The 51,923-nt window shown below is 16.7% G+C and overlaps 11 protein-coding genes and 1 non-coding gene across 12 annotated transcripts, besides 44 other annotated features; 10 read left to right on the forward strand and 2 right to left on the reverse strand. All coding sequences in view use genetic code 6, as the record gives it.

Moving 5' to 3' along the window:
• The first annotated feature begins 11 nt into the window (after positions 1–11).
• Positions 12–52: a microsatellite.
• A 54-nt stretch (positions 53–106) lies between these two features.
• Positions 107–135: a microsatellite.
• A 936-nt stretch (positions 136–1,071) lies between these two features.
• IMG5_164490 (hypothetical protein) lies at positions 1,072–5,112 on the forward strand (the record flags this gene model as incomplete). Its single annotated transcript, XM_004030225.1, has 10 exons — positions 1,072–1,396; positions 1,455–1,560; positions 2,870–3,039; positions 3,131–3,237; positions 3,295–3,410; positions 3,458–3,486; positions 3,536–3,600; positions 3,667–3,820; positions 3,870–4,475; positions 4,520–5,112. The coding sequence occupies 10 exons, from the start codon at positions 1,072–1,074 to the stop codon at positions 5,110–5,112; spliced, it is 2,271 nt and encodes a 756-aa protein (XP_004030273.1).
• Positions 2,702–2,737: a microsatellite.
• Positions 5,113–5,159: 47 nt separating the features above from the next.
• Positions 5,160–5,250: a microsatellite.
• Positions 5,211–5,272: a microsatellite.
• Positions 5,273–5,307: 35 nt separating this feature from the next.
• Positions 5,308–5,374: a microsatellite.
• Positions 5,325–5,360: a microsatellite.
• A 1,037-nt stretch (positions 5,375–6,411) lies between the features above and the next one.
• Positions 6,412–6,454: a microsatellite.
• Positions 6,412–6,459: a microsatellite.
• Positions 6,460–7,050: 591 nt separating this feature from the next.
• Positions 7,051–7,102: a microsatellite.
• An 8-nt stretch (positions 7,103–7,110) lies between these two features.
• Positions 7,111–7,153: a microsatellite.
• A 218-nt stretch (positions 7,154–7,371) lies between these two features.
• On the forward strand, positions 7,372–7,683 carry IMG5_164500 (hypothetical protein; the record flags this gene model as incomplete). Its single annotated transcript, XM_004030226.1, has 1 exon — positions 7,372–7,683. The coding sequence occupies one exon, from the start codon at positions 7,372–7,374 to the stop codon at positions 7,681–7,683; it is 312 nt and encodes a 103-aa protein (XP_004030274.1).
• A 1,361-nt stretch (positions 7,684–9,044) lies between these two features.
• Positions 9,045–9,084: a microsatellite.
• Positions 9,085–10,014: 930 nt separating this feature from the next.
• Positions 10,015–10,058: a microsatellite.
• Positions 10,017–10,058: a microsatellite.
• Positions 10,024–10,057: a microsatellite.
• Positions 10,055–10,105: a microsatellite.
• Positions 10,061–10,099: a microsatellite.
• Positions 10,065–10,105: a microsatellite.
• A 6,476-nt stretch (positions 10,106–16,581) lies between these two features.
• Positions 16,582–20,322, forward strand: IMG5_164510 (hypothetical protein; the record flags this gene model as incomplete). Its single annotated transcript, XM_004030227.1, has 5 exons — positions 16,582–16,672; positions 17,446–17,517; positions 19,384–19,928; positions 20,089–20,171; positions 20,208–20,322. 5 exons carry the CDS (start codon positions 16,582–16,584, stop codon positions 20,320–20,322), a joined length of 906 nt encoding a protein of 301 aa, XP_004030275.1.
• A 3,006-nt stretch (positions 20,323–23,328) lies between these two features.
• Positions 23,329–23,400: a microsatellite.
• A 4,195-nt stretch (positions 23,401–27,595) lies between these two features.
• Positions 27,596–27,652: a microsatellite.
• A 349-nt stretch (positions 27,653–28,001) lies between these two features.
• IMG5_164520 (RNA binding protein, putative) lies at positions 28,002–29,581 on the forward strand (the record flags this gene model as incomplete). Its single annotated transcript, XM_004030228.1, has 9 exons — positions 28,002–28,055; positions 28,109–28,277; positions 28,340–28,453; positions 28,508–28,729; positions 28,782–28,823; positions 28,891–29,098; positions 29,160–29,318; positions 29,375–29,446; positions 29,502–29,581. The coding sequence occupies exons 2-9, from the start codon at positions 28,224–28,226 to the stop codon at positions 29,579–29,581; spliced, it is 951 nt and encodes a 316-aa protein (XP_004030276.1). The 5' UTR covers positions 28,002–28,055; positions 28,109–28,223.
• A 343-nt stretch (positions 29,582–29,924) lies between these two features.
• Positions 29,925–29,964: a microsatellite.
• A 60-nt stretch (positions 29,965–30,024) lies between these two features.
• Positions 30,025–30,049: a microsatellite.
• Positions 30,050–30,107: 58 nt separating this feature from the next.
• Positions 30,108–30,170: a microsatellite.
• Positions 30,171–30,279: 109 nt separating this feature from the next.
• On the forward strand, positions 30,280–30,353 carry IMG5_164530. The gene has a single exon. It is a non-coding gene; the product is annotated as a tRNA-Ile (tRNA).
• Positions 30,354–30,440: 87 nt separating this feature from the next.
• Positions 30,441–30,486: a microsatellite.
• Positions 30,487–31,354: 868 nt separating this feature from the next.
• Positions 31,355–31,393: a microsatellite.
• Positions 31,394–32,635: 1,242 nt separating this feature from the next.
• Positions 32,636–32,668: a microsatellite.
• A 165-nt stretch (positions 32,669–32,833) lies between these two features.
• Positions 32,834–32,886: a microsatellite.
• A 598-nt stretch (positions 32,887–33,484) lies between these two features.
• Positions 33,485–33,529: a microsatellite.
• Positions 33,530–33,955: 426 nt separating this feature from the next.
• Positions 33,956–33,998: a microsatellite.
• A 302-nt stretch (positions 33,999–34,300) lies between these two features.
• Positions 34,301–34,345: a microsatellite.
• Positions 34,346–34,371: 26 nt separating this feature from the next.
• IMG5_164540 (protein kinase domain protein) lies at positions 34,372–35,755 on the forward strand (the record flags this gene model as incomplete). The annotated part of the gene is made up of 5 exons (XM_004030229.1): positions 34,372–34,436; positions 34,484–34,622; positions 35,363–35,456; positions 35,538–35,608; positions 35,735–35,755. 5 exons carry the CDS (start codon positions 34,372–34,374, stop codon positions 35,753–35,755), a joined length of 390 nt encoding a protein of 129 aa, XP_004030277.1.
• A 105-nt stretch (positions 35,756–35,860) lies between these two features.
• On the reverse strand, positions 35,861–37,663 carry IMG5_164550 (protein kinase domain protein; the record flags this gene model as incomplete). The annotated part of the gene is made up of 5 exons (XM_004030230.1): positions 35,861–35,880; positions 36,471–36,552; positions 36,622–36,762; positions 36,816–37,129; positions 37,594–37,663. The coding sequence occupies 5 exons, from the start codon at positions 37,661–37,663 to the stop codon at positions 35,861–35,863; spliced, it is 627 nt and encodes a 208-aa protein (XP_004030278.1).
• Positions 35,914–35,955: a microsatellite.
• Positions 35,914–35,966: a microsatellite.
• Positions 37,664–37,966: 303 nt separating the features above from the next.
• Positions 37,967–38,042: a microsatellite.
• Positions 38,043–39,884: 1,842 nt separating this feature from the next.
• Positions 39,885–39,964: a microsatellite.
• Positions 39,965–40,609: 645 nt separating this feature from the next.
• Positions 40,610–40,650: a microsatellite.
• Positions 40,651–41,684: 1,034 nt separating this feature from the next.
• Positions 41,685–41,748: a microsatellite.
• Positions 41,749–42,046: 298 nt separating this feature from the next.
• IMG5_164560 (IQ calmodulin-binding motif family protein, putative) lies at positions 42,047–42,932 on the forward strand (the record flags this gene model as incomplete). The annotated part of the gene is made up of 2 exons (XM_004030231.1): positions 42,047–42,760; positions 42,804–42,932. The coding sequence occupies 2 exons, from the start codon at positions 42,047–42,049 to the stop codon at positions 42,930–42,932; spliced, it is 843 nt and encodes a 280-aa protein (XP_004030279.1).
• A 1,336-nt stretch (positions 42,933–44,268) lies between these two features.
• On the forward strand, positions 44,269–45,791 carry IMG5_164570 (hypothetical protein). The gene is made up of 2 exons (XM_004030232.1): positions 44,269–44,982; positions 45,038–45,791. Exons 1-2 carry the CDS (start codon positions 44,282–44,284, stop codon positions 45,654–45,656), a joined length of 1,320 nt encoding a protein of 439 aa, XP_004030280.1. The 5' UTR covers positions 44,269–44,281; the 3' UTR covers positions 45,657–45,791.
• Positions 44,979–45,028: a microsatellite.
• A 1,242-nt stretch (positions 45,792–47,033) lies between the features above and the next one.
• On the forward strand, positions 47,034–48,133 carry IMG5_164580 (mediator of cell motility 1, putative; the record flags this gene model as incomplete). The annotated part of the gene is made up of 6 exons (XM_004030233.1): positions 47,034–47,119; positions 47,187–47,368; positions 47,427–47,544; positions 47,595–47,738; positions 47,942–48,014; positions 48,044–48,133. 6 exons carry the CDS (start codon positions 47,034–47,036, stop codon positions 48,131–48,133), a joined length of 693 nt encoding a protein of 230 aa, XP_004030281.1.
• Positions 48,134–48,453: 320 nt separating this feature from the next.
• IMG5_164590 (platelet-activating factor isoform alpha subunit 45kda, putative) lies at positions 48,454–49,203 on the reverse strand (the record flags this gene model as incomplete). Its single annotated transcript, XM_004030234.1, has 1 exon — positions 48,454–49,203. One exon carries the CDS (start codon positions 49,201–49,203, stop codon positions 48,454–48,456), a length of 750 nt encoding a protein of 249 aa, XP_004030282.1.
• Positions 49,204–49,920: 717 nt separating this feature from the next.
• Positions 49,921–49,971: a microsatellite.
• Positions 49,972–50,054: 83 nt separating this feature from the next.
• Positions 50,055–50,124: a microsatellite.
• A 78-nt stretch (positions 50,125–50,202) lies between these two features.
• Positions 50,203–50,247: a microsatellite.
• Positions 50,248–50,314: 67 nt separating this feature from the next.
• Positions 50,315–50,364: a microsatellite.
• A 231-nt stretch (positions 50,365–50,595) lies between these two features.
• Positions 50,596–50,637: a microsatellite.
• Positions 50,638–51,220: 583 nt separating this feature from the next.
• On the forward strand, positions 51,221–51,568 carry IMG5_164600 (hypothetical protein; the record flags this gene model as incomplete). The annotated part of the gene is made up of 1 exon (XM_004030235.1): positions 51,221–51,568. One exon carries the CDS (start codon positions 51,221–51,223, stop codon positions 51,566–51,568), a length of 348 nt encoding a protein of 115 aa, XP_004030283.1.
• Positions 51,569–51,579: 11 nt separating this feature from the next.
• Positions 51,580–51,620: a microsatellite.
• Positions 51,621–51,868: 248 nt separating this feature from the next.
• Positions 51,869–51,914: a microsatellite.
• Positions 51,915–51,923: the final 9 nt, after the last annotated feature.

Consider the following 51,923-nt stretch of genomic DNA (forward strand, 5'->3'; position numbering starts at 1 on the left):
ATAATATATTTAAATAAAAAAAATTTTAAAAAATAAATAAATATATTTTAAATATATTAATACTATTATTTATAATTTTTATTTTAAAATTATAATTTAATTTATTTATTTATTTTTTTTATATTTTTTTTTTTAATATACTTTTAATATATTAATTTCTTGACTTATTTTATTTTTACATCTATTTTTTTTTATTAATTTCTTAATTATTTTTATTGACATTAACCTTTACTGTCTAAAATACAAAATAGTCTTTTTAATTTGATATATTATATATATTATTTTTAATTTTTTTTTTAGTATTTTTAAATATAAATTATTATTTTAATTAATTTACTTTAAAAGTTATTAAATGAATAAAATATTTATTATTATATAAAAAATCATTATTATTTAATTTGTTTATATTACTTTTATTATTAATATATTAATAATTATTTCAATTGTAATAATCATTTTATTTAATATTTGCTACTATATTAATAAAATTAAATTTTTTATATTATATTTAAACTTTCTTTAAAAATTTTATATTATAATTTTTTCAAAATTTAAAAATATTATTATATATTATATAATAGTAATTTTATAGAATTATTTAATAATATATTTTTAAAAAGAATAAAAATTTAATAAATAAATGTCTTAAGATAAAAATAAATTTTTATCCTAATGTTTTTCTTTTTATATAAAAAGATTAAATAAAATAAATTTTGATTGCTTTTTAAGTAAAGAATGGTACGAATTTAGTGTCTCAGTCCCATTTGCATCTATAAATTTTGTAAAATATTAGTTCTAAAGAGTTCATGAAATAATATTTATTTAATATTTTTATAAATTAACATTAAATAAAAGCAATTTTATTCAATCTAATAAAAGGAGGAGTTTTAGAATCTACATTAGCAGATTTGAAAGATTTTAATAATAATTTAAATTGGTAAATAATAATAAACTAAAAAGCATTAAAATAAAAAAAGGAGAAAAGTTAAATTAGTTATTGATGAATATGAAGCTAGATGCGATAAAACATCTTTTTATGGATTAGATATTATAAGAGATAAATTATCTAGTATGATTAGAAAATGGCAAACATTAATCGAATGCAGAGTTGATTGCAAAACTTTAGACGGATACATTATTAGAGTTTTTAATATTGACTTCACAAAAAAAACTACTAGCTACAATTCGTCATCTTTAACTACTTATTCTAAACTATCTCAAGTAAGAGCTATTAGAAAAAAAATTAATACTTCTATTACTAATGAATTGTAAAAACTAATATTTCTGAATTCTGAATTGACTAAAAAATTAATTTCTGATGATTACTTACATGTTATGGAAAAACAAAATCAAAATTATTTCCACTCTTGGAGATATTACTATTAAAAAAGTCAAAGTACTTAAAAGACCTAGACTTAATAATATATATTAAATTTTTTATTTTTATTTATTAGTTATTTTTAAAAAAGCTGCTTAATTGTATACTCATGATAAAAAAGGAGATAAAGCTACAGAAAGATATGGTACTCCCAAAGATCCTCATGCTAAGAATTTAATAAAGTAATATAATAATGAGATTTCTTTAGTTAATTTTTTTATCTTATTTAAATATTTTTAAAAAAATATAATACGTATTTTATACTTTTTCATGTTTCCATTTTTTTAATTTATTATCATTAATTATAAAAAAAAGTTATTTAGATTTTAATTTTACACAAAAAAAATATATTTTTATTAATATAAAAAACAAGCATAAATAAAATAATTAATAACTGCATTCTTGAACAAAAAAGAAAAAGTGCTAATTCTGCAAATTTTGTAAAGCACAATAATACCTTCGAACATCCTGCCATAAGTTAACAAAAATTTAAAATGGTCCCTACAATTACATGGATTTACCCAAAACGAAATTAAAATAGTACAAAAAATAAAAAAACCTAATATGATTAGATGTTTTATGTATATAAAACAACTTATAGTTAATTTTCGAATATTGTAATTAGTACGCTAGAAGAGCATATAAAAAAGCATAATAATTTAAGTGAAAACGAATATATAAAAAATTTAAATAAATAAGAAAATCTTTCTAATTTCTTTTTAGAGAAGAGCAAATATACTCCATAGATAAATTTTTCGAAAGAATATAAGGATAGAGTATGATGCATTGTATAAACAGGAAAATCTACTTAAGCAATTGCCTTAATAATTAAAGGCATGGGAAATGGATATTAACGTATCTTGATGGAAGAATTTTAATGGATAACTCTAAAAGGGTCGAAAAATGGATATGGGAAAATTATTTATTAAAATCTTAAAATTATGAAGGTTTTTGTGCTAATGATATGTAAAACGGAGAAGGTATTATCAAAAAATAAAATTATGTTAGTTAGATAAAGATAAATTGAAAATGGAAAAATTATTTAATTAACAGTATATATAATTTAATTAATATTTTTATTTTTATATTAATAATATCAAATTTATATAATTGCTTTAAAAAAAAAATATTATAAATAAAGTCTATTTTATTTTTATTCTAATAAAATTAAAGTGCAAATTTTTATTAGTTTATATATTTAAATAACAAAATATAAAAAATATATACATATGAAAATATTATATAAAATTAAATTTCATTAGAATCATTAATTTTTGAATATTTTTATTTATTTCAAATTAATATAAAAATATTATTAAAATGATTTTTTTGTTTTATAATATTTTTTTATTTTTATAAAAATAAAAACAAATAAAACATAATATTTTATAATAAAAATAAGTTATAAATAAATAAATTTTATATAGCAATTTTATTAACATATTTTTATTGTTTTTAAAAAAAATAAATAAAAACTAATTAAAATAATAGAAAATTATAATTAATGTCATAATCATATTTTCCTTGGGAATAAAATAAATAAAATAAACTCTTAAAAAAAAGTGAAGTTGGTAAAGGTAAACAATCAACATATAATTTGCCACCAATTACTCATACTTACGGAAAACCTCCTCGTAGAGATAGTGAAAATGCAAAAGATGGTAAATATAATAAAATAAATAAAATATACGAAAAAATAAAAACTATAAAATCTTATATATAAATAAATCTTAATGTAAATTTAAATATAAGTTACAATGTCCTGGCAATATCATTAATAAACTAAAGATTAAGAACCCCCGAGAGACTTTATAAGGTTAAACAAAAATTGTGTTAAGGAAAGTTTTATTTCTCCTAAAGTAAAAAATAATATTAAAATATAAGATTTTTTATTCATTTTTTTTTTTTTAAAAAAGGATATTAAAGAATATAGATAATAACATTAAGAAATTAAAAAAATTATAAACAAAGGAAAAAAAGGAGTAGAATTGTTTCTACCTTCAGATGATTTTAGATATGGAATAAAAAATAAGTATATATATAAAAAATAATATTTTTTAATAAAATAATAAAATAAAGACCGTCAACACCGATGAATTAAATTATTGGTAAAAATAATAAAAATATATTAAATTTTAATAAAAAAAATAAAAACAGAATTACATTATGCAAGTTAATAAGAATAATAGATTCATGAATTTTATAAAAAATAATATGATGAAGTAATAAAATTTTAATATATAATTTTCCATAACAAAAATATTAAATTATAATTGTATATATTATAGAAAGTTTAAAAAAAAAAAAATCGTAACTATAATTCAAGCTAAATAAGAGGATCTGTAGAACTAAAAGTAAATAAAAATGTAGAAATTAATAATTCTGTAGAGAACTTTAAACTTGAAAGATTCAAAAATATTCAACCTAAAATAAATTCTAGACGTAAAAAAAAAAAACTATATATGAAAATAAAATCATAAAAAAAAATTAGCCGAAAATTTATTATCACATAATAAACATTAAAAAGATAAAAAACCAATAGTAATATTCATATTAGGAGGTCCTGGATGCGGAAAAGGAACATAATGCGAAAAAATAGTTTAAAATTATAATTTTGTGCATTTATCAGCAGGTGATTTGTTAAGAGAAGAAATGGAAACAGGAAGTAAAAATGCAAAACTAATAGATAGCTATATAAAGGAAGGGAAAATAGTTCCAAAAGAAATTATTGTTAATTTAATTAAATAAGCTATGGAAAAACATGGATGGGAAAAAAACAAATATTTAATAGATGGATATCCTAGAAGTTAAGATAATGTTGATGGATGGAATGCTATAATGGGGGATATTGTAGATTTTAAATTTATTCTTTTCTTTGATTGCAGTGAAGAGACTATGGCTAAAAGAGTCATGAAAAGAGCATAAGGTTCAGGAAGAAGTGATGACAATATTGAATCTTTAAAGAAAAGATTTAAAACTTATTAAGAATCAACTAAACCTATCGTTGATATGTATAAAAAATTAAATAAAATTATCATTGCTAACGCAGAAGGAAGTCCTGATTAAGTTTATTCGTAAATAAAACCTGTTTTTGAAAGTAAAATAAATAAAAAAAATAAAAATAAAAATTAATTATAATAGGAGAATTTGGTTCTATAAAAAAACCTTAAATAGTATTTGTTTTAGGAGGTCCTGGATGCGGAAAAGGAACTTAATGCGAAAAAATAGTTTAAAATTATAATTTTGTGCATTTATCAGCAGGCGATTTGTTAAGAGAAGAAATGGAAACAGGAAGTAAAAATGCAAAACTAATAGATAGCTATATAAAGGAAGGGAAAATAGTTCCAAAAGAAATTATTGTTAATTTAATTAAATAAGCTATGGAAAAACATGGATGGGAAAAAAACAAATATTTAATAGATGGATATCCTAGAAGTTAAGATAATGTTGATGGATGGAATGCTATAATGGGGGATATTGTAGATTTTAAATTTATTCTTTTCTTTGATTGCAGTGAAGAGACTATGGCTAAAAGAGTCATGAAAAGAGCATAAGGTTCAGGAAGAAGTGATGACAATATTGAATCTTTAAAGAAAAGATTTAAAACTTATTAAGAATCAACTAAACCTATTATAGAATTTTATAGAAAACAAAATAAAGTTATTATGGTTGATGCTGAATGTCCACCTGATTAAGTTTTTAAATATATTTAACCTATTTTTGAATAAATTTGATTTGATATATATTTTATTGATTAAAAAAATTATTAAACAAGAAAAAATATATTAAAAATTTATCATTTTTATTAAATATTTATTTATTATATTTTAGAATTTATTTATTAAAATTAAATTTTATGTTTATTTATTAAAATGAAATGTTATATTTTTTTATATACATAGTATTAATTTTTAATTAAATATTATTCTATAATTTTAAATAATAAAAATAATTATTATAAATAAATAATTTTATAAATAAAAATACTTTTTAAATGTTTTTAAAAAATTAGTTTATATTATATATTGATAATAAAAATATTTATATGTTTACGATTTGGTAATACAATTTAAATAAATATAAGTTTATAATATAGTCTAATTTGATATTATGAAGAAGAAGACTATTAATAATACTAATACTTAGGTATTAAAAAACTAAAATAAAAATAAAAGATTAATTAAAAATAAATATAAAATTAAAAAAATTTATTTAGAAAAATAATATAAAATAAACAATATTTTGAATAATAATTAATTTATAATATTAAGTGAATACAAAAATAATAGATAAATTCTATTATATTCCCTAAATAATAATTTATTATTGAAATTAAAAAATAAAAATAATATTCCTTAACTATTTATAGGACAATATATAATTTATTTATTGTTCCCTAATTTAAAAATAAATTAAAAGAAAAAATAAAAATATTTATAAATAATTAATATAAAAATTGATTTAAAAAATTTTATAAAATAATTCATATATATTATTCAAACATAAATTTATTTTCATTTCCATTTTCATTTTATTAAATAAAGATTAACAATTATTCCTAAAAAATAAATAAAAATTAATGAATAATAAGCAAGCCAAATTTTATTTATTAAAGAGCTTTTTTGATTATCTTCCCATTATTTTAAAGTTGTGACATGTAAAATAGCAATAACTAAAAAAGTAATCCAAGCTAAAACAGCATGAAAAATATCAGCTTAAATATAATTGATAGAGATTAAGGATGCAACACAAAACAAATACATTCTTTTAGTCAAATTATTAACTATTTACTTTAATACTATTTGCTTATTTTCTAAGATATAAGCCAAAAATAAAAATAAAAAATGGACAGAATAAGCAAATAATATGGCTATACCTATTGCTTGTCTTATCGCAATATAAGATTTGTTTTTGTTCAAATCAAGAAATTGAATTTATACTGCCATTTTATGTTTTGTAATTTATAATAAGCAATTATTTTAGTTTAAAATATTTAATTAATATTATTTATTAAATTATTATAATAAAAAAAGAAATAAATATATAATATTTAAAATAAATTTATATATTTTAAATTAATTATTTAAATTTATAAAAAAATTCAAAATAAAATTTTTGGAATGAAAAAAAATAAATTATAAAATATATTATATAATTATTTAATTAAATTTGAAATATGTTAACTATACATAAAATATGAATAGTTAACAAATTAATTAATTATTATTTATTTTAAATATAATAATCATTTTTTACATCATTTTTTTTATTTCAATTTATAATAATTATTTAGATTTATTACTTTAACAATATTATATAGTTAAAGTGGTATTTATATTTATATCATTTTTTAAGACCTTATCTAATATTTTTTTTTTTTTATTATGTTATTTTCTATTTAATTAATAAAAGATTATAAATGTAAAGTTTCCTTCATTTCCTTTATAACTTTAGTTAGTGTTTATGTATCTTGATTTTTCAAAATAATGTAAAAAATATAGTTAAAATAGTTAAAATTATTTATATTTAATTCATATTTTATGTAAAAAAAAAATTAATTTTAGACATCATAAAATCAAAAATTTTTAAATATAAATTTTGTTATTAATATATTTAATAATAGAAATGAGAAAAGAGAAAAAAAAAAAATTATACCTAATTTTTGCTTAAATATATAAAAAAATATTAATAAACAAATAAAAAATATTAATAACATAAATATAATATATTTAAAGTAAAACAATAAAATAAAAATAAGTAAAAAAAAAAAAAAATGGAATAATAATAATCAAAATCAATCTAAATACTTAAATCATTATAATTAAATTATTTAGATAAAAATGAAGAAGAATGCTATTAATATCATTAAAATACAATAAGGAAAGAATTTAGAAATAAACTAATGTTTTAGATATTAATATATTAACTAAGTTTTCATAGTTTATAATATTTTGTTTATTTAGAATGCATTTTTATGTTAATGATATTAATAAATGCTTTTGTCTTTTCAATATTCTTATTTTTTTGCATAAAAAGATAGATTTAGTATATAAACTATATTTTTCTACAGTTTAATATACTTAACACTTTATTGCTTGTTTTTATCATCACTTACCATATAAATAAATACTTTTGAAAAATAATATGATCATTCATCATATTTATATTTTATGGTTATTATTTTTGTACTTCAGTATATTTATTGGCATTATTACATAGCCAATGGCTAATGCAATCAATAATAATATCATATCCTTAATAATGATAGGAATTAGTGCGACAATATTGAAAGGAAATATCCATGATTTATATTAATTATTGGTTTTGGGCAGTTTAAACATGATAATTTTGCTTATTGTTCAATTTTAAAATAACAAAAACAATCGTTTAAGGTTCCACGAAGAATACATCTAAAAAAAATAGTTAGAAACTTGGAAAAGCATATTTTAGGAATACATACCATTAGAAATATTAATTGTAAAAAAAGAAAGTAAAAAAGAAGGAAATTAGGAGAAAAAAAATGAAGAAAAAAAAAAAGAAGATTAAAACAAAAATAAAAAACTATAAACATTATATAAAATATAATTATAAGAAAAAGAATAAAGAAAGAAAACAATTGATACTCAAATTTAATTTGAAACATAAACAAATAAAAACATATAAAAATAAGATTATCAAAAAAATTTTTCAAACACATTTTCTAATGATGAATTGAAAAGAAAAAATTCAAAAAAAGATTATATTTAAAAATAATATACAGAAATTATTGGCTTAAATTAAGAAAATATAGAAATTCTTTTTTTAAATTAAAAATTTAAAAAATCATTTACATCTGAATTAGAAAATATTAAAATAAACTTGAAAAATATAAAACCTGAAGAAATGTCACCAAGCAATTAACAAAATATATATGATTAAATTTTAGAATATTTAAATAAGAAAAAGAAACCAATAAAAGATTTTTTAAATTGCTTTGATTTATCAAACAAATAATACTATGATATTAAATTTGTTCCTTTACTATGGTAAGGAGAAAATTCATTATTAATATTATTTAATGATACAAGTAATTTGATAAGAAATAAATAATTACTACATCTACAAGTATTAAAAGATAAAATGTTAGCAAATGTAAGCCATGATTTGAGAACTCCTTTAAATTTTATACAGGTAATATCATAAAGTTGTATTAATGAGGAAAATATAGAAATATTTAAAAAGTCTTTATATTTAATAAATTTAAATTGCATGCTTTTAATTTCTCTTGTAAACGATATTTTAGATAATTAATAAATATAATAAGGAAAGTTTAGATTAGTTTTAACTGAATTTTTTATTCAGGATGAACTTTTATAAATTGAATAACTTTTTTAATTTCAATGTGATGAAAAAAACATTTTAATTCAAAAATAAATTGATAATAATTTCCTTTTTTATTCAGACAAAAATAGAATTAAATAAATCCTTATTAATATTTTTTCAAATGCCATTAAATTTACTACTAAAGGATGTCTTAATATTAAAATTAACTCTTTTAAAGAATATCCTAATGTTATTTTTTTCACTATCTCAGACACAGGCATCGGAATTCCTCATGATATTTAATCTTAATTGTTTCAATAATATTCAACTTTTGGTACAAAAGAAATAAATAAACATGGTATTTTTATTTATATATATGAAATTATTATTTATTTAGATTAAATATAATAGGAATAGGTTTAGGATTATCTCTTTGTAACGAATTAATATAATTATTAGGTCCTTTTAAGCAATTAATTTTAAAATCCGAACCTGGAGTCGGTTCATCTTTTAGTTTTTGCATATGGAATAGAATGAGTGAGGATAGCGAAGAATATATAAAGATAAAAAATGATATACTATACTAATAAAAATTAGGATAAATACTAGAACAATAAAGTAAAATATAACAAAAACATTTAGCATTTTGTAAGAAGAAAAAATTTTTAGAAGATGAAGATTTTGAAATCAATTAAGTTAATGAAGATTGCCAAGATATTATTTAAAATATAGAAAACCACACATAAAACTCAAATTTTAAAATTATAGGAGAAAATAATGAATAAAAAATTAATAGTAGTTTTAAAAAAAAATTTGAAAAATTATTAAGTAAATATTAATCAATTCTTTTAGTAGACGATACTATTTTTAATATTATTGCTTTAAAATATTTCTTTAAGGACTTCAAAATTAATATATATATAGCTCAAAATGGACTTGAAGCTTTATAAAAATAAAAACAATTCTAATGTGATATTGTACTATGTGATATTTAAATGCCAATCATGGATGGAATAAATGCCATTAAATTAATAAGAGAGCATGAAGTATAAAATAAACTAAAGAAAAGCATTATAATTATAGTTAGTGCTTATGATAGTAAAGATGATATTTATAATTCTATTAAAGCAGGAGCAAATGAACATATTTGTAAGCCAATAGATTTTTAATTACTATATTTAGCTTTACAAAAGTTAAATTGAAAAAAAAAAATTCAAATTATTTATATATTATAAAAATAAATAAAACATAAATTTGTATTTTATATATTTGTAAAATTTTAATGTATATAAATTTTATTTATATTTAAGTATTAAAGATATATTATTTTAAAAATATATATTTATATATATAAATATATATATAAATATAAATATATTATTTTTATTTTTTTTTAATATTTTTTATTATTTTTTTTTAATATTTATAAATTTATTTAACTTTATATCATAATAATATATTATATAATAAATATAAAAATAATTTATTCTAATTTTATTCTTATATAATTTCTTTTTCTAATAAACATAAATATTATTTTTATATATTACTTTAATTTTTTTTTTTATTTTTAATTTTAAATATTTAAGAATATTAAAAAATTATTATTTATATATCTTTTTTTATTTTAAATATAAATTATATAAAATTTTTTTTAATAAAAAAATGAATTACAATAATTTTAATCGTAAAAAATATTAAAATATTAATATTAATTTCTTTTTTATTTTAAATTTATATATAAATAAAATATAAAAATAGATAAAAACACCACAAAAAGTGTATAATTACGATATGGAGATTTAATATATATTAATTATGAATCATAATAATAAAGAATATATTTTTTAATAGGTAATTGAAATATTAATTTTATTTTACATATTAATTGCAAACCTTAAAAAAAAAATTGAATAAAATATAATTTAATAAAAATTTATTAAAATAAAGGCGATGGATTAAGTTCTAATAATTTAGAATGTATATTATAAACATATTAAGACTAACATTATAAAAATCCTTTACTGAATTTTAAAAAATGTTTATTTAAAATTGCCAATGCAAAGAATTACTTTTATTAAGAATAATATAATAAATAAGTATAAACATAAAACATTAAAATGGTTTAAAAAAGCATTCAAGAAGTTAAAACAAAAGCTGAATAAGAATAACATTAAAATTAATAAGAATATGAATAATAGAAAAAAGGAAGAATTGTTTTATATGGCTAATAGGTATAGTTATAACATGTATATAGTGATTGCTATTTAACTATTGACCCTAGTAAATTGGCATTAGAAAGTTGCTGTAAACAAGTTTTTTTGACAAAAGAAGCAAATAAATGGTCTAATTTTAAAATTACTTCGCTTTAAAAAAAGATTGGAGAAGAAATCTTTAATGAAGATTAAATTACTTTAAGCTTATTCGAAAACGAAAATTAATAAGTTAATGTTTCTGATAATCTAATGATGTATTAGAAGTTAATAGTTCTGAAAAATAAACTATTTTTAAAATTATTCTTTATAAATAGTACAATAATTATTATGAACCTGATTATGTATAAAATAGAGATAAAATATAAATTAAAAATTAGTAATTAGTCTAAAAAAAATATATATTATATATAAATTTAAATTCATTAAACTCCACAAAATAAGTTTTTAATTTATTTTATTTTCTTAAAAAAAGTTAATCTTCTTAATATCTCAGTATTCAACACAAAAATTAAAAGGAAAAATTTTTTCTAAATAATTTACAAAACCGAAATGTATATTATAGTTATGAAGGACTAAAAAAAGAAAGAGTGCCAGTTTTCCAAATTCAGCAAATATTCACTTCCCCAAAAAACATTGATGACTACTATTAATTATGTGGAATTTCTTATAGCGAGAACTACACCTCATATGATGAAGATTATTATAAAAAAATGTCAACAATATGGGAAATACAATCTGAAGATGTTTTCGAATCAATAATATGTGAGTTATCAACTCAAAGTAATTCCCATTTGTTAAAAAACAACATAAAAAGGCACAGATTCAAGCATATATAATCTGGTCTTTATCTAGCCTCTAAAGAAAATATAAACGAGAAGAATATAAAAGCAAAAAATAGGTAATTATATTTAACATATGATGGAAATAATACCGATTGCTTTTTTATAATAAACTAAAAAATAACATTTCTGAATGCCTATAATATGCAGTAGATATAAAAATAGAAGAAGGAAATTCTATATATGCCAATCATGAAGATAGAAAGAAGTATACAAAATGCTTATAGTGTAATTTTTCTCATTAAAATATAGAATCAAATTTAGAAACTTAAGTAATTTCATAATCTAAATTCTCTATAATAGAAAGAAAATCTGTCAGTACATTTTATAGTTAACAAATAAAGTTCAAAATAATTCGAATTCCTGAAGAAGAAAGTAAAATAATGGACTTAGTCTCGAGTAATATTTAGTTTTTAATTTAATTCTATCAATATTTATAAGAATGGGGAATTGAAAAAAAAGAAAATCAACATTATTATACTCATTTAAAAATATCCGAAAACTAAAAATAAATGACTTTGCTTTTTGATTAATTATAAAATTGTCTTAATCATATTGATATTATTTTTAGTTTAAAAAAATCCACTTTCCTTTTGCAGGAAGGAATTCTTGTCATTATTTATTAAGTCATTAAACAAATAGTCTTTAAAATCAAAGGAAATCCAGCATAATCTATTGACTTTTAACTATAAAATGAAGCCGGTTTAATGGTCTAAAAGAAGATCTCATTAAGGCTTAAAAAAATATATTAATATTTAAATAAATATATAGAAAATAATGTAAAATCATGCTTCACTATTCTTTCTTTATAAGAAGATAATTTTCTTATATCATAAGATGATGAAGAAACTATAAATTTGTTAAAAACATGCACTTTTGGTAATGAAGATAAAGAAATGGAAAGTTCAATAGGAAGATTTATTTAATAATTAAAAACAATAGAAGAATCCAATATAAAACAATAATCTTTAATGGTTTTATTATTGAATTAAAGTTTAAAAGATATAAGAACCAAAAAAATGAATGTTGATTATGAAAAATATTGGGAATTCTAAAATTTCTGTAGAAAGAAAATATTTAATTCTGACGAAATTTCCTAAAAAACAAAAAATCTAATAAAAAGCATTCTCATTAGTTTTTAAAAAATTGATGATTAGATTTATGTCATTTTTAATACAGAAAATGTAAACGAATTCGCAAGCAAAAACTCCGGAATTATTTCTTTATATAATTAATAAAAAACAGGAAAAAATTAAACTAAAGAACTCTCGAATTAATTTAATATAAATTTCTTTCAATAAATAATAAATAAAGGACCAAATTCTACTATTTTTACTTAATATTAAAATTATTTATTTTAAGTTTTGAAATTTTACTCAGAATTGGCTTTTAATGGAAATATAAAAACTTAATTAGAATTATAAAATTTAGGTTTAGAAAGAAATATCGTATATACATTACTTTAATAATATAATAATATTAATAAAGAGTTTTAACTTTTATTGCTTGATTTGTACTAAAATATTATTATGTTTGTAATTCCGTTTGAATAAATTCTACAGCATAATAAAAATACATATTTTATCGAAGATTTTGATAGATTTAATCCTTATGAGGATTAAACCTTCAAATTATTTAGTTAAATAAACATCAGTGTTGATGACATAAAAAGAAAACTTCTTAAATTTATTGGATATTAAGACTTTAATGAATTTATAAAATAATATTAATTAACTGATCTTAATAAGTTTAGCCTTACTTAATATATTTGTATGAAATTAATTGAAGAAGATAATAATAATGGATTATCTTTAAATTACTAGTAATTATTTATTAATAAAAAAAAATATAATTAGACGCCTTTTATGAATTAATTGGTTTTGATGATTCAGATATTTAATATATAACTGAGTTTTTTATAACTTTCTTAAGTATTATTAGATAAAGAATGTCTTTAGGATATAATAATAGCAAATAAAATCTCGAAATTTTCAAAACTGTTTTAACAATTTTATTTGCTATAATTAACTTTTATTCTGAAAATCAAATTGTATACCTAAAAAGATATTTTATTAATTTTAATTGGGTCTATAATTTTATTAAATAATATGCAACTAATAAAGAAGAAAAAATCTAGTATATAGAAAATGTAATTAAAAAAATAAAATATAAATTTAATTATTTTTAATAAAGATTTGTATAGAATGTATTAACATAATTAATGTTTTTTTAAATTTGTAAATATAATTATAAACAATTGATATTATAAAAAATAATTGTGAAGATGATAGTTATAATCTTGATATATTTTTAATTTACTGGAAAAGACTACCAATAGAATAAAAAAAGAAAATAAATCAAAACTATCACATAAATATAACTACAATTTTATATCAATTAACTACAATATTTGAATTGAATTCATATACTTAATAATACATATTTAAAACTTTTGTTGACTATATAAATTAATATAGCATATTAGACAGCAAAATATAAACAATATAAATTCTAGAAAATAATACTGAAAAAGACATTTTTTAAAAAATAAATGGTATTGACTAAAGTGATGAAAAAGACGCTTAAATACAAAACAAAGCATAAATAAAAAATATGAGATATCTATATCAAAATTGTGAATAATTTATGAGTTTTCTTTAAGAGTATGACATAAGCTAAAATTCCAATTCATCTTAAAAATATGAATATAAAAAATATGTATTTTATGTTTAATAATTGGAATAATGTTTATAGAAAATAATATTTTTGTATAAAAAATATATATTTAATTAAGCTGTAATCAGTAAAACTATAAGAAACTCATATATAGATGAATATTTATTAAAATTAGTTTATAAAAATTACTAGATTTATAAGCAAGGTTATAAATACGAAAATTAAACAATTTTTATTAGAATTTTCGATGTAATAATAAAAAAATTGTAATTGTATTAAAATAAATAATTATTATTCTATTTTAAAATAAAAAGTATGCCATATAAATTATTAATTTCATTATTAAAGATTTTAAAGATTATGAAAATAATAGTCAGAGCCATTATAGATATAATTATAAATGTTATATACTTTGCTTGAATTAGCTTGATCCTTCAAAGCTTAAACAATTATTATTTTTAGACGATTAATAGATTTCATAATATGAATAAATAAATCTTAAAAAGTATTTGTTAAATATTTTCTAAGATGAGAAATATAGAAACTCAATTAGCTAAGATATAAATAATATATATGAACATATAAATGTATGTAATCCTTTCCTTGAATAATAAGTAACAAGGTCAGCAGATAAATTAGAAAATAAGAAAGTTTATAAATTAGGAATAAATAAAATAAAAGCAAAAGCAATAATTTAATTTTTTAAAGTTTTGAAACAATTAAATATATCATAAAAGTATTATTATATATAAATAAATCAAAAATAAATACTTAACTTGCTTTTGAAAAATAACTTCTTTATAGACATCATAAAACCTATAAATGAAAAATATTTAAGTAATTTTGGAAATTAATATTTTCATAATGAAAAAAATTACATAAAATTAAAACTTCATGTTAAAGGTAAATTAAATAATATCAAAATATTGTTTTCATTTAATATATTTATGCATATTACAGGTTTAACACTTCTTTTATAGTGTAGTAAAAATTATGAGATTTCAATAAAAGAACTAAAAAGATTTTATTTCTAAGAATAATTGCTAAACATATATATAAATAAAGAAACATAATATTTTATTAAAAAACCTTATTTAAGATGCTTATTTGAACTTTATTTAACAAAAGTAATTATTCTAATATATTTTTTTTTTTATAAAAAAAAAAGTAATTTTAAAAAAAAGAAGAAATAAAATATTCTGAAGAATGTATTTTAACTGGAAATATAATTTAGATTTTCAAAGAATAAATAATACCAGTATTTAATATTTATTTCTTTGCAGCAAATTTAGAGTCTTTAGTAAAATGCAAAGATAAATCTATAACAAGTTCTTTGGAAAAATATAATAATAATAAATTTAAATATTTATAAAAATTAGACAAAGAAAAATTAAAATAAGTAAAAAAATTTTTTTTTTAAAAAAAAAAAAATTAAAAAAAGGCAATTGAAATAAATAATTACTTAATAATAAAAAACTCGAATGAATATTGGGAATATATATTCAAAGATAGTCTACTTCATTTTATAACTGATATATACGATGATTATAATTATTTATTTTATAGAGACTTGGAAAAATAGGAATTTATGTTATTAAATAATAATGTAAATGAATTAAGATAATGTTTTTTATAATTAAAAGATCAAATTCAATAAATAATTGAATTGTTTGATATTTTAGAGCCTATTTTTAAAGATTATGAAAACCATATTAAGTTGTTTTAATATAATAAATTTTTAAAATAAGCTTATGATATTCTTCAAAATGCAGAACAATAATTTTATGGGTAAAAGCTAAGTAATAAAGATAAAATATAATAATAACTTAGATTATAATTGTTAAGAAAAAGAATCTAATTAGAAGATTTTATAGAAATAATAAAGTAAAGATGGAACACAAATAGAAAGTAAAAAATGCTTACAAATATTATTAATTATAATAAAATGTATTTAGATTAAAATTAAATAAAAGAAATAATAGAAGATTTAAATGGATAAAATAAAAAATAAATAATCTATACAAATATATAGAACGAATTATAAGTTTATTTTATGAATTTAATAGGCTACAGTTACTTCACGTAAATCAGAAAAAATACAAATTTAATAGTAAATTAGAGAAGATATTAAATGGAGTTAATAAAGTAATAATTCGATGAAAAAACATAAATGCTTCCTTTAGAAAGTATGTAAACTATTGAGGATTTATAAGAATTCGATTTATATAAAGGATATTAATTTGAAGAAAAAGAAAAATAAAGTAAAAAATTTTAAGAATAAACAATTATTGACTATTAAATAAATATGATGATTTAAGATTTTATTCTATAGTTTAAAATTGATAAAATAAATATTTTTGAGAATTTTATTATATAATTATTAAATATTTTCAATATGTATGATGAGAAGTTATATATGATTAAAATTATTAGAATTTTCTTGGAAAAAAAATAAATTAATCCTAAAGAATAAAAAAAATTAATCGCATAAGAATTTGATAATGATGATGAAAAAGATTTATTAAATTAAAAAAGGGAAGCGTTTTAACAATTTTAGGTTTTAGTAACAAAATAGTAAATATTTTTATATTCTTTAGAATTAATTCAAGTTTAAGAAAACTAGAGCTCTTTATAAAAATAAAAAGATAATTTCGAATAATGGAATGAAGCTTTAAAAATCATGATTTTAATATTAGAAGGAGGAAATTAAGATTGTTAAGACCTTATTTAAATATAGTTTATTGATAAAGAAGAATATAAGGAAATATTCACTTCTTTTTTATATTTTTTCTTTTAAAAAGATATTGGTTTTGAACTTGAAAAAATTAATTAATAAAGAAAAAAACTATAAGAACTAGCAAATGAAAAAGTAAAAGTTAAATTAAAAAAAAATAAACAAACAAAATATAAAAGGAAATTATAAGCGATAAATTTAAATAAGAATCATCAGAATTCGAAATATTAACATTTAGAATATTAAAACTTTTATAATCTTTATGCGAAAATGTAAATATATATTTTTAAATATTTTTAGAAAGTTAAGTTGAAAAAGTATCGCGTATTCTAGAAGAATGTTTTAAAATCTAACAATATGAAGGCACTAATTGTAATTTAAAATAATAAAATGACTAATTCGAAAGTAAAATAATAATGTAATGTTTTGAAACAATAAGAGATTTATGTAGTAGCCAAGATTCTTAAAATAATAATAAAAGTGAGATTTGTAGAAATAAAATATTATTCGAATTAATAAATAGGCATATTATATCTAAAGAATATTTTGATAAAACATTTAAGAAATTTAAAAATGATAGATAAAAGATAAAATTACTATAAACAACAATTAAATTTATGATTGATATTTTTGTTGGAAATGTTTAAACAAAAAAAAAAAATGTTATTATTAATATTTTCTAACTTTTTTTATTTGTTGATTTAGTTTTTTTTTTTTTTAAATAACACAAAATATCAAAATAATAATTTGAACAAATAATAGATAAAAGATAAAATTACTATAAACAACAATTAAATTTATGATTGATATTTTTGTTGGAAATGTTTAAGTCAATTTACTTTTACCTATTATTTAAATTCTTAATTTTGATGCACTTATTTAGTTGTCAAAAGATATTTATGAATTTATTATTTCACCAAACTATAATTATGTTTTATTAGATAAATAATGTACACATTAATAAAAATAAAAAAGGATAAATAATAATGATAAACATATTAATAATATATATGGAAGTTTAGTTAAATCATCATTTATTAATAATAATTAAGAAAAATTGGTTAAAAAAGATGAATGTAACTATTATAAATGCAAAAAGGGTTTTATTTCTAATTTTGATAATATCCTTATTGATATTGGGTTCAATATATTTATCCTTATGTAATACCTAAAAGATGTATTCCCTTAAGATAAGGAAAGGTTTGGATTATTTTTTGATGATTATACCGCTAAGTAGAATTAGAAAATTCAAGAAATTAATAAAAATAATTTATTAATAAATGAATATTAAGAAAATGTAAAAAATCAATCAAATACTGAAATTCTTAAATCCTTTTAAATTTCAAAAGAAAAAATATAAAGCCTATTGGAAAACTAAGATATAATTAATTAAGATCAAAACTTTATAACCGATATAGATTGGAGTAATACCGAATAAAAATAAAAATCTCCTTTAAAATTAAAAAATATGAAAAAAAGTTTTTGGGAAGGAAACAATATATTTACTGATTTTATTAAATAAAGTAAATAAAATTTATTTATTATCATTTTTATTTTTATCAAGGATAACATGTCAAATTTTCATAATAAAATGATTTCTTTAAATTCTACAGAAAGTTTGTTGGTAATGTTGAACTCTTGACTTAAATTAGTAATGAATAAGAATTAGCAAAAATTGTAAAAGTGTATTTCAGAAAACCATTTTTCTGTAAATACTTAACTTAGGAAATTTAAGATCATTTAGTAAAAAATAAATATTTTTAACCAATTTTAATTTCATTAAAAAAATAGATTTATAAAGCAGATAGAGATAACGATTAAGACAGAGTTCGTTTTTTATTGTATAATTATTAATTTTATTACATTTAAATTAAAAGAAAGCAAGATATAACGAAAAGATATGTATATAAAATAAAATTCTATATTATATTTATTTAAATATAAAAAAGCCACTAATAAGTATCTTTGCTAATAACTGGAGATTTTTAAAAGATATTTCATATATACTAGTTATAGCGATTAGTATATTAATAGCAATTCAATAAGAAGAAGATGCGCGTGTTTCCTAAGGAGAAAATAAATAATAATGGGATAATTAAATATTATATCCAACAGCAATTATATAGTTAATAATAAGCTTCAATGTACTATTATTCTGTGCAATAGAAAGATATCCAATATCAATTCATTTATTTTCTAACGATTAAAATTTCAATTAAATATTAAAAATAAAATAAGTTTCTGAAGGAAAATTAGTAAATAACTTCTCCTATTATTTAGAAAAAATTTAAATACTTTTTAAAGAAACTTTGTCTCCAGAAGGTGCTAAGGAAAGCTATATTAAAAGCTTTATTCTAATATCCCTTGATATTGATAATATATATAACGCAGTTTATTTTATAATTACAATTTTGGCTGTAAATAAGTCTGAAGATCCTTTAGTTTATGCCTTTTTGCTACTTGATATTGTTAAAAGAAGTTTAGATTTGCAAAATGTAATTGCAGCTATTACTACTAATGCCAGAAACCTTCTCAAGTTTGCATGCTTGGGGCTTATTATTTTATATATTTATGCTATTATAGGTTATAATAATTTCAAAGACTTTTTCAATAAAGAAGCAGGGGCATTTAGTGATACTTTTTTCCTTACAATTACTTCTGTGATTAAGGAAGGATTACGAAATGGAGGAGGAATAGCAGATAGTTTGAATAATATAGATTATAATGATGAAAATTCTTATTCAAATATTTGGAAGAGATATGCATATGATTTATCTTTTTTCGTTATAATTAATATGCTTTTTATTTAAATTATTTTTGGTATTATTTTGGATACTTTTGGAACTTTAAGAGATGAAAGAAATGAATTATTACATAAAATTAATAATTTTTGCTATATTTGTGTAAATAGATATATATATTTTAATTCAATTTTTTTTTTAGGGCTATAATAGATAACATATAGATACATTTAATAAAAATGGATGGAATTATCATATATATTAAGAACACAATTTATACAATATGTTATTCTATATAATTTATATATATTTAAAAGATAGTAATGAATGTGCTGGAATAGAAAAATACGTTAAGGATAAAATAAATGATTATTAAACTGATTTCTTCCCTATATAAAGGTCATTATAAGAAGAAAAATAAAAGGAATAAAAATGAACAGAATCACAAGTTTATTTATTTTTTATTTTTTCTTGTAACATATTTGTTAATCAAAAATAATAAAAAACCATTATTATTCTTTTTTTTTCATATTTTTAAGTTGATAAAGTTTTTTTAAGAATAAATAATTTTATAAGTAATTTATTAGTAAAAATAAATTATACCTATTAATATAATTTTCATTTAAATTATGATTATAATTTTGATTCTTAATTTTATCATTATTTTGATGATTATATTTGATACAATTTTTTTTATTATTATTAATTTTTATTGTTTAAATTATTATTATGACATATCTTTTTTTATTGTATTATTAAAAACAATAAAACTCAATATTTCTAAATTACAAAATTATTTTATATTTATAAAAACAAAATGCTTAACACAATATAAAATATAATTAGCAATATAAATCATAATTTGTATTTTTTTAATACTATAAAATATTAAATAAACAATACAATAATACAAAAAACTTACCATTTATATAATTTTTATGTTTTTATATTATTAAAAGTATATTATATATTTATTATTTATTGTATCTATAAATTCAACAGCAAAAAAATAAATCAACCTAAAATTTGGTTATATCTTACATATTTTTCAATTATGGATTTAATTCAAAATAATATATATAATTATTCAAATTGAATATAAGTATCTTAAATTATAATTATTTTTTTATATTTAAAAAAAAAATAGTTTAAGGGGTTAAGTATATAATATTTATAATTTATTAGCAAAAAATCTCATTGTATTTTTTTCAATTTTCCTTAATTAAATTTTAGAAATGTTTATTTAGAATAGTTAATAAAGAAATATGAAAACATAACATAAAAAATAGATTATTTTTATTTAATTATTTAATTTGTAAAATTGTAAAAAAATATATGAACAATAATTATACTTTAATTTCCCTTATAAATAGGCTTTATATAAGTTTTACTTTAAGATGAACAAAATAGGTAGTCTAATTTATTAAGTGAAACTTAATATAAAAATGCAGTTAAACAACCTTCAAATTATAATCATATTATTTTATAATAATTGGGAAAATGCAGAATTAATTATGGAATATTAAGATTTAAATTTAAGATTCATTAGAAATTAATAGTTTGAATAGATAATCTTAATTTAAAATCATTTTTTATTTCTATTTTAATGGAAAAATTAAAATTTATAATAAAAATGGTAATAAAATCATAATATATAAAGATAAAAATAATTATTTTAATTTAAATATATTTATTATTATTGGCTTAAAATAATATTTTTTTGTTTATTTCTAAAAACATAAAAAAATTATATATTAATAAAAATTAAATATAAAGTTGAAGTAAGTTCCGTAAGTGCAATAAATAGTAATTAAATATACATACGAAGACAAAAATTTAAATATAATCTTATATTTGTATAGCTAAATTTTGGGAAATTTAATTAGTAGCATACTTGCTTTATAAATAAATTAATATTGATTAAATTATTTTTATATTTATGAATCAAATAAAAATAATTAAGACTACTTTTGAAGTGAAAGATGAATTTTTTTATTATTTTTATCTCTAATAAAATAAGTAAGTAAAAAATTTAAAACATTATTAAAAATTAAAGATTATAAAGTTAAGTTTTTATATTTCTATATTATTAAACAACTTATTTTCAAAATAATATCTAATTTAAAGTGTATTAATAATATAAATATTAGAATTGTTATAAAAAGGGGACAAATATTAAGTTTTTACATTTTATTTGAAAAATTCTCTTTTAGACAAACAGAAATTCAATGAATCGAAAATTATATGGAAGATGATTCCTAATATTAAAATATCAAAAATATAAATAATCATGCATAAATATTATTGAAAATGAAATATCATTAAAGTATAAACTTTTAATTTAATATTTAAGAATATTTAAGCGAATAATTAGTGTTGAATATAATAATCTTATATAAATTATGGAGATTATATAAGCATTATTATTTATTTTATTTGTAAGGATTGGTTGATATTTTTAAAATACAACCTTAAGAATTATTCAAAACTTGATATTCGCGAGAAGATATTTAAAATTTATATTTTTTTTAATATTAATAAACTTTTTATTTAAATTTTCCTAGGTATTATTTTAGATACTTTTGGTATTACATTTTATTATATTTTTTTTTTAGGGATTAAATAAATAACATATTTAAATTTATAATAAAATGGATGAAATATCTGATTTATTAAAAACATTATATCTATTATAATGCCTTATTTATCAGTAGAAAATATGTACTCTGAAATAAAAAATATCTACAACTTTAAATAAATAAATAGCAATTAAATATATTTTTTAAAAAAATTTAATATAATTATTATATTTATATTATTTTTTGTCATATATTTATATTGTTTAAACTATATTTTATGGTATTTTCAAACTTTATTTAATAAATTATATAAAACTTTATGTCTTTTTTAAATAAAAATCACGATTTATAGAAATATTAATTTTTTCTTACCTTTATATAATATTTATTTTAATTTTATATTACTAAAGAATCAATTTAATTTTAAAATTTTTTGTTTATATTAATTAATCAATTTAAGATAAAATTTTCTTAATCTAAGATAAGTTTTTCTTGTTTGATTTGTTAATCGTAATGGATAAAAAAGTTGATTTTTAAGATTAATAAGTAGATGATAATTAAGAGCTGGTTGAAGATTGCTTTACTGTTTTATCTTTATATTCTTAAAGAAGGTTTCAAAAAATATTTGATGTTAATTGTAATAATTAAAAATAAAAAAAATATTATTTAGATAAAGAAAGAAAAATAATATTATATAAGCTACCAAATATAGATATTAAAAATTATTCAAAAAGTCATATGAATCAATTAATAAAATTTATACTCTTTACAGACTAAGATTTTATTTTAAATTATATAAAAAATTAATTTAAAAAAAAAAATAATAAAAAAATAATTAAATGATGCTTAAAAAGAAAAAGTAATATTAAAATATATAAATTCAATAAAAAAATATTTATTATTTTATTTAAATTCATAAAATAATTTAATTAAAAATAGATATTTCAATTAATGGAAGAAACATATTTAGTTTAAAATTAACAATAAGGAAATTAAAGATAAAGTAAAAACATATTATTAATATTAATAACTAAGAAATGCTTTTAATAAATTCATATATGCAATTAAATTAGAAAAAAAGCTTAAAATATACAATTAAAAGTAAAACTAAAAAAGATTGAAAAAAGGATTTGTTTCTTTTTTAGAAAACAGTAAAATATAAGTTTGTAAATAGGAAACAAAGTAAAATGTTTAAGTATACTATTAACAAACTTTAATCTAAAAATATTTCCTATTTCTTTAAAAAGCTTGTAAGCATTTTCATTATGAATACTATAAAAAATTAAAATAAAAGCAGTGTTTTGTTAAATGGTATAATTATTTATTATAAAAAAAATAATAGAATACTCAAATAATAGAAAATTTCAAGAAAAAATAATTAAAAAAAAAGTTTTTTTCATTTTTTAAAAAAGTATGCAATTTTTAAAAATAAAATAAACTTGTAAGTAGATTTAAAATACTTTGTATTTTTAAAGCTTGGCTAAAACATTTATAAATGAGTAAAATAAAAGCAATTAATAAATAGAAATATATGAACTTTCTAAAAAAAAACATAATTAATATTTAATCAGATCTTATTTTAAAATATATTTTAAAGCAATTTAAATAATAAAATAAGAAAATGAAACAAATTTTAAAGGTAAAATAACTACTATTTAATGTAAAAGTTATAATTTTTTTTAATTTATTATAAAGTTGCTTTATATTATGAAAAAAGTTAAGTAAAAAGACTTGCAATTTATGGATTTTAAGGATTGCTTTTAAATGTTAAATTAAAAAAAGCCGAATAATTTAAGAAAAAAAGAATAATAAAATCTCATATTTAATTATGGAAAAAATATATCTTAAAAGCAAAAGAGAAAAAAATATAAATAAATAAATATTTCCTATAAAAGAAAAAAAATTAATTTAGAAATACTTTTAGAAATTATTAAAGTAAAATAATGTAAATTATAATCAAATCAATTTTTTTTTTTAAATATAAATAATTATGTTTCAATATATTTTATTTTATTTTATTTTAAAAAAAGGATATCCGATTTTAGTAAAAATAAGCTAGAAATGATGAAAGATTACTATATTAAAAAGCTACTTAAAAAATATATGTTTACGTGGATGCAAAATGTAGTTTAGTTATATATTTATAAAATAAATGATTCTAATAATTATTATGAATTCAAAATTAAAATGAATTGCTTCAAATAACTTTATTCTAATAAAATAAATAATTAGTGGAATTAATTTGTCAAATAAAAATATAAATAATTTATATAAAATAAAGAATATCATCTAAAATATAAAGCTTTCTCTAAATTTAAAGCTATAATTATATCAAAATTAAAATTAAAAAAAATTAACTTTGATATTGCATAATAAACTTTTTATAATTGGAAATTATTTATTAAGTTAAATAAATGCTAAATGAAAAACTTTAAAATAAATTGATGAAACTATATAATCTACCTTTATATTTTTATAGTTTTAATATTTATTATCTATTTTTTCTTAATAAAATATATATAAGTTTATATAATATTTTTAAATATTATTATGTAAATTAAAAATCTAATATAATTTTTTAATTCAAAAAATTACTTATTATAAAAATATAAAAAGGTTTTTTATTTTTCGAAATTAATAAATTTCTTAATTTTTATTGTTTTTTATATAAAATAATATTAAAAATTTTTGTGATAAAATTTAAAATAATAAATTATTTTTTTTTTTATTTTTTTGAAAAAAATATGGAAACAGATGAAGTTATAGCAAAAGAATATTTATAAAATTTATACAAATAATCAATATTAATACTCTAAAAGAAAATGATTAAACAAAAGAAAATATTAATTGCCAAAAAAATATAAATAATGAAAATTCTTCAACCAATAATATAAATAAAGTTAATCCTTATTTGCAAGAAAACATACAATTAAGGACTTAAATAGAATTATTAAAATAAGACATAACAGAAAAAGATGAACTAATAAATAATTTAATGAGAGAATTGCAAAAATATATATAAAAAGATGAGAAAAACAATAATATATTAGATCCACCTATATAACCGAAAATGTAAAGTTTCAAATAATCTTTATAAAATTCTCAATATGTATAATCATAATAAAGTTTACAATAATAAAATGAAATTTTTTAAAAAAAGCACCAAATAAATATTAACAATAATGATGATTTTTGGAACATAAAAAATGAGAATACGCTAAAACCAATAAAATCCTAAAAAGCTCATTTAGAATAAATTATGGACTAAGATAATTTATGGATAATAAAACATTCTTAAGGAATCTTAAAAAAAGATGAATAAAATTAACATAATAAATATTATGGAAATAGTATTTTCGGTTTAAACTAAAATTCAAATAACAATATTTTTCCTAAAAATTTATAATCTTAAAATCAGTATTTAGATTAAAAAAACGAATAAAATAAATTTAAATAAGGTTATGACAATTATAATGAATTTATTGATTAAAACTCCAATAGGAAAAATGATTTTACTACTAATTTGTAATAGTCTAATGATTTTTATAATAAGAGCAACTATTAAAATAATAAAAAACTTGAACCTATTAATTATAATAAATAAAAAATAAACAATATATGATAATTTTTTTACTTTCTTCTTGCATTTAATTTAAATTTATTATATATGTAAATGATTTTATATATTTTTATAATTTAATAAATTTAAAATCATATTTTAAAATAAATTAGTTTAATTTATTATTATTAATCCTAAACTATTAAATAAACTAATATTCATAATAATTATTAATATATTAACTATTTAAAAATATATATAATATACTATAAATAAAAATTTTTTAATATATATATATATATATATTATGTTTTTATTGAAATAAAAATTATTTAAATTATACTCTAAATTCTCATGTATTTATGTCTTTTTGTAGTATTTTTTTAAAAAAATTGTTTTTTGGATTTTTAAAAAACAGAAGGCGGTGGGAGGAGAGAAACTGCTTTAATCAATCAGGGTAAAATAATTATTAATAAAAATAATATTTTAATTGTATTTTTTTTATAAATGCCATTTTTATCTTTTTTACAAATGTTTTTTTTATTAATTATTATAAATTTTTATTTTTTTATAAAAAATAGATCAAAATAAATTATATTTAAAAAAAATTATTTAAACATATTAGTTTTTTTTAATTTAGATTTAATTTTTTTTTTTTAAAAAAAAAACAACCACAAAGTGAAATAAAATTAAAATATATAGTCTTATTTTTTATAGATTTTTTTTTTAAAAATTGATAAAAAATGCTTAAAAATACATATTACTTGTTATTTAATTTTTTTAAAAAAGTTAAATAATAAAAATAAAAAAAGCGAGAAAAAATAGATAAAGGCCATTTTTTTTGATTGGTTTTATATTAAAAAATTGCACAAAAAATAATGAAATCCATAGAATGATTTAAAACTTTTAGAAGATACGTACATTTTATATTTATCAATGCTATTAGTGATTTAAAATTCTCCAAATATATACTATATATGTGTATTAAATTTAAAATATATATATTATAAATATGTACATTAAATATAATATATACATTAAATTGTAAAAAAAATATTACTAAAATATATATTTAAATTTAAAATAATTATTATATGTAATTTAAAAAATAAAATAATATATTTAAAAAAAAAAAATGATGTCTTTTTAAAAATTTTAAAGGATATTTTTCAATATTTAAAAAATAATCCTAAGCAATGTATTCGGGATTTTAATAAAAAGAGGAAGTGAATTAATCATTTAGAGTATATATATTATTATATTTATAATAATAATATTTTTTCAATAAAATTTTTTGTAAGGATTATTTTTTTTATTTTTTTATATTGTATTGCACAAATAACTAATTATTAATTTTAAAATATTTAATAAGTTTAAAGTTATGATTTTATTATTTTTTTTATTTTTTATATTATATTTGGTATTTAAACTCATTTATAAAAATAATAATTTCATAGCTTATAATAATTAATTACTATGAATAAAATATTTAAAAAGATATTTATAAATAATAAGAAACAAATATTAATTTAATGTTAATACATAAAAAATAAGATAGAAATATAAATTTTATAATTATAAAAAAAAATCAATAAAATAAAATAAAATTAGTAATAATAAAAATAAAAAAATGAGTTAAAACGAATATGAATAATATGAAGACTAATATTATCAAAATTGTAAAACTAAAAATTATAGATGAATATTTTAAAATCTTTAAATATTAAATTTTATTAAAAAAACAAAAATAAATAGAAGATGATAATAATCATAATAGTTAAGTTCATAATATGTCAGACTAAAATCATTAATAAAATAGTGATTAATAATCATAAGTAGAAAATTAAAACTAAATACAATTAAACATAAATAATGTAAATATTTTAATAGAATGATTTTTTTTTATAAATATTAAAAATATTTAAAAAAATATATTTATATATATATATTATAATAGACATAAATAATATTTAAAAGATAAGATAATAGTATTGACTTAAAATTATTTATTGGATAATTGCCTAAAGCATGGTACTTATATATATTATAAACACTATAATAGGTAAATAATTAAAAAATAAAAGGGAAAAGGAATAAATCAAAGAATTTTTCTCAAAATATGGAAAAATATATGAAGTTTAAATTATAAGAGATGCTAAAGGATAACATAAAGGATGTGCTTTTGTAAAATTTGCCTCTATGACCGATGCAGAAAGAGCCATAGCTGATTTAAAAAATAAATCACTGCCAGGAGTATATATATATATATAAGTATAACATAAAATGAATTAATTAAATAAAAAATACTATAAAAGATGAAAAATAATATCGAAATTAAATGGGCTGATAACGAAGAAGAAAGATTAGGTGTTAATTAAGATTCTGACCATAAATTATTTGTCGGTTCATTACCAAAAACATGCACTGAAGTATTTTAAAAATAAACAAATTATTATTTAAATTTAAATAAATTAAAATAAAAGTAAAACATAAGGGATATTTTTGAAACTTTTGGAGAAATAGAAGAACTACATTTAATGAAAGATAGCTAGAATAATACCAGATAAGCATTTTTAAAATACAAATTAAAAGAAAAGGCTCATTTGGCAATAAGAAATTTAAATTCTTAAGTTTATATAGGAAATTCTGAAAATCCAATTGAAGTTAGATTTGCGAAAAAATATGTTGAGTCAGAACACTAAAAAGTATAAAAATAAAAAAAGCTTATTTTTATATAGAAGTTATAATATAAATTAGGTTTAACATAAAACAGAATAAGCAAATATTCCTTTTGTTTCTGTAAAAAAAATAAGCCTTTTTTTTAATTTTTTTCTTATTTTTTTGTTTATATTTTTAAATTTTAAAGTGGCAAAAAATATACTTTAAATATTATACAGAAAATAATTAACCTTATTATTATCATCCTTATACTAATTAAAGTACTTACGAAAGACCATCTACAGGTTCCCTAATTCATGATGTAGATGGAAGTTCTGAATATATTGAACTAAATTCAAAATAACTATTAATGCCAAAAAATGAACCTTTTGTTATAAATGATAGAAAAGATGTTTGTAATATTTACTTTTTTTATAATAAATTTAATTAATTATAAGTTTTATATATAAAAATAAGATGATGGTAAAAAGCATGGTCCTCCCGGTTCAAACTTATTTATTTTTCATCTCCCAACTGATTTTAGAGATTCTGATCTAGAAAGAATGTTTTCTTAATTTGGAGAAGTTATATCTGCAAGAGTAAATACAAGACCTGATGGTACTAGCAAAGGATTTGGTATTTTTATAAAAAAATATATGTGTTTTAATACTAAATACTAAATACATTTTTAGGCTTTATTAGTTATAATTCAGCTAAAGAAGCTGAAGACGCTATAAGAAATTTAAATGGAGTTTAATTAAAAAGTAATAATTTTTTTTTAAAATATATTTTACATAAAATGAAAAATTATATATTTAGATAAAAGATTGAAAGTAGAAATTAAAAAAGAATAAACAAATTCAAATTCTTTAATTAAAACTACTTTTAATCCTTTTTGAGGATTATATTAGGAGAAAAATAATTAAATATTTAAAAATAAAAATGATGAAAAAAAATAAAAAAATTATTAAATAAAAAATAATAATAAAAAAATTAGATTTTGTTAAGACATTATTTTAAATAATAATTCTTCTTTTTATATTAAAAATAGTTAATTCAAGTAAAACAATAATAAATAATCCTTTCAACTGCTCAAAATAAAAAACAAAAAACAAAAAAATACAAAAAAAATAGTAAAATGCTAAAGGTTTAAAAATTTTACATGTTTAATTATGTATTTTTATTTTGTCAAAAACAATTTACATATATCTTTTAAGTTATTATTACTACATGTTATCTATTTTTATCTATTTGTTATTAATTTAGCTATTTTTATTAATTTTTTAATTATTAATAAATAAATCTTCGTTATATTTGTTTAATAATTTAATAATGAAATTTTTATATATATGTATATATATGTATATGTTTTAATAATATATAATCATCACAAAATAAAAGTAAATCAATTAATAATATCAACTAATATTAAATAAAATTTTCTATATAAAATAAATTTAATAAATATAAATAAAATTTTCTATTTAATTATTAAATATATATAATTAATACTCGAAATGTTTAAAATATTAATTATTTTCTTATTTAATTTTTTTATTTTTTACAAAATATATATAAATTTATAATTATCAAGAAAGCTCGGGTAGCTCAGTTGGTTAGAGCGTGGGTCTAATAAACCCAAGGTCGAGGGTTCAATCCCCTCCTTGAGCATTTTTTTTTAGAAAAGAATTTAATAAAATATATACATTTTTGTTTGTTTTTATTATAAAATATCTTTCTATTAAAACTTATATGATATTAATTTTTTTATTTTATATTTATTCTTTTTTATTTATAAATTTAAAAAAAAAAATAACAATATAAAAAATTAGATATATTTTCATTTATATATATAAAATATCATTCAATTATAATTTCGTCAGGTTAATCCTACCCACCTTCAGGATCAATATAAATGTTATTCATAACAACTGGTATAATTTCCATATTTTTAGTTAAAGTATCTTTAGGAAGAAGAAGAAATTAATTATTAAATTAAACAGGAAAAGCAAATTTAACTTAAAAAACTTAATCAAAACTTTCAGGTTTTTAAATATTTTTAATATCACAAATAATGGAGCTTTTGAAAAATACATATTTAGAATGAATTACTTTCACATGAGTTCCATTTTATAGTAAATAAATTTTAGATATTAATTAATTATAAGTTTTTGCAAATTAATATATTTTTGGTGTTAACCAGTAAAATGCATAAGCATAAAATATAAGTCCATACCATTTTCTTTCTTTATAGTTTCTTAATTTATTAAAAAAATAATATGCGGTATAGCTTGTAATACCAATTATTGCATAGCAAGCAATTGATATTTTGTCAAAAATATCATATTAAAATATTTTACATTATCCATTTATAAAATTAAGTCTTTCCTTTGGTAAATATCTACCATAATTTGATGAATTAAATTAATATATTAATTGATTTTTATTTTTTTGAAGATTTATATTAAATAATAATAATTTTTTTATCATTTTTATTTTTTAAAAATTAAAAAAATAAATATATAAATCTATATATTAATTTTTGATTTATTAATAAATTATAAATTTATTTATATTTACAATACTTAATTTCTTTATTATAAATATTATAGTAATAAACATATTTATATATATTATTTTATCTCATTATAAATAGCTTTATTCATATGTTGATAATAATATTTAAATAATATTATTTAATTAATCTTATTGTGTAGACTTTATAATATTATTTAAAAATTAATAAGTATTTATATCTTCAAATTCTATTTGTTTCAAAAATCTTTTTAAATAAACATATGTTTGTTTTTAATCATTTTCTATTTTGTTAAAAAAATTTAAAAAATCAAACAATTTTTCATTTAATTCATTAAATCTTTTTAAATCTCTATAAGCTGCTTATCTATTATTATTATAAAATAAAAAATAACTAGATGCAATGCATAAATTAACATAGGAATCTTAATAATTTTATTTTAGTTTTTGATTTCCTATATTATTTTTTTAAAATTAAAACCATTTTTGTATATTATGTGGTATTTAATAATGTAAAAAATCACATAAATTTCCTTTATTATAAAAGGGAAATTTATTTTATATAGAATCAGGTTAAACTTATACTTATTAAATTAGCTTATTTAAATTTTATTTATTAATCAAATTTAAATGCATTAAAGCTTAGATTAATTATTCCATTAAAACATCCTTTTATAATTTATTTTTTTATTAATTTTTATATCTATATATTTACTTAATCAATATAATAAGAAGGAAAATAATTATATTAGAGTTTAAGATGAATTTATTTTTATGCTAATAATTATATGATATTATATACTTATTCACGATGCTTATATATTAATCTGTTTTTATTTATAGTATCTAATTTATTTAATATTATTTTACTTTTTTATATATACTCCTTTATGACCATTCACCCATGTAATTATAATTTAATCAAAGTTTTAAATATTTTTATTTTTTATATTAGTTTATATGTTTTTATTAAACTTGAAAACCTATTTATATAAACTTCATTCGAATTAATTTAATTATATATTTATTTTTTTACCTCTAAATGAAAACAAGGCATGTTTACTCTACTTAAAAATTAAAAGTTATCTTATTTTAAATCAAACGGATTTAATTTAAGTAATTAATTTTGGTCGATATTTAAATCATTTATTTTTAATTATTTTATATGTTTTGACAAATATCTGTAAAACATTTTTAAAATATTATTGATTTTTTAACAAATCCAAAATAAATATTTATATTTATTATAGTATAAAAATATATTTAATATTTTAAAATTATATCTCTAAGTATTTTTGTTGATATAAATATTACAATTTATTTATATTGTTTCAATATTGTTTCTTATGTTTTAGTACAATATATTTTTGTATCAAGCCTTTTATTTGCAAATAATAAAATTTTATTTAAAAAAATTGTAAGATTAAATTTTTCTTAAGTTAAAATTTTCTGAAAAAAGAAAAAAGAAAAAAATCAATAAAAATATCATACATCACTTTAAATAATTTTCATTAATTTAAATATAAATTTAAAATTATTATCAAACAAAGAGACACCAATATTATTATTTATATTCAAATAGACCAGAAAAATCCAATTAATTAAAAATAGAATACATATACATATATATATATATATATATATATATATATATATATATATATATATAAACATAAACTATTTTCTTTCAAACATTTTTATTTATAAAGTTTTGTAATGATTTGATGTCATTTAATGACTTTTTATAACATATATTATTATTTTTATTTTAATTTAAACAATTATTTAATTGATTTTATAATAACTCTTTTCCTAAATTAAAAATTATAAATTATTTATCACAACTATCACTACATTCATTTTTCATATTTAAATCAAAGCATTTTATGCATTATTCTAATGCATTTTATAAATAAGCTTTATATTATTACTTTAAATATTAGTTATATGATTCTTCCATAAAAAAAAATTTATTTTTATTTTTTCTTTTAAACAAAATTTTTAAAATAAAAAGATATAAATATATATATATATTTTAAATATAATACACGATTAGTATTTTTAAAAAATATAAATTAAAATAACATATTTATAAATTTTTATTATTATGATTACATTAATAAATAAAATATTTGAAAAAATATATTAATGATGATTTTTATAAAAAAATGGTTTTAATATATTTGAAAAAAAAAAAAATGGTTAAATTAAGAAATTATAAATTTACAATTAAGTTTTATATTTATTTTCTATATTTTAAAATAAAGTAAATATATTTTTTTTTTAAAATTATATTTATTTTTTTAAATTATTTATAATAATTTTATATTATTATTATTTATTTATTCTTTATTAAAAATTGTATTTATTTAAATACTTATTAAAAAATAAATAATTTTTCAACAATATTTTTATTTTAAAAAAATTCAAAAAAGAAATTTTTACATATTATATTTTTTTTTTTTTAAGTAAATGTAATAATAAAATTAAGGCACAAATAATAATCAAGTAAATAAGAATTTATGTTAAGGACAAATTCTTCATGAAAAGAAAAAAAATAAGAACAATTAATGGATAATTAAAAATTCTTATGAAATTTAAACTAAATTAGGTAAAGGAGGATTTGCCAAAGTATATTTAGGAAAAGATACTTAAACAAATGAAAAATATGCAATTAAAGTAGTGGAAAAATAGTCTCTTATAAAAGATTCTTTCAAAGAAAAAGTTTTTATAAATAAAAATAAAAAATATTCTTTTTTAAATAAAAATATTTCTTATTTTTTTAAAATATAGCTAAAACAAGAAATTAATTTCCAAAAAATTCTAAATCATGAAAATATTGTAAAATATCATACATCGTTCGAAGATTAACAATCAGTTTATATAGTTTTGGAATATTGTAGTAATTAAGTAACATCTTAATTATTTAGTTTAAATAAAAAATTAAAAATAATAAAAAGACATTTAAAGAGTTATTAGATAGAAGAAAAAGACTTACTGAAATTGAAGTAAAAAGTCATTTGATTTAAATTATAAAATCACTTTAATATAGTCACTCTAAAGGAATAATACATAGAGAGTATATAAAAAAAAAAATATTAAAAAAATAAATAAATAAAGTTTAAAAATTGCAAATATATTCCTAAACCATAACATGGTAGTAAAATTAGCTGATTTTGGTCTTTCAGCATAAATAGATTTTCCAAATTAAAAAAGAAAGTATTTAAAATTTAAAAATATTGAATAATAATAAAAATAAAAAAAAGAACTGTTTGTGGAACACCAAATTATATAGCTCCTGAAGTATTAAAAAATCTTGGGCATGATCATATGGTTGATAATTGGGCTTTAGGAGTAATAACATATACATTTTTAATAGGAAAACCTCCATTTGAAGAAAAAGAAGTAGAAAATACATTAGCTAATATAAAAGCAAATAGATATTTATTTCCAGTAATATTTTTAAAAATAAAAATAAAAACAAAAATAAGGAAAACATAACTATTACAAACGAAGCTAAAGATTTTATTTAAAAAATACTAGTTTAAAATCCCCAAGAAAGGCTTAATTTAGAAAATATGCTTTCTCATTAATTTCTTTAGAGTATTCTATATTAAATTCCTTAAAATATGCCTAATAGTACTTTAGCATTACCTCCAATGGAAAATTATTTGAAGAAAATATTAAAATATTAAAATCTTAGTTAAGAAAATACAAATAACTATGATAATAAAAAGTGCTTTGATTAAGAAAATTAAGCCGTTATTTTATATTAATACACACATGTAATTGATTATATTGACTGCAATAATAATTTCTAGTTGGCTTTTTATTTAAATAATGGAAATGCTGGAATAATATTTAAAGAAGGATTTATTGGAATAATAATATTAAATGGGTTTTTTTTTTTTCTTAAAAAAAATAATTAATTATAATTATTACATTATACGAAGTTATACGAATTTATTAAAATATAAAATTAATAAATTATTAGAAATTAATATAAAGTTGATGAAATTCCTGATATTTTATAGAATTATTATTAAACAAATCTTTAAATAAAAGTATATTTCTACAATAAGAATTTGATTATAGTAAATTATTTTAATTAATTAAAAATTTTTATATATATTTTTAAAAAATAGAATTCAACTGAAAACTAAATAAATAATCAAGATGATTAATAAATTTATGTTAAAAAATTCAACAATACATAATAAGCTTCATTTTTTAGGTTTAGTAATAAAGATTTATAAGCAATTTTTTATGATAAGTCTTAAATAATAATATCATAAAGTAAAAAATAAATTTATTATAAAGATAAAAATGGTTAGGAACAAATTTATTGTATTAAATAAAATCAAGAAGTCCCTGCTGAAATTACAAAAAGAGTAAGTTATATTAAAAATAATATAAGTAATAAAGTTAAAAAATTTATTAATACTGCTGCATCTACAAATAATTCTAATTAATCTAATGCATTAACAGATAAAATATTTTTAAGTTAAAAAATATAGTTAACTCCAGTTAAATTATGAAAAATATAAATTAAATTATCTTAAGTTATATATATATATATATATTATTATATTTAAAATATTTTGGAAGAAATTAAATATATAATTCTTCATATTTAGCTAATTTCAACAATTTTTTTTTTTTTCTAAGAAATTATTTAAAATAAATAAATTTACAAATATATTAAATTAAGTGATTAGATATATTAAATAAATTGATTTCATATTATTATTATTTATTTTTGTTTCATCATATAACTGCGCTATTTTTAAAATAAATAGTCGGATTCCATTCATTAATTTTTTATATAATATTTTTATTTTACTCGATTTTAGAAATATTATTAATTTTAGCATTATTAAAAGAATATAAATTTTCATTATTTTTTTTATTAACTTAGCTATTTTATTTCTGATATTAAATTTATTAAAATGATTAAACTCTTTTTTATTCTCTCTAGGATTTTTTAAGGACATAGTAATCATTTTTATCATCACAATCATAATAGAACTTTTCGAATTTTTCTTAAAAGCTTATATTATAAATTAACTTACTTTATTTTTTCTGTTCATTATTTTTAACTTTAAGTTTAATAAAATCAACCATTTAGTTAATATTTTTATCTTTATTTAATTTAGGGGCATATCTTTATACAATTCTATCTTCTAAAAACAAATTGAAATAAATAATATTAAAATTATAAAAAAAAAAAAATCAAATAAATATTAAAAATACATATTTTTTGCCAAGGCATGTTTTTTAGCCAAGAGTGTTTTTTAATATCTTCAATTCCATAATACCCCATTCTATTTTAAGGCTTTATATAATTTATATATTATATTATAATATATTTAAATATTTTCTAATGATATAAAATAAAAAATACTTTTTTCTATATTAATTTATTCATAAAATCAGCTCCAAATGGATCCCAATCTTCAGGTAAATCTTCTTATTTTACTTATATTTTATCCCTCAAAATAGTTCTTATAACATCTTCGTGTGTATAATTTCCTTATATTGCTTTCTATTTTTATTTTTTTATTGACAATGAATAAAATAATATATACGTATATATACATTTCCAGTTGTTATTTCATATAATATAATGCCTAGAGAATAATAATCAGCTTCAAAGCTAGGTTATTATCTTAATAAAACTTCTGGCGCAAGATATTAAGTAATTAAACTTTTAGAAATAAATTCTTATTATTTACTATTTTATTCTTCAAATTCATCATCTGAATCATCTTCTATAAAAGCATGTTCAAAACCTGAAATACAACAATATCCGTATTCATCAAACAATATATTCTCAGCTTTTAAACCTACAATGACTATATTATTTGAATGAATATATTCTAAACCTAAAATAAGACATGCTAATATAAATTCTTTTTATAATAAAAAAATATACTAATTAAATTTTTTGTTACTAATTTATTCTTCACTAAAGGATTGATTTATTTTTTATTAATAAACTAAATCCTTTCCTTTTTAATAATCTTATATTAAATATAAGGATTCGTAATCTTAAAAGGCATAATATAAATTTGAAACAAATTAGTTTTTTAAAATTGTATTTATTTTTAATTCTCTTTATACTTATTTTATGTTCCGGTTATTATAAACACTATATTTTTGTTTTTTTATAAAATAAAATAAAATTACTTTTCTTTATTTAAAACTTTCATTTAATATTGTTATTAGTTTTTATATTTTTCTACTAAATATAAATTGAAAATTTAATTCGATTAATCTTATAAATATTTTATTATTCTAAAATCTGCTCTACTTATGGATTTATCTATATTTTTTTATATTTATAAATAGTTTTTTTATTTTTAATATATATTACGTTAATTAAATGCCTAAAATATCTCTTAAAAATCTTCATTTTAAATTTAATATGATTGTCTTATTCCCATATTATTATTAATAAAAGTATTTTGAATTTAATAATTTTAATAAATTAATTAATATAAATTTTTATAATATATGTTAAAAAGACTTGTAATTTTTAATTTTATATAATAATTTTTTTATTTCAAATATCTTTAAAAAACCTTTTAACCATTTTAAAAATTATAGTTATTTAATAAGGGAATAATACATTTGTTTAACGTTATTTTGAATTAATAAATAAAATATAATTAATATTAATTATAATTTTTATAATCATAACTTTAAATATAATTTAATAATTTTTTTATTTTTATTTTATAAAGAAGAAAATAAAAATATTAAAAAATTTAAAAAAAATTAAATATAAAAAATATATTTAAAAAAAATAAAAAGTTAAAATATTGAAGAATTTATTGATAAAAAAAGTAAAATAATATTTAAATTTAAAAAAAAACATAATATTTATATTTACTCAAGTGTAAAAAAATATATTTTTTTCAAAAAAAATAATAAACATTTACATACAAACAAAAATGATAAATAATAATCTAAATACACTATCATTTACATCTCCCACAAAATTCAAAATAAACTAAGATTTAACAGGGTTTTTAATTAAACAAAAAAAAAAATATATAAAATTTTAAAGTAGTAAAACTTTAGCTACATGTACAAGTGAAAACTTAAGAAGTGACAGTGTAATTTAAGGTAGAAAAATCGAATAAAATTTAACAGAAAATATATAATATCGAAGAATTACCGGCAATACAAGTAAAAACATTAAAATATTATAATATTAAAAAAAAAAAAAAAAGAAAAGTTTCCTTAATCAATAAAAACTGGAGATAAAAAAAACATTCGTTTACACAAAAATATAAGTGATAAAAGCAGCCATTCTTACAATAATAAAAGTGCGAATAATCTTTAAAGCCTTGAAAAGCTAAAAAGCTCTACTTAATTTAACCGAAAAAACCGTATATATACTCAAAATAATACAATAAACAATAATTAATAAATATCCTAAAGTATTTAAAAAGAAACCAAAAAGCACCAAATTTCTTACGAAAAGCCTGTAAGATTAAATATAAATTAGTCATAAGGTCCACAAAAGCAAATTGAAAATTAAAAAATATGCAAAACATAAAGTATAAATAAGTAAATATAATCTATATAATCGCATTCTTTACAGAAAAAGAAGAAAATAATAATAAGTAAATCACAAATAAGTAAAAAAATACATAAAAATACAATTTAAGAACAAGAAATAATGAATATGGAGACATAATATGATTTGCATTAATTATTTAAAAATCATTCTAAAAACTAATAAAAAAAAGATAATAATACTATTAATATGCGAAAAAAATAATAAAATTGTATGAAAAAATAACTAGAAAATAATATCATTAAACAAATGAAGCTCAACAATATTAATTAATATATAAAATAAATAAACTCTGTAAGTTAAAAAAAAAAAACTCAAGAAATCAATAGGAGGTTACCTTGGGGTTCAAATTAAGAAAGGCTTAAAAGTTATGCAATTTCAATTATTGAAAAAATCTAAAAATAAGTTAATAGTTCTTAAAATTTAGACAGAGAAAAAAAAGCGTTTTTATATTTAATACATATATATAAATATATATTATTCAAATAGATTGGATGATAAATAAAGAAAATAATAATTTGGATTAGATGCTTTAAATTAAGAAAGTATTTTATATTAAATAAAAAAAAAATACCATAAGTTAAATAAAAAGGGAATAGAGAAAAATCAAAAGAAAAAGAAAAAGAAAAAATAAGAGGAGACATAGAAATTTAGAAAAGTAAAAAATACGAAAATGTTGAAAAGAAAGTTGAAGTATAAACTTATATTTAGTAAAAAAAAGAAAAACTAGAAAAATAAATTCACGAAAAGAAAATAGATAAATATATATAAGTTCAAAAAAAACAGGAAAATTTAAAATAATTATAATCTCGTTTAAAATCAATAGCTTATCGTTTAAAAAAACATTAAAAAAAGCTCTAAAATACATCTGAATTAAAAATAAAGATAGAAAATCCTACTAATAATAATGGCTCTTTTTTTAACCCAAGTCATAAAAATAATAAAACTGAATAACGTTTTATACCTTAAAATTTTAAAGAAAATTCTTTTAAAAATGATGATTATAGTGGATTATATGATGAATTTAAAAAGTTAATGAGCTAAGCTGCAAAAAGTGAAACCTTTAAAATTATAATTCCAAAAAAAGGAAAAGAAATTTAAAAAAAAAAAGACGAAAATTAAATTATTAAAAAAAAAAATGAAAAAAAATAAAAAAAAAGATACCGAGAAGAAATGTTTTCATAAACAAAATAAAAGTTCTCCTTAATTCAATAAAGATTATAACTTTTAAAAGAAAAAAGTGAAAAAGAAAACTATTAATTAAAATAACAAGAAGTACAAGAAAAACATTAAATAGAAGAAAATAAAGATAACTAAGGAGATGAAGAAATATCTATCCAAATATTAGAAAATTCCGCCATATATATATAAAAAATGTGGCGAGGATATTTTACCCGAAAAGTACTCACTTATTATTTAGAAATGTTAAATGAAGAAGGAAAAGAAGAAAATGAAATTGAAGAAGAAGAAGAAGAAAAATAATAATAATAAGAATTTGACTTTTAAGGGAATAATTTTTAATGCACAAATGAAAAAATAACTCATATTTCAACTATAAAAAGTTCCTTAATTTAAAGTGAAGAATAATAAATGAAAAAAGATGCTGAAAACTGGCTTTAAATAGGAAGTAAAATATGTCTTTTGAAAAATTTAAACAGTGATTAAGAAAAAAATTAATTTTATGAAATTTTAGAAGAACTTTCTGAAAAAAATAAAGATAAATTTATTTAATATATTAATTAGTCTGAAAATAATTTAAATGACAAAAATGACGAAAATGACTTTTTATTATAAATTAAAGGTATTTTTTAAAAAGAAGAAGAATTTTTTTTAAAAAATGAAGAAATTAAAAATGAATTTAACTCAGAAAAAAATTTCTTCTTTTCTTAAAACTCAAATAATAATAATAATAGAGAAAAGTCACACTCTTTAAACTATGATATTTAATCAGAAAAATCTTTCAATGAGAATCTTAAATATAAATTTAATTCCCCATAAACTAAAAAACCTCATAATTTACAACTTGTTGAAAGTAACGAAAAAACAAACACTTTTTCATAAAAGGAAGTCTAAATCAGTTCTTTTTTTTAATAATAACAATAATAATAATAAGAAAGGAAAAAAAACTTATTCCAATAAGAAATATGCACCGAATATTACAAAACAGATGAAAAAAACGTTCTCTAAAATAAAGATTCCTTCCAAGAATTTACCGAAAAAAAAATAAAGCAATTACTTTCAGAAGAAAATATAAATGAAATTTTAAAACTGAGAGAATAAGCCTTATAGATGAGATGTTAATCATAAGTAATTTTTTTTTAAAAAAAAAAAAATGTTTTTTGACCAAAAAAAAGTATAGATAAATGCCATGAATAAAATGTTGACTGAAAATATTGTTTCTCCTAAAACATATAAAAATAAAAAAAATTAACTTGAAGATTGGGTTAAATAACAAGAATTAGAAATTCAAAAAACTAAAAAATTATTATAAAATGGACTTTTAAAGGCCATGTAAAGTATTAAAAGTACCAAAAGAGATATTTTATTAGCTTAAAAATATAAATTAAATCCTTTTAAATTTGACTCTAAAAATTTATCAATATCAGATGATGATTTCCTTTTTAAAAAAAAAGATAATGCGCCACTTTCTGCAAGGTCAGATTCAGATAATTATAGCGATCAATTATCTAATTCTTAAGGATTTAAAGGAATTTTTAAAGACACAGACACATAAACTCCTACAACTAAAAATAATATATAAATTATTGAAAAACTTTAAGTTTTGATGAATAATGAAAAATAACTTCATGTAACCCCTCCTTTTTGTAAAAAAAATGAAACTTTGATTGGAGATAATAATAAATAAATTTCACCTATTCTAATAGATAATAATATTAATGATAATAATAATAATTTAGAAATCAATAATTAAAATAATAATAAAGATTATGAAAATAATAATAAACAAAATTAATAAAAAGATGAAAATAATAAAATTGCACATTTACATTAAAAACCAGAGTTTTTAGTAAATTAATGGTTTTCTTTTATTTTATTTATAATAAAAATATAAAGGAAAAAAATGAAATAATATAAGAAATTCATAATAAATGCAAAACTTTAGAACAAATCGAATCTAGAATTAAAGAATAACATGAAATAAATCATTTTTTTGATAAATCAGATACTTATGGAATATCAACAAATTTATTTACTATAATATAATATATAAAAAAGCTATATGATTATATAGCAAGTAAAATTTATTATTATTTTATTTTATTTTTAGCATAAAATAAAAAAAAAAGAAAATTATAAATAAATATTCATAAATAATTTAAATAATCCGTTTGGGTTTGCTCCATATAAAAGATTAAAACTAATACATGGATATGATTCCTTTATTGAAAATTCAACTTTAGATGAGAACGAAGATTATATAACTCTTCCTTTTGTTTTAAGTGAAGATTTATTTATTGAATTCGAACAAAATATTATAGTAAAATAAATATATAAATATGTATGTTTTTTTTAAAAAAAATAAAATAAGGGAAACGGAGAATCAGAAAAAGAATAAATAGTAAAAGAATTTGAACATATTCATAATAAAGCCATTTTTGATACTTTCAATGAAGCTCTTAATATTTTTAGACCTTTTTATACTTTAGGAGGTTAACCTTATTTATGGTCTACCTCTGAAAAAAATCTATTATTTAAAAAAATAAATGAAAATGATCTCTTCTAAATTATTGATAAATCAAATTGTAAAGTTATTGAATGGTCCACTTCTCTTTGTGGTCTTATTAATGAAGAAGAAATTTCCAGAAATATTCCTCATTAAGATGAAAATGGTAAGCCACCTTCTTTACATGTTTTATTAGAAAATATTACTTCATCAAATGAGTATTTGGCATAAGTTAGGGAGGAAAAGCTATCTAAAATGCTATTAACAGAGGTTTTTTTTGATTTTTAATTGTTAACATTTTTTTTTTTTTTAGATTTTTGAAAATGAATATAGATGGTAACTTTATGAAGATGAAAAAGCTGAAGTTACTATGGAATTGTCAGATTTGGTTTTTGAAGAGATAATTGAAAATATTATTTATGAATTATAAAATACCTTATGAAATCAATATCATTTTTTCCATTTTTTTTGATTTTTATTAAATATATATAACTTTTTTTTTTTATAAAAATGTATTTTATTATTTTGTTTTTTATTTAAAATTCATATTTTAATCTAAAAAAATGTAATTTGCAATTTATTTATCAAAACAAAGCATAATATAATATTTGTATTAATAAAATAATTTATATATCTATTATTTCTATTAAATAAAAAATAAAAGAAAAATAATTAAATTATTTACAAAATAAAATATAACAAAATATAAAGTTAATGAAAATATTTGCTCAATTTGCTAATTAAAAATAAGAAAAATTGTTAATGTTTTAAATATTTAATGCATAAAACTTTCCATTATAATAAAACATATAAAAAATACAATTAATATATTCATTATACAAATTTATTACTTAAACTGAACAAAAAACTTTTTAGATATTCCTAATATCATTAATAACATTGATTTACATATATTTAATTAGTAAATCACGAAAATTATTATTTATAGGTTTATTTACACAATCATTACTTTTGTAAATAATAATGGATACCTAAATAAAGACAACAGAATTATTTTTTAATGTTTAGACTCTCCATTTAAGTATTATATTAATGCTAAATGATCTATAATATTTGTTTTTAATATCTGTATAATCATTTATATTTTATTATTAAAGGGAAATTTAAAATAAAATGGATTTTTTTTTTGAAATATTAATAACTTTTACACTATATAAAGCAATAAATATATATTTAAGAAATATTTGGATATAACAAAATAAATAAATACAATAACAAAAAAATTCAGAAAATATAATAGAAAACAGTCTTTCGAATATATTTATAATGGATACTAGATTAAAAATATTATATATGAATAAATAAGCATAGAAAATATGGTAAAAAACTATATAAAACGAAAACCAATAAGCATAAAACATTATAGAAATTATAGAAAATAAATAATTTTTAGAAGAAAAAATAGGCGAATTTTTAAATAATGAGGATTCTTTTATTTCAAAAAAATAAAAACCAAAAAAGAATTTAAAAATGAACCTTTTTTTAAAAAACAATGTTTTATATAATCTTAGAATATAAGAAATAATATATAAAGGAAACAAATGCTTCCAAGTACATTTAATAAAGAAATCACATACATAAAGAATTCTTTCAATAAATGAGTTTTTTGCATCTAAATTAGTTAAAAAGTTCACCGAAAATATTTCACTTTTGGAAAAAGATTACCATAAATGGAATAATATGGTTTCTTTAAATATCATAAAAAATAATGATTTGGCTGATTTTTCATTTTCTCTTAATTAATTACATCATTCATTTAATTAAATAAATATGCTTTCTTTTGTTAATTAATAGTTCTTGCTTAATCAATAATTTGTTTGGGAAAAATTCGATATAAGAAATACTATTGTACACATAGTTGAAGTTGTTCTTGTTAAAAAAAGTCATCTTTTGTAAAATTTGGAAGTTATTTTTGAACATTCGTTTCCTTAAGGACAAGTTATGGGAGATTATGTACATTTTCATAGTCTTTTTATGCATTTATTAGAACTTATTTTCATAGAAGACTAAGAAAAAAGAAAGAATTCATCAGAACAAAAAAGAGAAGTAAGGATAGACTGCAAATTAAAAGAAATAAGTAAAAATGATGGAAATTATGTTCTTTTATTTGATTTTATATTCAAATGTGAAGAAAACTAAGAAATTATTTTATAAAAAGCCATAAGAAAAAGTAAAAATATAAAATATTTTATTGAGCCAAAAAAGTTTTTGAAAAAAAAATACGGTGAAATTCTCGTTGATTTTTTCATTGTTTAAAAGCTTGAAGGAAATATTGATTTTTTCTCTTATTAAGATACTTAAGATAAAAAAATTATTTCTATTGAATTAAATTTTAAAACTATTCAAATGCTTAATTTAACTCCTTCTAATACTACATAAAAATTAAATTATTTGGATTCTTCTAATCGCATTTAAAATTAAATTTTATTGAATCTAACGTTTTTAAGAGAAAATCTTAATAATAAAAATATGTTTATATTTATTTTTTTATTATTATTTTTATATATATTTTTATATTTATAAAAGATTTTAATGGAAATTTTAAGAAGAAAATAAATGTACTAAAAAATAATACAAAAATACTTTGAAATAAAGCTCTATAATACCTTAACCGAAAAATATTAACAAATAAAAAATTATTGAATAATCTTCTTAAAAAATCAGAAAAAAAAATTCTATTCATTTATCTAGTTAGTAATCACTTAAAGGCGAATAGATTTTACAAGAACTAAAAAACTATAATTCAATTTAAAGCGAGATTATTTAATTAAATAATTAGTAAAATCACAAAAAAACTAAAAGTGAGAAATTAATAATTTATAACTAATAAAACTATTAAAAAAAGGAAAATAAAACTTAGGAAAATATCAAAAGTATTTCATGTTCTAGGTAGAAAATAAAAACTTCCCAAAAAGAAATTCTTTTAAACAAAAATTAAAAAAAAAAATAACTTGATTGTATCATTAAAATTTTTGGATAATAAAACATTAAAAATATTGTTTCCGAATCAATAAATAATTTAAAAAAATCTTTTTTATAAGAAAGTTAAATAATACTTAAATAAATATTAAAGTAATCCGTTATTTTTAAAGACCAATAAGTAAAAAAAAAATCTAACAAAAAACATAATTTTAATATAGATTGACATAAAAGAAATTATATAAAAAAAAAAAAGCTAAAAATCTTCTTACTAACTAAGTGATTCAGAACCAAACTAAAATAAAATTTTACCTAAGTTATTTTAAAGACGTTAAATTAGAAATTTAACTTTTTTAGATTAGTTTACTCCTAGTTTAAGGCAATAGAAAAAAATCTAAAAAAAAAGTGAAATGAAATCTCCTTCAAAATTAAGCTTAAATGTAGAAAGTTGTGGCAACAATATTATTGAAATGTCATCAAATTTAGAAAAATATAAAAAAAGTTTTTTTGGGAATTTAAGTCCTTTTTTAGGTGAAAAAACCTAAAGCCTAAGTAGCTTAAATAATGAAGAAATTAATATTTAAAGAAGTAAATAAAATTTAGATTTTACAACATAAATTGAACACATATAATTAATTCCTATAAATAATATTAATAGTAATGATAATAATGTTATAAATAGTACAGAAAAAAATAAAAACTCATCTATATCTGAAATTATAAAAAGTAAATATTTTTCGAAACAAATTAATATTTCAAGAGCTACGACTTAAAAAATAAAATGGTTAGCAGATGAAGTTTGGAGAAAATAGGTTTTTTCTTTTTATTTTTTTTATTTATTAAAAATTAAAAAAATAATAATAAGGTCTATACAACTTCTAATACTATTTTAGCTTATACTGAAAATTATAGAATAATTTCAGATTTAAAACAAACATGTTCTTAAGGAAAGTAATATAATGATTGTATATTTGTAAGAAATAGTATAGATTTGATAAATTAATATAAAAGATTATAAGAAAATTGCCATCTGTTTAAATTGATTCTTATAGATTGCTAACCTGAAGATTAAGAATGGTCTAATGATGTTTTTACTGCTACTAATTTAATTAGAAAATGGGAAGAGAAAAATTCAGTTCCAAAAACATTTTTAATTGGAGTATTTTTAATTTTATTAATTTAAATGTTTAATCTTATATTTATTTATTAAAAAAGATTTATAATTCACAAAATTAATAAAGTTATATAACTTAATATGATATTATTGATATGTGGATCTGTAAAGATTAAAACTTATAAAATGTACTATAATTAATTGACAATAATTGAAATTTAAAAATATTTTATTATAATATGTCAATATAAAAATTAAGTTTATAAATTTTATTAAAATATACTATATTTAGTATATATTTATTAAAAATTTCAATATTTTGTTTATAAATTATCTTTTTTTAATTTCATGTTTTTTATAATTGATAATAAAATACAAAAATGAATTAGTCATAAAAAATAAGAAAAAAACTTTTGCAAGTTCTTGGTATAATGAAATTTGAAAAAAAAGCAAACATATTCATAAAAAAAATTAAAAATTAAAGCAAAAATGTTAGAAATCGAGTTATAAGGATATTTAGATAAAGTAAACTTAAATGTATAAAATATCCAAAAATTAAAAGCTTTAATATCTCCGTATAATTATATAATTTAAATTTTATAAAACATTCAAATAAATTATAAAAAAATTGCATTTATTAAGGCATACAGGCCTTAAATATTGTGGAGCAGTACAAGCATATAGCTATAAATATATAAACCCTTAAAATATTTAAAGAATATTTTTACTCGGACCTTCACATCGAATATTTATATAAGGATGTGGATTAAGTTCCATGGATTTTTTCGAAACCCCGTTCGGAAATATAGAAATAGATGTAGAAAGTAATAAAATAAATAAATAAATAAGATGAAATTATTAATAATATATAAATAATAGTAGTTATAAATGAACTTTATAAAAACTAAAAAGATTATTTCGTAAAACTTGATTAAGAAACTGAATAAAATGAACATAGTTTAGAATTATAATTACCAATGTTAAAAAAATAAATGGGAGAGTAAAATACTTAAATAAATAAAAAATAAAATTTTGTTAAATAAAATTAAGTAAATAATTCATATTAATACCTATTATGGTAGGATAAACTAATTAAGAATTAGATGTTTAATACGGGAAAATATTTAGTAAATATTTTGATGACGATAGTACTTTGTTTATTATTTCAAGTGATTTTTGTCACTGGGGATAAATGTATATTTTATTTTTTTAATATCAAATTATTATTCTATCTTATTACGTTTTTTAGATTTAAATATAACTATTTTGATTCATCTAAAGGCTAAGTATTTTAATCGATTGAAAACTTAGATAAGAAGGAATGAATATAATTGAATCATAAAACTCAATGTATAATATATAGTTAATAAATACATTTATATTATAATAAAAAAAAGAGAATTCCAAAATTATTTAAACTCAACTAAAAATACAATATGTGGAAGAAGAGGAATAAATATTTTACTAAATGTAAAAAAATATTAAAAAAATATATATAGAACAACATAAAAGATAATTTAGAACAGTAAATATACGAACTAATTGAAAACTTAATTTATTTATTATGCGTAAAGTAAAAAAGTCACTGATATGAAAGATAGTTCTGTAAGTTATGAAGCAAGTATAACGTATGTATGAATAAATTTAATTTCAATAAATTAATATAAAATATAATCAATAATAACATAAACATTTTTAGAAATAATATATAATAATAATCCGAAAAAAAAAATAGAACAATTAAAAAATCTAAATAAATATTGAAATAGCAATATATAATTATATATATATATTAAAAAATTAAATATGCGAAAACGAAATATTTTTTTTTAAATAAAAAGCAAAAAAAAAATACTTTCATTAAAAAAATAAAAAAGAATATAGAAAAAAAAACTAAGCCTCTTTATTTTCAATAATCTTTCAAATCCCAAATTTTAATACTAGTATCCACACTACAACTAGCCAAAAACAAATACTTAGGATTAAACTAAACACAGCAAATAAAATGTCCGTGCGCCTCATTAAATTTTCTTATGGGTCTAAATTTCTCCAAATCCCAAACTCTAATACTTTTATCATCCGAAGCAGAATAAATATATTTATTACTAGAATGAAGACTTAATTACCTTACCCAATTGTCATGTCCAATCAAAGTATTAATTAATTACCCATTATTGCAATTCCAAACTTTTATCGTTTTATCTCTCGAACCTGAAATTACTACTTAAATCTTCTCTTTTTCTCCTAAAATTCCGAAAACTACACATTCTACAACATGCTCATGTCCTCTCAAAATCTATTAAGGTACAGAGTTTTCTACATTCCATAACATTACAGTTTAATCCGAAGAACCAGAGGCTAATAAGTTGCCTGTAGAATTAACTTAAATACATTTCACCCATTCATCGTGTCCTTCGTATGTCCTTTTGCAATATCCAGAGGCTATTTCCCATAATTTAATCGTCTTGTCTCTAGAAGCACTGATTAGGAAATCCCCACTGGGCATAAATTTAACATCAGAAACATTATGTTCATGTCCATAAAGTGTCCTAATGCAAATAAACTAGTTCAAATCCCAAATACGGATAGTTAAGTCGCTGGAAGAAGAGGCTAAATATTTACCCTAATTATCATAACAAACAGAATTGACTGTTCCCATATGTCCTTTTAATGTTTTTTCAATTTACCCGCTTTCAAAGTCCCATAAACGTATAGACCCATCCTCTGAACATGAAGCTAATTAATTATATATAGGGTGAAAGCATACTTAGGTAACTGAAGATCTATGTCCTTGTAAAATATGCTTTGCGGGTTCTTTTGGTATATATGAGTCTTCAGTTATTATACAATTTTGAATGTTTGTTTATGTGTTTCCTTATTATTAAAATTTTAAAAATTTCTGCTTTAGTTAGTTGTTTTCTTCTGTTAAACGAGTATTTTCTTATTCAAGTTCTAATACTTTTTTTTATAATCGGATTATGCTCATCCATTTTTTTTCTAATATATCTTTGGTTTGTTAATTTTGCTTTAAATCTTCTAATTGTTATTTGTTTATATTAGTTTCTTATTCAAATATATTTAATGATTAAGTATAATTGTTCTTTTGTAAATATTCTGCTATGGCAATATTAAGATCTTCTTTTTGTTTTACAGTTAATACCATTTTTATTAGTTTTTTTTTTTCTTTAAATTTTTTATTTTTAATATATTTTTTTAATAAAAAATTTTTTCTTTTCCTTTTTTCATCAAATTAATTATACTTTTACTGTTGATAATATTTTTATTTAAGTTTTTTTTCTTTCTATTATTATTTTATTTATTATACATATATTTATAAATTTATATTTAAAATTTGATTTTCATTAAATAGACTTATAATATATAAATATATAAATATATAAATATATATTTATAATAATATATAAATTTTTTTTATTATGATATATATAATTAATTATATTTTTAAAAATATTTATATATATAAATAATAAAAATTTGTGTATATTTTTTATTTTATTTATTAATATTTAAATTTTTTTAATATTTATAATAATATTTTATTATTATTATAAAAATTTTAACATATATATATAAAATTTAAAATAATTTTTTTTATTTTATTTTTTTATATATATTATCATTATATATATTTAATAAATATTATATATTTATTTTTATTTTATATTTTTTTTATATAATTTTTAATATACTAATGCATTTAGTATAATATTTTTAATAACTATATTATATTTATTCGTTCAGTATTATTAATATTTTATATTAAATTTTTTATATTTTAATTAATTTTTTTTAATTTATAAACTAATATTTTATTCTTATTATTAAATTATGAAGTATTATATATTAAATTTTATTATTTAATATAATTGCCTATTTTTGTTATTTTTTAAGTATTTTAAATGAAAATCCTTTTTAAATATTTAAAACTAATGAACGTAATCTATATTTAAATATAATAAATTTTAAATATAAATTTAATGTTTTACAAAAATGATAATTTTTTTTATAACACTAACTTCATATAAATAATTATAATAATAAAAAATTTATATATATTTATAAAATTTATATATTATTCTTCATATTATTTTTTATAAATACTTGATATGGCTATATTTTTAATTATATATATATATATATTTAAATTATTAAAATCTTTTCAATTTAATAAAATATAGTAATAAAAAATTATATAATTTAATGTTTAAATATTTTAATTTCATAAAAATTATTACAATAAATTATAATAAAATAAAAAAAAATATATTTAAAAATAAATATCCATTAAATATCTTTTATAGAAATTAAATATAATATATATTTTAACATTAAAAAAAATCACTTTTTTTATATATTGATAAAATTTATATATTTTATATTTAATTTATATAATTAAAATTATTTATTAATTTTTTAATCTTATTATTATTATATAAATTATTTTATAGATAATAATAAAATTATTAATAATTTTAAAATGAAGATTTAATAAAAGAATTAACTAAAATATCAAATAAAAAATAAAATATACTTTTTTTTTATAATAAAAGTTCTATATTTTTTCTGTTATAGAATTGAAAATATTTATATTAATTATATATATTAAAAAAAAAAAAAACAATTATTTTTTAAAATAAAATATCAAAAAAAACTAAATGAAAAAATTTTTATTAATAGCAATATTATATGTAGTAACTGCTTTAGCTACTGTTTCGAACAAAGAAGCTTTTGATTGCATACAATCATTAAAACTACCTACAGAACTTGAATTCCCTTTTTCTTACGGAGTTGCTTGTAACAAATTTCACAATGGTTTAGTCAACTAAGATACTTTAGATTAACCTGCTTCTGATGAAAATTGGTAAGCATGCAAAAAAGGTTTGATTGATCACTTTACTGATGATGAAGCGAAATAATTTTTCGCATAAGTAGATAATTGCTTAAACAATGGTAAACCTTCAGTATTGTATTTTATTGAATAATAATTGATGAAAAGAAAATGAAAAAAATAAATATATTAATAAATAAATATTAAATATCAATAAATATATATTATATAAATGAATATTCTTAAAAAAATATTTTTATTAATATATATTTTCATTTAAATTAATATTTAATATAATGAAAATATGAAAATATATTTTTATATATAATTATAAGATAAAAAAATTAATTTTTGAAAATTTATATAAAATTAATTGTTAAAAAATAATTCTAACTGTTGTTTAATAATTATAAAATAATTTTAATAGATATAAAAGATATAACAAATATTATTAAATAATATATAAATAAAAATAATATATATATATATATATATATAAATATATATATATATATATATATTAAATATCT

The sequence above is a fragment of the Ichthyophthirius multifiliis genome (assembly GCF_000220395.1).
Source record: "Ichthyophthirius multifiliis unplaced genomic scaffold scaff_1120509251232, whole genome shotgun sequence".
Taxonomy (NCBI): domain Eukaryota; phylum Ciliophora; class Oligohymenophorea; order Hymenostomatida; genus Ichthyophthirius; species Ichthyophthirius multifiliis.